Source organism: Manis pentadactyla, chromosome 5 (assembly GCF_030020395.1).
Source record: "Manis pentadactyla isolate mManPen7 chromosome 5, mManPen7.hap1, whole genome shotgun sequence".
NCBI classification, from domain to species: Eukaryota; Metazoa; Chordata; class Mammalia; order Pholidota; family Manidae; genus Manis; species Manis pentadactyla.
Window position 1 is genome coordinate 158,578,245 of NC_080023.1, and position 62,501 is coordinate 158,640,745.

Genomic DNA, 62,501 nt, shown 5'->3' on the forward strand with positions numbered 1-62,501 from the left:
AGTCACCTCTCTGGGCTTCTGTTGTGTCAGTAAAATGGAATGAACACTACCTACCTCTCAGCCTCTCAGTGGGGATCTAATGAGATAAATCCCAGTGCCTGGCACACCGTGAGCACTCAGTAGATGCCCATTCCCTCCCTGTGTGTGATCCACAGAGATACTAGCCCCAGGCCTCCCCTTGGAGTGATCTAGCCCTGTGCTCTCTACCAGGATAGTCACAACCACAAGAGGCTACTCAGTGCTGGAAATGTGGCCAGTCTGACCTGGGATGTGGCATCAGTGTACAATGCACAAGACCTTGCTCTACAAGAGGAATGTAGAATATCTCATGAATAATGTTTTATATTGATTGCATGTTGAAATGACAATATTTTTGGCATATTGGGTTCCATGAAATATGCTATTAAATTAATTTAATCTGTTTCTTTTTACTTTTTTTTATTGTGGCCACTAGAAAACTTAAAATTACACATGCAGCTCACCCTTGATTCCTTTTGGACAGTGCCGGTCTAGCTAATTAGTCACAGCCTTGGAATGATTTAGATTAGCACTAGCCACGCCATTAAAGTCATTTCAGGATTTTGAAAACGCTCCCACAAGCAGAGCCTTGAATTGGCAGAAACCCTGCTGTCCTGTTGTGTTTAATAAGAACCCGGTTGGCCAGGTGAAGGGCCCTAGAAACCTGTCTTTCTGTCACATTTAATTGTCTTTGCTGGGGATCATCATTAGGTTCCTTGCTGGGACAACACAAAGATACACCATGTGAACACCTTACTGGCCTTGGTAGAGTGCAATGTATGGGCTTGGGTTCAAATTCGAGGGACAAGGCCTAGCGGGATTCTTTGGACCTCAGAGAGGTGACCCCTTCTGAGAAGTCATTGAGTGGGATGTCTTTGGAGGAACTGCTTAGCTGCAGAGATTATGGATCCTGCCTGCCCTCTACAAGCAGGGACGTGTAAAGGAAAGACCCCAGATTGAAGTCAGGAGACCTGGGTCCTTGGCTTGGCTCTGCCATTTCCTCCCTGTGAGGTCCCAGGCTTGTCACCATTCCTATCTGCCCCTCAGTTCCCCCGTTTACACAGTGGGGGCAATGGTGATTAATCCTTGATGCCCCTTCTCTGTTTCAAAAAAAAGCTATTTTAAATTCTAGGTTTTAGATGATGTCTTTACTCTATGTGGTCCACCCAGGCTGGAATCCAGAAGAAAAACCTCACAGTGGCCCCATGGGTCTTTATAGTTATTCAGTCTGGCAGGACAGGGGCCATGCTGTATGACCTCCCTGTGTCCCTGGTCTGTGGCCCAGACATGTACCTGAGCCTGGACAGAGTCTTGCTAGTTGGCCTATGAATTCTGAGAATAGTGCCAATGAAGGCTCATAATCCACACAGATGGGAGGACCTGGGTCTGCATCAGGAGTGGGCCAAGCGAGCAGCAGGGCAGAACCTGGAGGCTTATGAGACAGGGACATGGCCTGACTGTAGAGGCCACTCACAGCTCCTGCCCAGCTTGTGAGAGGATGGATAAAGAAATCAGTCATCAGAGGAGCGTCCCAGGCCTGGGTGGGAGGTCACAGCTCAGCCCCCTGTGCTGCCCTGCAGATGAAAGCCAGGGCAGGTGGCTACCTCATCCCAAGAGGTTGGTTGGGCCCAATTCAAGGAACAGAAAAGGAGGGGCCCCTGTCCTCCCATTCTGTGGGAGTTTTCATTGCAGCCCTCAGGTTCCTGAATGAGTTGCACCCGTGTGCTTAGTGAGTGGGCAGCTTCCCAGATACCTTCCCCAACAAGACTGTAAGAGAACCCCCTGGGGTGAGACCTGGGTCTCTGCAGGCACAGCCGGCCTCCCCAGAGGTTCTCAGGTCCACTAACATCTCATAGGTCTGTGTCTAGGCTAGTGATGTTCAGCCCCAGCTGTGCACTAGAATCACCTGGGGAATTTTTTAAAGTCTGATACTTAAGCCTCACCTCAGACCAATTGTGTCAGAATCTCTGGGGTATGGCCTGAACAATTTTTGAAGCCCCCCAAGTCATCCCAGTGTGCATTCAAGCGGTACCCAGCCCCAAGTCAATATTAAAAGCCTCAAGACAGATGCTTGTGGAAAACGGGAACTTGTGAAGTTCAGAGAGTGGAAGTAACTTGCCCAAGGTCACACAGCGAGGTGATGGCAAAACCAGCCCTGGAACCCAGGCCTTCTTCCTGAATCTGGGCCAATTTCTCTCCTGAAGCTGCATCTCCTTTTACAAACTGGAGCCCAGGCAAATAATGTCCACAGTACTTCACTTTAATAATGTTGGGACCTGTACAGTCAGGGCCAGCACAGTGATGGGGTGGGAGCTGCCACGGCGATTAGCAGAGCTGTAAGTCTTTTGCTCTATCCAAATCTTGGGCCGTAATTTAGGAAATTTAATTAAAGGGGGAGAAATGGGGACACCTCAAGCTCCTTGCCTCCTGTTATAATGAGTGAAATACACCGGGCTGTAAAAGGAAATGCTATCTGAGACACAGCTCCGATGTTTTATTGCCAAGTTTTATTCGCTGATGTAAACGTAATCGCTGGAAACTGGAGCTCTATTAACGCACATATTTTCACACATCCGGGGCCCCACCTGCCCTCCCCCTCCCTCTGGGTTTGTTCACCCACCTCCTGGGGTCCGCCCTGGTGCTTTCCGGGCATGTCTACGAAAGCCTGGATTTCCCTGCTGGTTTCATACCCTCCCATGGCAGATAAGAGTTTTAATAGAATTCCATTGCTCCTCTGAGCTCAGTAATGCATTCTGGAAATTAGGTGGCTACATACTGAAGCCATTGTTCCCCCTTATAAATGGGATCCCTTGGAGCTAGTGACCGTGGGGTCTCTGATAAGCTCTCATGAAGCCCAGCTCCACATGTTATTGGTGTGTTAACAGGTGCAACTCTGGGCTCACATTGCTCATTGTTAGGAGCTGATACATTTAAGTAGTTTCTCCATGAATCAGGCAGCTTAGGTATTTCCCCTCTCTTGGCATTGATAGATGAGCGAAAGGAAGCCATTTAGACGGCACTATATAGGGCCCTGGGCCACACAGTGAATGATTTCCAATGCCTGGTTTAATTTATTTTTAAATGAAATTTGTTATTGATTCTGGATTAAAAGGACAAATCTTATGGCTGTTACCACTGACAGAGCCATGGTGCTCAAGTGACACCTTTCAAGGAGGGAAGGGAGGGTGGCCTCCCTGAGTCAAATGGAAGATGGAGACTCCAGGGAGCTTGGGTCAGAGGTCCCAGACAGTGCAAGATCCCCTGCTTAAGGAAACTTTAAAAAGATTGTCTTCTGCAACTGAAATACCTGACATAATGTTCACCTTCTGAGCCTCATTTGGGTAATGGAAATAGCAGTGCTAGTTGCCTCATGGAAGCCACGCGACCACTAAAGCCTTGTTTAATTGGCTCCAGAGATGGGAAGCTTACTATCTCCTGTGGCATTCCCACAGTGAAATGAGTGACTAGAGTCACCCACCCTAGTGAATTCCTAGAGACTCATGTCCTGGAACAGTCTTCAGTTACCTCCTGCCTCCACTGTTACCTTTTATCTTCCATGGTGCCTGCAGTTTGCATTTGGATTGGTGAGGCAGAAGAGAGACCAAATTACACAAGGGAGGAATATGGGTGGACGATTGGTCCTTTCACATCCTGCCTCTGCTCTGCCTCGCTGTGCAACCTTGGGTAGGTTACTTCATCTCTCTGAGCTTCAGTTTCCTTATCTGTAAAAGAAGGAAGGTAATAATAGTTGCCTCAGGGATTGTTGTATGAATTAAACGAGCTCATGGATGTGAATGTGATTTATAAACTGTAAAGTACAATTTAAGTGCGGCAGGAAATGCAAATGGGACAGCATAGCATAGTGGGAGAGCACTGAGCTGGGAGGCAGAGAATCTGGATCTGGTTCCGTCATGGCTGGCTGTGAGACTCTGAGGGAGTCGTTACTCACCTGCTCTGGGCCGTAGTTTCCTAAACTGCAAAGAGGGCAGGTTGAAACAGATGTGCTTAGGTATTACGCCTAAGAGCCTGGGCTCTGGAATCAAACATATCATGCCTTTACAACTGCCTTGCAGGGTGACATTGGGCAGGTACATAACCTCTCCAAGCATCTGTTTCCTTACCTGTAAATAATAATTGTAATAATGATAATAGCCAACATGTATCATGTACTTACTATGTGCCAGGCACTGTTCTAAGTTCTTTCCATGTAGCAAGTCATTTAATCCTCACAATAATCTTGTGACAGAGGTATTATCTTTATTTTACAGATGAGGAAGTTCAGGCGCAGAAAGGCTAATAACTTGTCTAAGGTCACACAGCAAGCAAGTGGCAAGCTTCAAAACCAGAGGCCATACTTTTCTACCCTATATGGCCTAGTTGTTCTGAGGATTAAGTGGGATAATTGAATTTCTTAGCACAGTGCTGGGTACACAGTGATGGGTTGGGGGACTGGGAGAAGGCAGCAGGCATTTCTTCCTGTGGGAAGACTCAGACTAGGCCTTGGCCACTGGAAGATGCAGCTAGACAGAGGGGAAAGTGTGCAAGTAGAGGGGGAGCACTAGAAAGGGTCAGGACATGAAGCTAGGGCATATTCAGGGAGGGAACATGAAGGGAACAGTGCCTGAAGGCAGAGAATTTGTGCAGGAGGTGAGGCTGGGACTTGGGATGCAAACCAGAGAAACCAGGATTTCTCTAAGAAACAAGGCCATTGGAGGGTTCTGAGCAGAGAAGCTACAGCGTGGGTTGTAAAATCCCTGGAGGTCCATTCCTGAAGGAAACTTAGAGGTCACTGGGTTTAACCTTGCTCCAGACTGTTAGGAGAAAGGACTCCTGGAGGCCAGCAGTGGGTCAGTGACAGAGCGGCAGTAGGCTGCTGTCCCACCCTGGCCTCCCTACGTGGAGTTCTGTTTACTCTTCTCTCTTCTAATCTCACTCCCTGACCCCTGGTCTGTGCCCCGCCCTCCAGTCTGTGGGTTAAGAGGTGAAAGTGATGGGCTGGAGCCCCAGCTCCGCCTCCACATTCTTCTGGAGAGGACTCAGACTGGGACTGACAGAGGCCCGGGTTTCAGTCTTGGCGCTGCTCTGTGATCTTGAAGGTTCTGTTTCTTCATCTTTATAATGGGGGCAACGGAGCCCATATTGCATTGCCATTTCTAACTAAGAAACAAGAAAACGTTTTTCTGAGTCCAAGACGCCTCCTGGCCATTCCAGGATAGCCTAGATACCACTTCTGTGTGGGAAGGACGTGAGAACAAGTGAGTTAATCAGGCAAAAACAGCCCGTTCCTCCACTGAACGGGCCTGAAGCAGCTGGGAAGACGGCGGGATCTGTCCGCGGCGTTGAAGGCAGCGCGGCGCCGCCGGTCCTTTGGGGGCTGTCAGTTGTGCTGAAACACAGTGTTTGTAAGTGCGCGACACTCCAGGGGGCTGTCCATAGTTTTGAATGAACTCAATTGCTGCTGGCGACCACAGGCCATCCTTTGTGCTGCCCTCCACAACACTGGAAAGGGGGATGCGAGGACAGAGTAAAGGCGGGACTGGGGTACTGTCCCACGGGCTCTAACCTCATTCAAACTTGGGGCGCTGTCCACCAAACCTGTGGTCTGGTGAGGGGTGTGGGCTGTCTGCGGTGCTGACTCCCATTCAGCGGGGCTGGGGGTGAAATAGGGAGGTCAGTCCAAGGCGCTGAATCCTCTTACTGAAGACCCCGCCAAGACGCGGTCTGGGAGGCTGAAAAAATGAGCGTCGCGGTTGGCGCTGTCCTCGCCCGTGGTGCTGAAACCTCGTCGTCAGAGCTGTGTCTGAAACAAGGCCTGGAAACAACCATCAGTGAAAGCGGGAGGGACCCCGCCCAGGAGCCAGGGACTTCTCCTCAGACTCCCTGAGGGACCTCGAAGAAGCTACTTCCCTTACGTAATGTCCTTCCTCATCTTTTAAATGAGGTCACAGGTCCTCCCTCGCATCTCTACTGGTCTGTCCCAACATCCCCAGTAAAAAGCTCAGCGAAGGAATGGATCTCGCTGGATTCCTGCTCTTGGGAATGAGGGTGGCTTCATTAGCCACGCCAACATTCCACGTAGGCCCGTCGGTCCGAGGAAGGGAGCCTTACAGTCCAGAAGGGGGCGATCCAAACCACTGTGCAGGGCCCAGCAACGCTAAGCTAGAAGGAGCCCCAGCAACTGACCAGCTTCGCTTCCATTATAGAGACACCAAAACTAAGTCCCAGGAAGGGGAACAACAACAGTAAAAATTATTGAACTCCTACCACGAGGGTGGCATTATGCTAAAAGCTTTACATACCGATTTCCTAAATCCTCACCACGACCCCTGGAAGTAGCTCGTTCTCATTTTTCACATGAAGATCTTGAGGCTCAGACGGGGCGAGACACCCGGACACGATCACACAGGGAGCCAAAGGCTGCGGCAGGGCTATAACCAGGTCTCCTGTGCCTCAGCCTAGGTTCCTACCCTCAGCCTCACCTCGACCCCCACCTCCCCCTGCTCCCCCACCCCCCGACCCTGGCACCGCCCTGCTTGCAAAGTTGAGGAGTTTCTCTGAGCGCGCGGGGTCTGGCTGCACGTGGATGGGTTTTTCTTCTTATCCTGCTGGATAGTATTCGTTTCTGAACCCAGTTGTGTTACGCTTTGCGGGTCTGGCTCCCTGCGGTGGCTTCCTGCACCCCATCTCGCCCCACACCTGCGCTCTCGGACGCGGAAAGTTGAGGGTACCGCTTTAAAAATCCCAGCCTGGGCAAAACTTTGATGATAAATCAAGCGGCAGATCCCTCCGCCGCCGCCTCCTCTGGGCGGGCGGGAGGGGGTGCGGCGGCACGGCGCGAGAGGAGTGGCCTTCCGCGGAAGGCAAGAGTCCCGCAGTCGGAGGCGGCCGGCCGGGCGTGCGCTCGCTCCCCGCAGCCGGGGCTGGGCCTGAGCGGGGCGAGGGCTGGGGCCGGGGCCGGGCTGGGTTCAGCGGCAAGGGCAGCGGCCGGAGCTGGGCAGCCAGGCCGCATCGGGCAGGGAACGGCGGGCGCGGAGTCTACGGGTTCCTGAGCCCCGATGTGAGGCGGCGGCGCCCCCGGCCCGAGCGCACACCATGGGGGCCCCGCTCTCCGTGGCGCTGGGCGCCCTCCACTACCTGGCACTTTTCCTGCAACTCGGCGGCGCCACGCGGCCCGCCGGCCACGCGCCCTGGGACAACCACGTCTCCGGCCACGGTGAGTTCGGTCGCCACCCCCGCAGACTTCCCCATCAAACCCCACGCCCGGCCGCGCCGCTCCAACTTGGCCGGCCCCGGGCTCGAACCCCCACGACCGTGGCGGGTGTCCCGGGGCGCCCCCTGCCGGGTGCATGGAGCCGCCCTTGCCCCCTGGCCACTCCTGAGGCGGGCACCCCTTGTGCACCCCGATCCCACTCTCGCAGGGAAACCCCTCCCCACACACACATTCGCGCGGATCCCACACCTCCATGACCACACAGCTATTCACAGGCACCGCCACACTAAGAGCCACACAACCTGTTTTCTCACACTCACAACTCCTACCTCACACATCTCCAGACACCTCTTCACAACCCCCTCCACACTCATAAACACTCACACTTATGCCCACTACACACACATCAGGCACTGTGGCTGGTGGGCTCTCACCCTGCCAGCTGGCACCCTGGCGCACACACTCTGCACAACTCCTGCCTGCCTGCAGACACACGGACAACACACACACACACACACACACACACAAATGCATACACTTGTGAACACACTTTGCTTGCCCACCTGCCTTTCTCTTTTGTGGATTTAACTCCAAGGCTGCCCTTGTCTCCTCCCTCTCCACATCTGCCCCTTCAGCCTCTGGGAAAGGTCCTGGGGGACAGAAGATCCCACCTTGAGAGCTAGTAGCCTGGGGCTGCAGCTGCCACTATCGGGTGGGTGGCCTCTCAGGGATTAAGGCTTGCTGGAAGCCCTTTGAAGACACTGGAGTAGTTGGGATTGCTGCTTCCAGCCAGAGGCATGGAAGGGGAAGAGGGATGCTAGGTGCCTTCGTCTGTCCCTGGGGGTGGGCAGGAAGCCCCTGCCATCCTTCTGTAGGGTACCTACCCATCTCATCCTCAGTCCCAGAAGACTGAAAGGTGAGAAATCTCTACTCAGCCTCTCAGCCTCAGTGGAACTGGGGAGCAAGCAGGCGTTCCCAGCACGGGTTGCCCAAGTGTCAGAGCTCCTTCTAGCCTGAAAGGAGCCCGAGTTGGCAGTAGAGCTGAACTGTCTGGCAGTATGGGGACTCCCCCTGCCCACTGTGAGCCAGGCTGTGATATGGAGTCTAGGGCATCGATGAAAAGGGAGACCCTTCCTCCATCCACCTATTTCCTGCTGGGACTCCGAGTCTGGTGGGGCAGGCTGCAGCACCAGTGCCGGGCACTGTGTGCCCGGGGCTGGGGGGAGGTTTGCCCAAAGGGCAGGCGACTGGGTGATTGATTCTGTTGGGAAAGAGTGAGGGCTGTGGGGGTGGTAGGTAATCAGAGAAGGCTTTGCTGGGATGTGATGTTTGAGGGCGTTGCTCCAGCGGGTAAGGGGGCTTCCAAAGCCCTTCTCAGGGTCTCTGCTTTTTGGTAATCATGACTCCCTGCACCCTTCTGCCTTACCACGTGTGATAGTAAGTGTTCTGTGTATTATTTATGCACCCTTCTTATCCCTCATCTAATTTCTACTGACCTAGCTGAAGCAGTGGTAAATGGAGAAGGGTTATTTTTATCCTTAATTTACAGATGGAGAAATCAAGACTCAGAGAGGTGAAGGGACTTGTCCAAGGTCACACAGCAAGTGAGTGGTTGAGCCAGGACTGGCTCCAGGGTCTGTTAGGAAAAGACAGTGCTTTTTCCAGGACGTTTATCTCCCTGTCAGATTCCCTCCTATTCAAGGGAAACTGGGAATTCCTCCTTCCGCCCCCCTTCTCTCTCTGCTCAGCTCCTTGGCACAGATGGAACTTACACTGGGAAGGTTTTCCAAGGAAGGGCTTTCCTGAGTTTGCTGTCTTGAGCGATGCAAAGATTGGGGTTCTGAGGTTCACAGAGCACCAGACCCTAAGGATTTGGGTGCTCTTCTGTCATTCCTGAGGCCCTGGGGTGGCTCCCTATAGCAAAGCAGGGCTTGCCCTTTGTGCGGCAGTCTCTGCCTGCCCCCCTGGTGCCAGGCGTGCTTAGGGACACAGCTCTGTCCTGCCAGCGGTAATGTCCCTCCACACCCTGGAGAGGCCCAGCTAAGGCCCAGCAGAGGGGCTAGATGGAAAGGGCACGGCCGCAGTGGCGAGGGAACCTGGCTTCTCTCAGTGACCCTCTGTGCGGTTCTGGGCGATCGAGTCACCCCTCTGGGGCTCCTTCTGTTCCTCAAGAATGAGGAGGCTGGGCTGCTCTGCAGGGACTTGACTGTCTTCTCCCAGCATTGCCAGGTTCAAAGTCACCAAGTAGTGGCTGCCGAGGAGCCCCCACACTGCCCCTCCACTGGGCCAAGTGCCTGCCACCTCAGGAAAGGTTTGGAGCCACTCACTTAATCACAAAAAGAAACTGTTATTAATGATAGTGAGACGCGGCGAATAAGTGGGTCATGTCTAATAAGCCATTTGTGTTCAGGAGGAGAATACCAATTTGATAAAAGCTGTGTGTGCTGAAAAAGCCCAGAAATTGCTGTTTAGCAGATTGGAGCCTGATCGTTTCATTATTCCTGGGCTCCGCGTGTCCTCAGCTGATTCAGGAAATGTGGCTGGGATAGGGAAGTGTCTGTATGTCTGGGAATGAGGGTGGGAGCCTGGGAGTGGGGCCTTCTGGGGAGGTGCACACTGACCCCAAATGTTTGGCGGCTGCTCACCTCTTCAGCTCGATCTGAGCCCAGCTGCCAGGCTAACGCCTTCTGTCCACATGCCCCAGGGCTTGTCACAGGTAGAGCCTGCAGTCAGATGGGTCTGCAAGGACATCTGTCTCACTTCCCATCTCCCTGCTGCCTCCACTCAGCCCACCCAGAGGGCTTTTGAGAGGCAGGAGGAGTGAACGGAGAGTGTGCACGCCTCTTAGGGAGGCATCAGGAATTGGGAGGCTGCGGTGATGATGGTCAGTGTTTGCACCTAGTTGATACTCAATTAGTGGCAGCTATTTTGATTATTCCTTATAGAAAAGGTTAGCTCATTGCCATGAGTACAGTAAGGGTGGGAAGAAAGGGAGCTGACATTTATGAAATGCCTACTGTGTGCTAGTTGCTGCCAAACCCTTTGCCAGTGTTAATTCCTTAAGGTGGCATTATTCATGCAAGGCTGGTGTTAGGCATATGAGGAAACTGAGGTTCAGAGAAAGCCAGTGACTTGTCCAAGGTTGCTGAGCCTACAGAGAACGGGAAAGCTGTTCCTAGAATTGAGGTGTGTGTGGCAGTTCTGGGCCTGCCTCCTCCAGGACAGTCACATGACATGACTTCTTCCTCTGTATGGCTCTAAGTGCATTCCCTCCCAGCTCCCCAGAGAACTGGTAAAGCAGTGAGTCCCACCAAGAGGAACCAGTAGCTCAGAAAGTGACAGGAATTTGCTATGGCCACATGCAAGTTAGGAAGAGGCAGCTGGGCAGGCCTCCTTCGCCAGGACTCTTTCCAGACCTAGTCCAGGGCAGGGGTCTGGAAGGCAGGAGCTTTGTGAGGGTCTTTGCAGACCTCCTGCCTGGGAATCACCCAGAGAGTTAGTTACAGTGCAGATTCCAGAGTCCTCTCAGACCCACTGACCAAATGATTGTTGATTAGACCCTGGAATCTGCATTTTAATAGGCTCCCCAGATGATTCCCCCAGCAGCCTGGAGCTTGGGAGCCACTTAAGTATTCACTGGTACCTGATGAGACCTGTAGGGATGGGAATTTGTCAGGTTGCCAGGGGCTGCTGGGCTGGTTTGGATTTGCAAGAGGAAGCGCTCCAGACTGAAGCAGGTTTGTGGACCCTGAGAGGAGCCCCAGGAAGCTTACACTGCAGCAAACATCCGTCCTCCCACTCCTGCCCTGCCACACACACCCCACACACACAGGCCAGCGCCTTCAATTATTAATACACCCCAATGCAGGCAGAGATCCTGGCTGGGACCGGCGCTTTGTCCATTGAGTGATTCACTGTCCTGAGGTTCTCTATTGGCAGGAGGGAGCGGTGGGGTGCCGAGGGAGGGGGCGGGAGCCTCTGGCCGCTGGGACATTTGGCAAATAGCCTGTGCACTAAAATATGACTCTGGCTTTTTTGTGTTCCTTACCAAACTGTGGGTATCTCATCATCAATAAGCGGGCTAGTTTGGTGGCTGGGAGCTGGAGAAAACTGAGTGCTGTCTTCCGAAGGTTGTGATGTTAAAAATGTCTTCACTGTTGTCTGGGGTGTTGCTGACTATTCTATCAATTACGTCCATAAACACTCCGCCTTGGGCTGAGTGTTTCCCGGCCTCCTGTGGGGAATTGGCCCTCACAAGCGGTTTCCCCAGGTCCTTCAAACCAATTGGTTTTGACACCTTGTGTATCAGCGGCTCCTGCCGCCTTTTCCCCAAGCTCGGGGAGCCGCAGGCGGCCAGCAGGACAGGAATTCGGCTCATCACCACGGTGACAGCAGGGGTGTTGGGAGAAGTCTCCAATGACAAACAAGAAGCAGGGTCCGGGGTGCCTGGAGAAGGGTCCCTTCCGAGCCACCAGCCACCAGGGCAGGAGATGGAGGGGAAGACCAAGGCCACCCATGGGCAAGGCCGCATTGGACCAAACTGCCTGGGAGGTTAGCACTTGGCTTTTGGGATCACATTGCCCAAGGCCACTACCTAGCAAGCTTTGGAGCCTGGATTTGAACCCAGGAATTCGCTGGGCCCCAGGCTCACTATGTTGTTGAGTCCCAGAGAGGAGGAAGGAGAGACCTGAAGTCACAGGGGGACAAAAGGTGGGCTGGGGCTCAACAGCTGCCCGAGTACTGGAAGGAATGCGGTGGCCTCCACACTCCACACCCAGGGGCTGTGCAGCAGCCCCCAGACCAGGCTTCCGCCTCGGGCACCTTCTAACTTCCCTTGCAGGCTGAGAAAATCAAATGGGTGGGAAGAGGAGGTACGGGGCAGGAACAGCGACCTAGGTGCCCACTTCGGGGTAAGTGCCAGAAAGAGGAGGGAGAAGGTGGCGGCATGAGGCAAGCCCACTCCCTGGTGCCTGGCGACCACCTGGGACTTCGCGGCCTGAACCAGCTGTTGATGGGGTTGCGGGAAGAGTCTCATAGCCTGGAAGGGAGATGGGGGCTGGCTGAGCACACGGCCTGGCATCTGGGCACTCTCACCACCCCCACTATGATGATGGGGGGGGTTCCAGGGCAGGGATGGGGGAGAGCCCTGGCACCCCCACGATGCCCAGCCAGGTATCTGGCCAGAAATGAATGAACGGATGGCAAGGAGGACAAGGCAGAGGTCTGATGCCCGGATTCTTAAACTTTTGCTCCTTCCAGGTTGATAAAATTTTCAACATTCACCTAATGTTAATTTTGGAAGGAAATCTTGTTTTCAGTAGAGAAATCACAAATTTGAAGCCCCGTCCTCACCCCACCCTTCAGGCAAGGACTCCCTGGAGTGGGTGAGGCTGACTTCACCTTGCAGTGAGCAGGTCCACAAGGGTGCTCAGGAGACGCGGCAGCCCCGAGGGTAATAGGGCTGCAGGGTGTGTGTCCTTCTCTCCTGGGCCCTGTGGAGACTCTTCTGTCAGAAATAGGGCAGTGGCCACACTGGGGGAAAAAGTGCACCCCTCTACCAGCTGGCGAGTGGGGTCCCTGTGGTCCGTCGTGCTGTGTGGAAGGGTGGTGGGGTTGGGGAGGCTGGGGGCTGCTGTTCCTCTGGGCTCCCTGCCACCACCATGCCCCCTTCCCCTCCCTTGAAGCCGGCAAAGGGGTCTCTGGGCCTCATCTCCACCATCCTCAGTTGAAACCCTTCTGCAAGAACCCCAGGGCCCTAGCGAGACTGGGTCCTGCCTGAGAGATGATTTTAGGCAGAACCCAGGCAAACCCCTTAACATGGTAATCGTCAGGCATTTATTTTAATGTGGATTGGAAAAATACAACCAGCACATCAAAACTGTGATTTCCGAGGTATGATTGCTTAGGACGAGGCTAACGGGGATATTAAAACACAGTGGGTTAGTTTATAGAAAAAGCATTAAGGACATAATAGTATGGGTGGTATACATTTGGGAATGACTGGATTTGGGGGCTGCCCCCTCCACCTCATACTCCTTATCCTGGAACCAACAGGGCTGCTGCCATGATTGGAGGCTTAATCATTCATTCATTATTTTGTCCATTCCACAATCAGTTGAGCACCTGCCATGTGCCAGGCTCTTTTAGCCACTAAGGACTTATCAGTGAAGAAGGAAGATAGGGCTCCTGCTCAAACAAGTAAACCTATAAAAAATATCTAAGTATAAATTGGGATAAGAGTTAAGAAGCAGGGATATTGTTCAGCATGGAGAAGGGCACTCACTTCCAGGGCAGTGAGGGTACCCACCATGGAAGGTGTGCAAGCTGGACCTGACAGTTATTAGCTGGGCTGTTACCTGGGGTCCCTGCCTTATTTCCCAAAGGAGCAGAAACTGGTGAAGTGGGCAGAGAAGCCAGAATACACTGAATGGTTAATAACAATCTGTCACACAGCAATTTAGTGATGGTCCTGGGACAAAGGTACAGATGGCTGGAGCTCCCACCTCCAGGATGCTGGGCCCCACACAGGGACGAGGCATGGGTGGAGGCCTTCGCTGTCTCCTGTGTTGAGGGTTGGGGCGGTGGCTCGTTTGTGACTTCACTTGGGTTCCAAGTTAAAGTGCCAGCATTGAGGTGAGACAAGTGGACCCTGGGGTTTTGTCAACCCTCCTCCACTTCTGCTGGATGGCTTGACAGGTCCCTGCCCGCCTCTGGGCCTCAGTTTCCCCACCTGAACAATGCCGACGGATTCACCTAAGCTCTAAGTCTCTAGAATTCTTCCATCTGCATCCACCCAAGCCTTATCCCTTGTCCTCTGATCAGCAGGTTAGGAGGGAGCCACTGGTGGCTGGGATTCCATCTGGCACATGGTGCTTAATTTTCAGTGGCCTTCAGGAGTCTGTGAACCAAAACACTAGGCAGCTTTCATCCAGCATTTTCTCTGTGCCTGTCTCTTCCCACATCATCTCCTCTCGTTTAATCCTCACACGTTCTACTAGGAGGGTGCCCCCGTTTTACAGACCAGGACACTGAGGCTCGGGGGTGGGGCTGTGTCTCACCTGAGGACACACAGATGCTGAATGGCAGAGCCAGGCTTGAGCCCAGTTTGTGGGACTGCAGAGCTGGAGTTCTTCCCTGGCTCATCTGTCCTGCTCCTGTGCCGAACCGGGGGTGTGTGTGGGCATTTGCTTTGTTCTGGTGTGCCCTGGCTTCATCGGCTTCTCTCGGGGTCTGAGATGCCAGAACGCCGAGAAGGCCTGGGTCTGGCTGAAAGAGCATGGTCTGAGGGTCTAGGCTCCTATCTAAGTCCAGCACCATCAGTGGGGATGGGGACCTCGGGACACGCATGTGACCTGGGTGTACCTCCCTGGGTGTTGTACAGGGCTGGTATCTGTGTCTGAGAGTGTGTCTGGAGAGTGTTCAGGTGTTTGACCACGTGCAGTTGGGGGAACTGTGGCAGGGTGGGAGGAGCCTGGGTGGTCCTTAGTGTCCTGGCCTAAGGGGCTGGGCTGGTGCCTGCTGCCCTGTAGCCTTTGCTTCAGTCCCAGCCTCCCCAGCCCCCTCCAAGCTGGTGCCCTTAGGACTCAAGGCATAGAGACTCCGGAAGCATCTGGAAGGTTAGGGCTGGAGCTGGGAGGGGGCCTTGCTCAGAGCTATCAATTCGGGGGCCTGGCAGTGCCCATCTGTGGCAGGTGATCTGCCTGCCCCTCTCTTTCTGGATCTTTCCCTCTGGTCTCTCTCCCTCTTTCTTAGCTCTTCGTCTTTCACGTTCTATCTCTGTTTTTCAATCTCCTTCCACCCTTCTTTGTCCCTTCCTATGTCTTTTCTGTGCATGCGCACACACACACATACACATTCTCTCTCCCCTGTGCAGATGACATCTCAGGATTACACATACACACATTCTCTATATCTTAATGATACCCACACAGAGCAGGTACTCAAGAAATATCATTTGAATTAGTGAAGTCAATGAATGAATGACCAAATGGTGAAACCACAAGGGACACTGGAGCTTGTCTAGACTAGTGATTCCTAATGTTTCTGGCGGTCACAGTCCTCTTGAGAATCTAATGAAAGCTGGATTATTTCCTCAGGAAAATGCCTATCAGTGTGCCCAGTTTCAGCAGCTTGTCAGGGTCCCCCGAGCCCACCTGTGATCCTCAGGGAAAGCAGCCTTCATTTCCCTGGGCAGGAAACAGACCCAAAGAGGAGCTGGGCTGGCCCCAGCTCACAGGGCAAGTGTGCAGCAGAGCCGGCCTGGGTCTGGAGCCCTTCCCCTTCCCAGCAGCCCTCTTGCACGACCTGGGGTGGCCTCTGGAACAAGCTAAGTTCACTTGCTCCAGCAAGTCTTTGGTGAGTGTCTTCAGTGTGCAGACATGGGAGAGAGACAATGGAGGACAGTAAACCAGAGGTGAGAGCTCAGGAAACAGGGTGCAGGCAGGTGAGCCATCCAAATGGAGGTCTCTAGAAGTGTCCAGTGTGAGTGGTCACTATGTCCTGGTGCAGTCAGGGAAGACCTCCCAGGGGAGGCGGGCTCCTTTTCAGCCTGTATCCAGGGCTTGCCTGGGCTGAGAGGGACTCCAGAAGCCAGTGAGCCTCACCTGATGGCCTGGGTCTGGCTTCACTTGGAGAGCCATGCATGCATATCTGGAATAGTAGGCTGTGGGGCTTGATCTTGACCCCAGGGCAGGGGCGGCCCCAGCGCTTTCTGAGTGGGGAAGGCGCAGGGTGTGGCTGGACTTTGGGTGGGGAATGTCCTGTGAGTCGAAGGGTGGGGCTCAGACAGGACTGGAGGAGCCAGTGGAGGCGGAGAGGCTGCTTGGGCTGAGTCTATGGGCTCATAGCGTGCAGGGCCAGCCGCAGAGTCCAGGGAACGATTCACACGGGCTCTGATGGAGATGGGAACGGGGCGCGCGTAAACCCGCTGGCTTCCCTTCTAGTGCTTGGAAACAAACACCAAGCTCCTGCCTCCTCAGGACCTTTCCTTCCCGAGTGATTTCCTCTGCCTGGCAGGCTCTCTTCCTGTTGCTCCTGCCGCCCAGATTTCTCCTTCATGCCTCATGTACCTCCCAAGAGGCCCATGGCCACCTGTCGTAGCCTTGTCAGCACCCATCAACATGCCCATCTGGCAGAGGAGGAAACTGAGGCTGAGAGAGGTGCAGGGGGCCTGGGCTTCGTACCTAGTCCGGAACAATGGAGCAGAGCCCAAACTTTGTTTTCCCTAATCCTGGCATGTTAAGGGTGTCTCTGGGGGTTGAGGGTCATTACTGAATCCCCCCTTTCTCACAACCCATAGGCTTGGTTCCTGGCAGAGGGCAGAAGACAGCAGACGTCAGGGTGTCTGTTTTGCTTTGTGAGGTTTTAAAAACATCATTTCCGGCTTTGGAGGCTGCGGCAATTACAGCTGGCTCACTGGGGAGCTGTTTGCCGCCTGTCACTGGCCCCAGGAAAGGGTCCCTAATGGAGGCCCTGGGGCCGGAGCGCATGGTAGTGGAAATAGCGATCAAAACAAAGCCGCACTAATGGTCTCCGGCAGGAGCAGAGGGAGGAGGAGCGCAGGCTGACTGGCTGGCAGCTGGCAGGAAGGTCTCTGGGCAGGGCCCCTGAGACTCAGCGGCTGACCTCCTTAATGCCCCACAGGGTCCCCAGCAGGGGTCCCTGAACTCATTTGTGCTGGGAGCCATGAGCCCCATCCTGGCTCTGCTGCATTCTGTTAAATCCCCTCCCAGACAGAGGAAACAGTAAATGCAAAGGCCCTGGGGTGGGGTGGAACCCCTTCAGCTAGCGATTCTCTGGTTCTAGAATAGTCCTTGTGTTTGAAAAGGCCAGGCCAGGCTAGTCTTGTAGGAGAGGAAAAGGGAGGGGGCAGCGCTGCGGAGGGAGGGGCGGGAGCCAGACCACCCTGGGAGAGGCAGCAGGTGATTATCCCCATCGTAGTAAAGCTCCAGGAAGCCCACTCTGTGCCAGACATCTGCAGGTGCCTAGGATCCCGCTGAGACCCCATAATACCCATTTTACAAATGAGAAAACTGAGGCTCAGAGATTTACCCACCATGAGGAAGTAGAGTTGGGGTTCCAGTCTGGGTCAGCCTGATCCCAGCGCCCACGGAAGTGCTGCTCCGGCCTCGGATTTCCCAGACACACTTGGGCAGGAGCCCGGGGGCCAGGGGTATGGATAGGCAGTGGGACCCGGGCCAGGGCCCTGCCCACTGGGGACCCCAGAAGCTCTCCTCTGGAGCATCCTGGAGTCTGCCTCAGTTTCTCCCCACCTGTTGTCTCTGCGCCTGGCTTTCAAGTGCCCTGATATCTGCGTCTCTCCTTCTGCTCTGTTCTTCGTGGCCCAGGCCCTCTCTGGCTTCACCCCTGGTGCCTCCCCACATCTCTCATTTTTCTTTCTCCTCAGTGGAGCTGAGGACGCTCCTTTCTTGGATAACCACTCGTCCCTGTGGCTGATGCAACCTCCCTTTGCTCCCTGCATTCACCCACCCTCTGCCCCTGGCAGGCAGTGGGGATGGGTACATGCCTGGGCTTTGGGGTCAGACACTCTTGGGCTCAATTCCCCAACTCAGCCTCTCTGAGCCTCTCTAGCCACTGGTGTAGTAGGCTCACCCCACTCGTTTCACAGGCCGTGCAGAGGAGGATGAAGAGAAATGGTTTCTGCACAGACGACAGCCTGCCTATTTGCCTTCTCCTATCGTGGCTCCCCCTGCCTGGGCTCTGCCCTGGCCCTGCCCCCTGCCTGGTCCCACACTTGCCTTTTTCCTTCCCAAGCCCTTTCACTCCCTGTGGCCCAGATGTGTGGGGAGAGGAGGCAGGACTTCCACCGGGGAAACCTGCACAACTCCCACAATCCTGCAAGTGCCAGGATATTTTCACTCTCCTGAAATCTCCCTAGATTTGTAATTCCACCGCTGTCTCCCTCAATATGTGCTGGTGGCCTTGGAGGCACCCTGCCCCCAGCTGCAGGTACAAGCACTGCCTGCCCAGCTGGGTCAGGTATGCCCGGCAGGGGACGTGAGCAGATGCCCACCATCTCCGTGCCTCAGTTTTCTCATCTGTAAGAAGAGGAGAATGATAGTTAGTGGCTATTTCCCTGGTTGTTTGGGGGATTTATTGAGACATTTTATTTTATTAAAGAAACACCTTTATAAAAAGGAATGAAATCTGATACATGCTCCAGTGTGGATGAACCTGCAAAACATTATGCTAAGTGAAAAGTGCCAGTCCCAAAAGACCACATATTATATGATTCCATTTATGGGAAGTATCCAGAATAGGCAAATCCACGGAGACAGAACACAGATTGGTGGTGGCTGGGGGCTTGGGGAACAGAGCGGCTGCTTGATGGGTACAGGGTTTCCTCTTGGGCTGATGAAAATGTTTTGGGACTAGATAAGGTGGTGGCTGCCCAGCACTGTGAATGCACTAAATGCCACTGACTTTCGACTTTCAAATGGTTCATTTTATATTATGTGAATCTCACTTCAATTAAAACTAACTAGCCAAATAGAAAGGAAACACCTCTGCAGCACATACTCTGTGCCTGGCAGTCCACTTCCTAAGTGTTAATGCATCTAATCCTTGCAACAACCCTATGAAGTATTTGTTATTTATTCACATTTTACAGATGAGGAGACAGGCACGGCATCAACAGGCACTCAGCACATAGTGCTCCAAAATGTTAGCTTTAGTCATTTTTATTGGGTGGGGCAGTGCCCCTTCCCAATCAGCCAGGGCTGATCAGGGATCCCCAAATGGGTGAATGTGCTTCTGTGTGTCTAAAACTCAGCAGTGAGTGGGTGCCACCAGGCAGCAGCAGGTGTTGAGGCTCCACAGTGTCCTGCACACCGAAACAGGCTCTTCACCTGCTTTAGTTCATTTAATCCTCAAAATAAGCATTTAAGCAATGACCCGTGAGAACCAAAGCTCAGAGAAATGAAGCAATTTATACAAAACCACACAGCAAATCAGGGCAGAGCAACATGCATCTTCATCTATAAATTCTGAGCTTCACCTTCCTGCAGGCCTCCCCCGCCCCCTACCCCCGCCTTCTTTCTGGACCCCTTGCGCTTTATAGGACAATCAACACTGCTGTGTGAAGAACACCATCTGAGGAGCCGGAGGCTGCAGAGACTTAACAGGACAGCCTTGGACTGGATGGGATAGGAGGCCCTTGACTGGGGGGTTCGCCAAGCAGGAAAGTAAACAGCTCCCCACCGGGGGCAGCATTTCGTGGTGTCTTCTATTTCATTCAAAATTCATGAATTCTGTATTCTATTCTATAATATATTTATGTTTGTTTTAATATAAAAATAATGTGCTTTCCCCTTTTTTTGGGGGAGGGAAATGGATGCCTCAGGAAGTCCCTTCCCTGGTTTGAGCAGCACAGACGGTTAGGGAGTCCTCCATTCACTTCTTTGTTCATTCAGCTCACTGAGCACACATCCGGGCCTTCTGCTCCTGCAGCGGGTGTTAGTCCTCACCGCGCAAGGCACAGGGAACCTTACGATGAATCAGACAGGATGTTGCCCTGTCTGCCTGACTGGAAGATTCAGTAGGTTTCTGATAGGTGAGTGGCAGGGAAGGTTTGCAGGTATATGGACCAGTGCAAGCAAAGTCCTGGAGGATGGAACTGGAGATGAATTGTGGGATTGGCTCAGAGGCTGGTGACTGTCACTGCTCACTGGTGTCCACACTTCAGCAGGACCTGCATCCCAAGCCCTTTTGATCAAGAAGGATGTCTCTGCTTGGTGCTGCTCTGAGTTGGATGCCTAACTTTTGCCGAACTCCCTTATTAATGAGAGAAAAATGGAGATGGAGGCTGGTAGCCTTCAGTAAGCGACCCTTTCCTGGTTAGAATTTACAAATGCTGTTTGGTTTGCATGGTGTTTATTTTTAGGGTTACCCTCTATTTATGGCAAGTGATGCTGATTTTCCGTTTATGGCAGTAATAAAAGTCTTCTTTTAAGCTGAAATGTATGTAAAAAGGGGAAGGTGCTATGAAAATAAATAGTAAGTAAATAATAGTGCAGGTGGTACAGGGATCTTGCAGAAATGGTGAAGGTGGTCCTAAGAATGTTGGACTGGGGAAACTCCCTGGTATGCCCTTTCCTGTTCTGAGCTCCCACACATTGTGCAACTCCACTCAGCCTTCCAGTGCAAGCATGTTCCCTCCTAGAAACCTTCCTTGACTCTCCAGGCAGATGTGGGCCTGCCTTTTGTTCTCCCAGCACTTGCACTTCCAGCCAGAGCTTCTGTGTACAGTTGTGCAGGAGGTCACTGTGTTTCATGGCTCTATGAATGGTGTACACCCTGAACAACTGTCCATGGTGATCCAGGCTCAGTCCTGGCCATTGTCCATACAACAGTCAGAGGTCTGTATATCTGTCTTTCCTGTGGACTGAGGGCCCCTTGAGGGCCAGGTCCTGGCCCAAGCCTTTTGGGAAGCCCAGCACAGGGTCTGGCCCAGGGTGGGGGTCCATGAAGGTCGATCTCTTTCATTCCTTCTGCAGGGAGGATGTGAGCTCCTACTCATGCCTAGGCGGCATCTTCCCACTAAGGTACCCTGCAGATGGTTGAACCTCTACACTAAATGCCTTCCTCCACTTTCTGAGAAAAGGAAAACTTGTCTGCTCCAACATTCAATAACTGTCATCAACTCACGCCCCATCCCTTTTACTGCAGGCAGCCTGCCAGAGGCCAGGGGCTGCCCAGGAGGAAGTAGAGAGAACCCTTGCATGCCTCCCCTGGGCCTGCCTCAGGGCAGAGATGCTGCCCCCATCCCCAGGAGGACAGGGCTCTGGCTTTTTCCTGCCTGCTAGGAAAGTCCCTGGGGGCTTTCCTGTCCCATTTATCTAGGTTTTCCTCTTATGGACATTTTACATCTCCTCATTTCAGGAGAAAGGTAAGATTCACAGGTGAGCTGGGGCTTCACTGAACACTCCCTCTGCAGCCTTCCCCCCATCCCACCTCCCAGCTGGGAGTTAAGGGGACCACAGGCCTTCCTGACCCTGTGCCACACACCCTTGCAGCCCCAGCTTCCAGCCAAGCTGGGTGCAGAACAGGATTTTTGGAAATGACCCCCAGAGAGTAATACGTTTTAGAGCTGAAGGGGGAAATGGAGCTTAAAGAGGACTCGGTTATGGATGGGAAAGATGGGAAATTTTGCAGTCAGCCTTGGGATTGAAATTTGACTTTGTCCCTTCATGCTGTGTGACCTTAGGCACTGACACTCCCTCCCTCTCTGAAGTTTGGTACCTCCCTCTGTGAAATGGGCTGACAGTAAGTAGTACCACTCATCAAGTCTTTGGGAGGATGAGGAAGGGCCCTGTGTGTAGTGCCCAGTGCATGGTGGGGTTTCCTTCCTTCAACACTGGGGCAGAGGACTGGCCCTGAAGGACCCCAGGCTCTCTGAACTGTGGTTGTTCAAGTTGCAGGAAAAGGCTCAAGCATGGATGGAGGTAGTGGTGGGGTTGGGGGGCTGCAGGACCTCCTCTGTGGCACACCTTGCTCCCTGCCTTCATCACCGCAGCAGCCCTGCACTTGGCAGCCCCAAAGCCTGGGGCCGCGCCCCAGCTCCCACCCCTCCCGGGCCATCTGACCTTATGTCATGCCTCTCTGGGCCTCTGTCTCCCTGCCTGTAATAAAGGGACAATGACCTCTGCTCCACAGAGTCGCTCTGCAGCTTCTGTGGGATCAGGCACACTGCTGGAGTGTTGTGAGCTCCCAGTCAGAAGGATGACCCTGCGGGGTGGGGGCTGGGTGGGGGGTGGGGTGGGGGCTCCAGTGCCCCAGCCATGGCCCCTTCCTGGCACTGCCGGCCTGATTTGTTGCCCTGTTTCCTTCTTGGGTGCATTTCACATGACGACTTCATGGGCGCTCTCGGGGTCAGGTGGGCATCCCTCAGCAGGGCCCAGATGGGCCAGGCTGGGCCTAGGGGGCTGGCCCCCTGGGGCCTGACTCAGGAGCCCCTGGTTGCCAGTGTCCCTGTTGTCCATATGTCTGTCCCCATCCTTGCTCTTGTAGGCGTAGCTCCCTAATCTGGCACATAGTAGGTGCCCAGTAAATGAACAATGTCTGTCTGTCTGGTTTTTTTCTTAGTTTCTAACTTAAGTCTAACTGGGTTTTTGTCTCACCTTCCTTTCTCAATTCATCCATTCGTTCTGCACAAGCCTCACAGCACCTCTTGTGTGCCTGCTCCATCTCCATGCCGGACAGTGCAGGGGCCCTGCCCTCGGGGAGCTCTGGGCTGGGGAGACAACGACACCTCCATAGCTGCTACCTAACACGCCCCAGTGGGGCAGCGAGAGGAGGACTTGGGGGCACGCTGGAGGGCTTCTACCCTAGCCTGAGGGGAGCAGCTCCAGGCACAGCTCCCCAAGGGGACACGTGTATGTGACCAGGGAGGCAAGAGGGGCCAGAGTTGGAGCCCAGCAGGACCAGAGCTGCAGGCTTTGGATACCCAGCCAGGGCCTCACTTTGACTCTTAAGAGCTGGCAGTTTCCCACTGGGCACCACAAGTACAAGGGTGTCTTGGGGCTCCCAGTGGCTCAGAGCCCAGAATGGGCCCCTTTCTCTACTTTCCACCAGAACCGCCACTATGTCTTGCATAACAACAGCAAAGTGTTTAATGAACACCTACTGTGTGCCTGGTACTGTTCTGGCTGCTAGGATACAGCAGGAAACAAAACAGATTCAAATATCCTGCCTTTGAGGGCCTTACCCTCAGGTTGGAAGATGAGCAATAAATGAGATGAGAGAGAGTATTGTATGTTAGTGAGTGGTGAGAGAAAGACATGGAGTAGAGGAAAGGGGGCTGAGGCCACAGGGAGGAGGACTCAGGAGGTGCCACTGGAGCAGACACGTGAAGGAGGTGAGGAGCCCCGCGGACCTGGGGGGTGGGGACATCCCGGGCACAATCCCAGGGAAAGCCTTGCTGCATGGAAACCACGGCTGCACGCCAGGGAAGCCACGGGATGCTTTTTAAAAAATTGTGGTAAAATACATACCACATAAAATGTACCATTTTAGCCATTTGTAAGTGTACAGTCAGTGGCATCAAATACATTCAGGCTGCTATGCAGCCAGCACCACCATGCGTCTCCAGAACTTGTTCATCTTCCGCAACTGAAACTCAGTCCCCACAAAACACTATCTCCCCGTGCCGACCTCCGTGCCCCTGGCAGCCGCCATTCTGCTTTCTGTCTGTGAACTTGACTCCCCTGGGTTCCTCATATACGGGGACTCAGGGTATTTGTCCTTTGGTGACTGGCTTGTTTCACTTAGCATAGTGTCCTTGAGGCTCACCTACCTTGTGGCATGGACCATAATATCCTTTCTAAGGCTGAATACTATTCCACTGTAGGCAGAGGCCATTCACCATCAGAGGATTCAGAGTGTGTTGGGACACAGTATGTCCTAGCAAGAGTCGAGGCACGGGCCAACGGGTGACCAAGAAGCCCACAGTTCCCTCTGCTCTGCCCTCTCTGCTCTCTCTAGCTCCAGCTCTGCCTTGGTCCGCCTGACTGGGAGCTGACTGTGCCACCAGCCCCAAGGGGAGCCCTGCTCTCATGCTAGTAGAGACTGATGGGTGGCCTAGAGGCCAGTCCCTGCAGGCTTCCTGGAGGAGGCAGCCTCAAGGCAGACATTTGAAGATTGGAAAGGCAGGGAAGGCTGTGCAGAGGGAGAAAGAAGATTTGGGGCTGGGCTAGGGGGTCTGGAATGGGGAATCTATGCTCGGAGATGGGGGACAGGGTGCTGCAGCTGGACAAGCCCTTTGGTGGACAAGCCCCCTGGGGGTTGTGTGAGTCCCCGTGACTGTCAGGGGTGGGTGTGAGGAGCATGGGGAAGGAGCGGAGGTGAAGGACGGATGGATGTGAGGTCACGGGGCCCAGGGGTGAGGAAAGTTCTCATGTTGCATCCACTGCATAATCTGATGAAGGTGTGAAGAAGCATCTTAAGAACCTTTCTGGAGATGACACAATTTTGAGCTGGAAGGTGAGAGAAGGGAGTGGTATTTGCTGAGCACCTACTATGTGCCGGGCATGAGGCACACATTGTCTTGTGTCATCCTCCTTGTGTCATCCTCCTTTCTGTCCTCTCGTTCTCCCCTTTTTTCAGATAAAGAAACTGAGGCTCAGAGAGGTAAAAGAGCTTGTCCAGGTCACACAGCTAGTGAACAGAGGAAACAGGATTTGAATCCAGGCCTGAAGGCAAAGCCCAAATGTTTATGCTGAACCAGGGCCTGGATGGTTAGGAAGGCGGTCAGGCCCTGGTGTTTCATGGGAAGGCAAGATCTTCCAGGTCATCTCCTACCTGTGCCAGAAGCTAGACCCACTGACACAGGCCAGGGCTGCAGAGCTGTTCCTGCAGACGATGCTCCGAAAACCAGGCCTGCGGTTAGTTAATACATCACTTGCCCAATTAAAAGCGGAAAGGAAGATGTTGCATTCAGTCAAGCCCCTTTTTTCCTTCTCCTGCAGAATCCTAATTTGTGGACACAGGATTTGATTGTCTTCCCAGAGAGCCCAGCCCTACTCGGGCCCTGGGGTAGGAAAAGACAATGGCTTCATTCTCAAAAATCTATAATGAGACCAGCCTCCCTGGGGACTGCCTGTGAGGAGCTACCTGAGCAGGGAGGGGGACGCTCAGGGACAGGAGGGAGTCAAAGAGGAGAGAGAGGTTTTATGGCCCAAGCTCAGCAGGGATGCTAAGTAGAGACTGTGGGTCTGGGTGGTCGGAGGGAAGGAGGCAGGCATGGAAGGCTGGGAAGAGGGGCTGCAAGAGCAAGATCTATGAGTTCTGGGCTTCCATTCTTGAGTGCCCTAGACCTGGGTTCCAGTGTCACCACTCACTCACTCACTCTGTGGCCTTGGGCAAGTCCTTGGCCTCTCTGAGCCTCAGCTTCCCCATCTGAAAAATGGGAATCATGGTGGGAGCATGAGAAAGTGTATGTAAAGAGTCTGGCACAGTGCGTGGCACAAAGCAAGTGCCCTGTACGTCTTAGAGCATTTTCTTGCCTTGTCATCATCACCAAAACCTGTGGGGATCACCTTCTAGTTTCTGATGTTGATATCATGTCCTCAGAGTTAGGAGTGGGGGCAAGAACCTCTTACCACTTAAGGGCTGCCACTTGCTGCGGAGGTCGGAGGAACTGAGCTCTCCATCTCCAGAGGGGTACAAGTGGCATGCAGAGGGGAGGAGCCCGGTGGCTGAACTTCCCCTGATGATTCAGACCAAATCCTGACGGAGACTGATGGACACTGGGTCTTGGTCACACCTGCTGGTCAGACCGAGGTTCAAAACCCAGCTCTGTGTGAATCTTCGACAAGTCACGTCACCTCTTTTGAGCCTCCTTTTCCTCATCTGTCAAATGGGAGTGAGTGGATTAGAGACATTGCCTGCATAATGCTAGGCATGCAGCAGAGGCTCCGTAAATGGTATGGATTCTTAGAAAAAAAAATCTCAGGACTTCCCCCATCCCTGCCTAGGCTCACACCACTCTTTCCTCCCTGCCTCTGCCCCTCAGCACGCACCCGTCCTTGGGGGCCTGGCTGACCGGCTCCTCCCCCAAGTGGAAGTGACCCCTCCTTCCCGGTGACCAGGGCACAACAATTAGGGCACATATCACTGTCTTCCTCAGGTTTTCTGAGCTGGGGGTGGGGTGGGGGGCTTTCAGACCATCAGGACTAACCCCGTTGTACAGAAGAGCAAACTGAGGCTCCAAGAGGCGGGAAGAATGTCTCAAGTTCACACAAAGACCACTGGCAGAAATAGGCTCAGTCCTCCATCCCTGGTGCCCGGTCCAGCTTGCCTGCGTGCATGGATTCTCCCTGGGGCTCCTTGGGGGGCCTGGGACAGGCCTCCATGGTGCTGCCTGTGAACAGGGAGACTCAGATACGCCATCAAATGCCCAGAACCTCAGCTCCCCACTTGGCTTGCAGACACCCTGGGGTTGGAGTCAGTGGGATCCTAAGGGGGCCTCCTCCAGCCCATCCCACCTAGCCAGCTGCTGGCAGGGTCTGGGGGGGTCACAGAGACCCTCAGTCCAGAGCCCACCGTGGGAGGGAGGGCTGGTCACTGCACCCACAGCCAGTTCCTGTGGCTCTGTGTGTTCTTGGATCCGGATTTCTGACCATCCTCCACTCAAAGCCCCTCCCCATCCTGGCTCAGGACCGTCTGCCCCACCCAGGGCTTTCTGTGTGGGTGTGGGGGGGACACCTCCTTTGGGAATACTGCCCCTGATGGCTTCAGGCTGGGTGAGGTGCCTCCTCTGTGCCTGAGAAGGACTTTGCGCTCAGATTAAAACAGTCTAACCCTGTCCCACAGGACCCTGCATAGCTGGCTATCCTGGACTGTTCTTTCCAAGACAGAGCCTGGGTTCAAATCCAGACTTTCCTGTGTGGCCTTGGAAGGGTTACTGCTGTGCACCGGGCCATGGCTACCTCCTCTGAGCCCTGGGGGCATGTGAACGGAGTGGAGCTGAGGCCGGCAGATTCACCTGCTAGGCTGTCCCCAGTACATGACAGCTGAGACTGGCAATGCGGCTAGTCCAAACTGAGATGTGCTCCGATCGTGTAAAACACATCCTGGATTTCCAAGACCTAGCACAAAAAGGAATGTAAAGTATGTCATTAATAATTGTTATTACATGTTGAAATAATAATGCTTTTGGTATCTTGAGTTAAAGAAAATACATGATTAAAATTAACTTAATCTGTTTAAAATAATTTTTTTGTACTTGCTTTAATGTGGCTCCTAGAAAACTGAATATTCCGTAAATGCTCAGAGGTGTGGCTCACATTCTGTTTCTGTTGGACAGTGCCCTCTAGAGGACCCTTGCTGGGACTGGGGAACAGGTGGTGGTGCGGTGGGGTCCTCTCCCAAGGCTGTCTGTGGGTGATAGGGCCTTATCAAGGACTAGGGGCCCGGGCCTGACCTTGCTGACCCCTGGCTGCTGTCTAACCCCAGATTAGGCACTGCCCTCTCTGAGCCTTGCTTTTTGCATCAGTAAAGAGTTGGTGGGCTAGGGTCATGGTTTTCTGTCAGTTTTGGGGAGCCTATAGGAGGGGGAAGCTGAGCAAGTGTGGATAGAGGCCTGGCCTTCTTCCCAGGTCACGCAGATGGAGCCCCCACCCAAGTACAGCCTGTCTCTGTCCTTCCTTCCCCCAGAGACCCACACATGCCACTTCCCACCCTCTTGTCCAGCAGACATATTCCCCGTTCACCCATCTCTGGGAGGAGGACAAGCACAGTGCCCAGCTTACATAGGCCCGGGCTCGAGGGCTGGCTCTGTCCTTCCTGATCTGTGCACCTGGGCTGAGCAAGCCCCCTAGCAGCGCTGGGCCCTGTTGATCCTTTGCAGGTGGGAAAATGGTGAGAACTTTCTGACTCCTAGGGCTCAGGCAGTGGCACTGGAGGAGTCACAGCTGTGTCCCTCTGTCTCTTGGACAGCCAAGTCACACTGCTGGTCACCTTGGATCCAGCTCTCCTCCTTCCCTGTTTGCAAAGGATGCTGGGCCTGGATCAAGGCAAAATCCACCAGTCCCAGGGCAAGGGGCTAAGTTCGCTCTGATCACCTCTATTGCCTCCGGGCGGCTCAGGTCCTCAATGGCCCCCTTCAGTCCTGCTTGAACTGGCAGGTCAGCTCCAGGGATGGTGAGGAGGGCTGGGCCTGGTCCAGAACTCTCAGCGTAGGGCCCTCCTGGCTCTGGACCCTGCTCCACCATTGCTCAGCATGTCTGTTCACTCATTCATTCACAAAGTATTTATTATGTACCTACTACTAGGTGCCAGCCACTATTCCAGGAGCTGAGGATATATCATGGAAGACACACAGTCCCTGCTTCCTGGAAGGGAGAGCAGACATAAACGTAGATAAAATATGTGTATGACCTGTGCTGTCCAATACAGTAGCCAATACCTACACGTGACTCTTTACATTTAAGTGTAAATGAATTAAAATGAAATAAATAAAAGTTTGACTTCAGTTCTTCATTCACACTAGCTACATTTCAAGTGCTCAGTAGACATGTGGCTGGGGCTGCTGTATTATCTCAGGTACAGAACATTTTCCTCATTGCAGAAAGTTCTGTTAGCACTCATAGTGTGTTGTGAAGGAACAGTGATTTGAAGTGCTGGGTTGGAATGAGAGGTGCAATTCTGAATGAGGTAGTCAGGGTAGGCCTCTTTGAGGGGGTGACATTTGAGCAGAGTCCTGAAGCAGGAGAGGGAGGGAGTCATGTGAGAATCTGGGGGAAGAGTGTTCCAGGGTGAGGGAACAGCAAGTGCAAAGGTCCTGAGGTAGGATCTCAACTGGAACGTAAACAGCAAGAAGACCATTGCGGAACTAGAATGAGCAAGGGGAAAAGTAGAAGCTCACACCAGAAGGGATGGGCCCAAACAGGGAGGGCCTTGTCATCCATGGTGAAGACGTTGGCTTTTACTCTTAGAGGATGCCCTGGAGCATTCTGGGAAAAGAAGCAGTAGGGACTGGTTTGTGTTTTGCTGAGAATGCTGGCTCTCGTGTTGAATATGGATTGTCAGGGAGGACAGGCAGCTACAGGGAGGCCAGTGAGGAGGCTTCCCCACATTAGGTAAGAGATGATGGTGGCTGGCCCAGCACGGGGGCGACAGAGGCAGGGAGAAGGGGCTGGATTCTGGACGTTCTGGAGGCAGAACCCACACGGCTCCCTGAAGACTATCTGGGGTGTAGGAGCCGAGGACAGTGCTACAGTTTGTGGGCTGGGCACCTGTAGGGCGAAGGCCGGGTGATGTGACCTTCATTCTATGGGCCTGTCTGTATCACCTGCCCAGCGGGAATGAGGGCAGTCCCAGTTCAGTAACTAAACAACAGTCATTCTTACTAAACAGGCTTTGTTTACATCACAGCCATCAGTCCCTCCCAAACCTCAGAGAATGTGGGCAACTTCCAGGGAGGTCTTATAAACCTTTGACCTTGGGGGTCAGGGGCTTTGCAAACTTTGTCTTGGCCCAGAAACTGTTTGCTGCAGTCAAGGTCCACGTGGAAGCCCTGTGTGCATAGCAGAAAACGCAGAGCTTCTAGATGGGGGTGTTTGTCAGTCCTGATCCCCTCAAGGCCCTCAGTGTTGTGGGGCGGGGAAGGACGCAGGTGGTCCCAGGGAAGGACCCTGCCCCCCAGCCCAGGGCGCCCCTGCCCTCTTGCCCCAGCGAGCAGGGTCCCAGGAGGGACCGCTGGGGCTGGGGCTGCAGTCTGCTGCAGGCGGGGCAGTGGGTGGGCTGCCGCGGCTGCGAGGACCGATGGACGCATGGACGCGACGTGACCTGCACGTTGCCAGGCGTCTCTCTCCGTTGCCAGGCGTCTCTCCCAGGCCAGATAATCTCTCCTGAGAAGTGGAAAGAATTCTAAATACATCTCAGGACAGTATCTGTTTGGAGGGAAAGCGACAGAACAAATGGCGGGAGAGGCGAAATGTATCCTCATTTACCTGGGGGTGAGGCGGCAGCGGCGGTGGCGGGTGGGCGCGGCCCCTGCTGGGTCAGCGGGCGCTGGGACCGGCGGGGCCCCCACCACATGCGGGGGCCCTGAGAGGAGGAGAGTGTTCAGGCGGCTCGGCACACATGGAGCGCCTACTAGGTGCTGGGGACTGTGGAGCCCCAGGGAGCCCCGGGGTCTCAGGGCGCTGCGGTAGTGAGGCACGGAGACCCCCTGGGAGGGCAGGAGGTGGGGGGGCCCTACCGGGGTGGTCAAGGACCGCCTTTCTCGGGGGGCAAATCTGAGCTGAGCTTTGAGTGCTGTAAAGGAGCCAGCTGGGCAAAGAGGGGCCGAGGGCAGAACATTCCCGGTACTGGGGACATTCAGGGCAAAGTGAGGCGTGTTCACAGGACAAAGAGAAGACCGGGAGGGGGAGGGGGGCTTGATCCCCCGACCATGCGGGCTTTATCCCAGGTGCTGTGGGGACACAGGGGACGGTTCTGAGCACAGGGGTGGCCAGAGCTGATCTGGTTTGGCAAAGATGGCACTGGCTGCTGTGCACTGGGGTTGAGAACAATGCAGGAGGGAAACTGGTTTGGAGGGCAACTGGAAAAATCTGGAAGAATCGATGAAAACAACAGCTTCTTCCTTGGCCACCTGGCCTGCTTGCTCACCCCTTCCCACGCAGCCACCTCTGATCCGTTACTCCCTTGCATGAGTCTCCCGCTGCACCCATGGGCTACGGGATAGAGGCCCAGCTCATGTGGGGCATGCAGGGCTTCAGCCCCACGTCTTGCCAGCTGCTGCCGCACACACCCCCGCCCAGCCTCATGCCCCACCTGAAGCCAGGCCAGGCCATTCCCACTTGCAGGCCCAGCTGCTCCCACTTCCTCCACCTCTGCCCCACCCACCAGCCCTGTGTCCCATGGCCCTGCTGTTTCCTGAGCCCCAGGCACCTTTACCCCCATGTCTCCACACAGCCCTGTTCACAGAGACGCCCCACGACATGACAGCACGGATGGGTGAGGACGTGGAGATGGCCTGCTCCTTCCGCGGCAGTGGCTCCCCCTCCTACTCCCTGGAGATCCAGTGGTGGTATGTGCGGAGCCGCAGGGACTGGACCGACAAGCAGGCGTGGGCCTCAAACCAGGTACTGCCCATGGGGAGATGCCTGGGTTGGGCCGGGAGAATCCTGGCTCCCCGGGGGTAGGGCTATGTCTGCCTCTCATCATCTCTGAGCAGGAGGCAAGAAGGGCCCTCTTAAGGGCAGAGTCGCTCCCTTCAGTGTACAGGTGGGAAAACCGAGGCCAGAACAGAAGCTGGCCCTAGGTTACAGGGCAAGGCCTGTCTCCTGGCGCACCTTCCACCACTTCTCCAAGCTGCAAACATGGGGCAGCGTTGTTGCCAAGCATGTTCACAAGCAGGCAGGCATTACCCTCCACACGCATACAGGCATGCTCCTGCAACTCACTGTGGACACGCACTCACCTCTATGCACATGCATAGTGTAGCAGACACTGTCGGCGCCCCACCACACACCAAGGCATACACCACCCCCTGCCACCCACCCACTGCCAAATGCCAACCCCTGGGACTCTGCCTGGGACCCTGCTGGCCAATGTGGCAGGCTGGAGGAGCCCTCCACCAATGACTAACAGAGTTGTTGGATAAATACCCCAACAACCTCGCCCCTCAGTGTTCTGCATTCTCTCCCTGAGGTGCCCAGTGAAAGTAGGTTCTAGTTGCCCACAGTGGTTACTGGCTTGATAACAAAGCACTACTGACTTCCTTCCCTGTGTTGTCTCCCTCACCCACTCACGATGTTTACTGAGATCACCTCCCAAATTAACGGCACTTGAGCCTTTGTCTCAAAGTCTGCTTCTGGGGGGAACTAGACCCTTTCATTCTTAACACTTGTGCATACACAAATACCATGCAAACACATGCATATCTACCCACTCGTTCGTATATGAACACCCATGCTTACACACTTCACATGCACCTGTAGGCATGCTCACACATTCTCACATGTTCATGAAATAGCCTGTAGCATGTTCACAAATTCATTATCAAGCTCCTTCTTGCTCCTGGGGGTTTCAACTCCCCAACACTTCCTGCCTGCCTCATAGGGCTTAGAAGACTCAGTGGTCAGAGAAAGCCCTTAGGCATAGAGTTGCAGGCATTTGCAGTCAGAAGCCTCAGGGTCAGTTTGCCTAGAATGGTGTGCAGGCAGGGCTCCCACAGCATCTGCTACAAACACATCACATGTATGACACACCTGAAAATACACATGCATTCAGAGAGAGACACAAGTGCACAGAAACTCCTGTGGATACCCCCCCTGTGCATATCTCCAAATACCCATGAATCTAATGCAGAGCACATACGCAGTCAGCTTTACAGGCACCTCCTCTATCTTCCCGTGCTCTGACTCACTCCCAGCCCCCATGAGGACACAGAGCTGAGGGACCCCCCAACTCTAGACTCTATGGCCCCCTGAGAGTCACCTGCCATAGCTACAATCTTAGCTGTTGTCCAGACCTTGTGATGCTAATGCTTTGTCTCTGCTCTCTCTGCCCCTCCCACTCCCAACAGCTAAAAGCATCTCAGCAGGAAGATGTGGGGAAGGACGCGACAAAAATAAGTGTGAGTTTTGGTAATGACTTCTTGCAAGGGCTCTAATGGAAGACACAGCTATAATTTTAAAACAAAAATTTTTTTTTGGTCCAGTTCAGCAGAAAGCATGGGCAAGAAGATGGAGAAGGATAAAAGGAAAAAAATGGCCCCACTCTGTTTTTTAAAAGCCAGAGATTTTTCAAGTTCATTGAATGACAGGCACAAAAAATGACAGGGAGAGAAGATGCATTCTCTCTTGTCGGGGCCAAGGCTGTGTGCGTCGCTGCTGCTCCGTGTCTATCTCAGTGGCATTTTTTATTTGGGGAACTGACAGGGGTCTAATGAGACAGAGCTGGCTGTTTTCAGCCCATCATGACTGCCTACGGCAACATCTCGTGGCCATGTGGGTCATCTGGCTCCCGGGGGTGAGGCGAGGAGGGGAGGAACCACAGTGAAAGGATTTCGGGCCTGGCCGAGCTTTCTAATGCATTGATTCACTTTATCATTGCCACAGCTCTATGGGGAAGGGCCAAGCGTTTGCCCATTTTACAGGTGGGGCAACGGAGGCTTCAAGGGGTCAAAGATCTGCTGTGGTCATGGTGTGGCTGAACTCCCTGGCTTCAGGGCAGGAGCTCATCGTCTCCAGGCTGTGCTGGTGCCCAGTGAGGCTGGGATCCAGGGCGCCCAGGGAGTGACAGTTTTTGTGGAGGAGGGCCTGGAAGAGGAAGGCAGGATCAAGAAAGGAGGCCAAAGGGAAGAGCACACGTGTTGTCACAGGACCAGCCTGGGTTTGTGCATGGCGTGTGAGGTCAGCTTGGCAGGAGACTAAGAGTCCACTAGCAACATATTTGGAAAATGACAGTGTCCCCAGGGGTGTGAATGTATATGTGTGGGGAGTGACCTCCAAATTCGGTCCTATCTGCTGGTTTTTCCACTTTCCAAGGACTTGTGGGGAAGCTCAGGACCCCAAAGCCAATGAGACAAGATTCACAGAGGAGCTGTGCCCCAAAGCAGAAGTCACAGTGTAAAGAGATGACACTGAGAGGCATGGTGGGGGTGTGGTGCCTGGGTATTGAACGTGGCAGAGGGGAGGCAGGGAGGCCAGGAGGAGGCACCCACAGCCACTTAGGCAAGCAGTGGGCAGATGAGGGAACAAGGGCCTTCAGAGAAACATTTGTGCAGTCTGCCCAGGGACTTTCCAAGTTGGGGTCTGGAAATTAGAGCTATTTGCAGCTTGGGGCAGCTGGCCTACCCCCTGAGCCCTGACCCCTGTCCTTCTGCCAAGGGCACATGCATGTGTAATGCCCCGTTTCTGGCCCAAATACCCACCAGAAGCCAGGCAGGTAGAGATCTGTGTGTGAATTAACACGGCCTGTTCATCGCTACTCTATCTCCTATGATTTTGTTTAGGGTTTAAAGAAAGTCTCAGGCAAAGGACAGAATAATCTAATTGATTTAGAGGATTAGAATTCGAGGCTGCTGGGCCTCACGTGAGGGGAATGTGAGATGCTAATTAGTTAAGTAAAATAAATGTGTTCGGCGTGATTGCGCAATCCTTCCCCCACCTCCAGCCCCTGCAATTCCTGCGCCAGCTGGGGCTCTGGGGTCTGGTTAGGGAACACAGCCAGGCAAAGAGCCAGCTCCTCGTGCAGACCGCGTCACAACACGACAGTGCTTAAATACACGGATGCAGAGTTAGCGACACAGTGTAGGCGGAGGCCCAGATGTCCTTTGTGGCCCTCAATACTCCATGTGGCCTGCTCTGCTCACCTCTGGTCTCTCCCATCCCGCCTGACCTGGCCCCTGTTCCCTCCCAACCCTGGCTGTTTTCCTGACTCCCCATTCCTTCCTGCCTCCAGGCCTTGGCCCAGGGCCCAGGTCAGCCCCTCTGCCTAGAAAACTGTTTTTCCTTCAGAGCTCAGTGGAGGAAGCCTTCCTTGACCCTGAGGCTCAGCTGCAGCCCCTTACTCTTCCCTGCTGGCTACATTTCTGTCTGTAATTTTCCATTCATGTGAGTATTTATCTGCACCCCCACCCACAGGCAGTGGGCTTGGACTGTAACATTTCCAGAGCCCAGCACAGCATCTGGAACATAGTAGGTGCCCAATAAGTATTTGTCCAATAACTGTCACACACACAAACACACAGCCAACAGCAATGTAAACCCAGACACAGATTTTGGTGCATATGCATACCAACATGATGTGCACCCGTGCCTGTACATGTACAGGTGACAATGAAGGCATGAAGGGGCTCGTATGGGACCATGGGGTCTGGAAAAACCCTGGCCCTATATCTGCAGGAGCCAAATGAGCCAGGCAGGAATTCCAGTCTGATAGTTCTATGTCTTCTAAAAATCCCAACTTTGATGGAGTCTCTCCTGGTTTTGCTACTGGGACCTAATTTGATTTCTGAAGACCACCATGGGAGCCGAGCAGCACAGTCCAGCAGCTGGTGGGTGTCGGCACCTGTGGGGTGTGAGGTGCTGGGGAGGAGGTACTGTGAGCTTCCAGGTGCTTGGTGAGGATGGCTCTGACCTGTTGGGGCTGCCATGGTAACCCTGGGAAGCCTCAGAGTCAGCAGTGCCAGGCACCAGGTTGGGATTGTGAGGACACAATGGGGATTGTGCCATATGAGTGACAGTAAGTAGACAGGTTACTAGAGTGGAAACTTTACATGAATTCGTGCATCACAAGACTCCTATTCCCATCATGCAAAGAGGCCCAGCTTCTCTGCAGGAAACAGGCAAGGGAGTGAAAGAGTTTCAAATCTTGTAGGGAGGTGGCTATGGAGGACAGGCATCTATGATAAGATAATAACAATAATAATGATATGGCAGCTAACATTTATTGAGTGAGTGCTTGCCACATGTCAGGAACCGTGATGGCCACTTTACATGAATTATCTCATTTGACTTGGGGCCTAGGGAAGGAGCCCTGGCCTGGAAACATCTCCCCTGGTAGCTTGCATATGTTCAGGATTTCACCATCAAGGCCTCATTCCTGTGGCTCAGGCAAATTCTTAGGCTTATTAGCCTTTTCAAGTTCTGAAAGTTTTTCTCGTGATCTAACTGAAGTTCTTTGTTTTAGAATTTAGGTTAATTTCCCCTTAATCAGTTTTACAAGTAGAGATGGTCCCCAACATTCTAATTTTAAGACAAGGTGAAATCTCCAAACATGTCTTCTTTCCTAAGGGGCTCACCTGCCTTTGTCAACCATAAATCCCTCCTTTGGTCTAACTGAAGTTGTGTGTGCTGTAGACTGAGTTCATGTAACTTGCTTCAGTTGGAAACAGCCGTGGGCAGCCTGGGTTCCTATATACATGTGACCCAGTGCTCTGGCCCACTCATCTAAAGCCCTCCTCCTCTCCAGCCAAGCCCTAAAAGCCAGGCACAGCCCTGAAGAGGCCTCAGGAAGCATGCTGCGGCCCTGTTCCCGGATCTTCAGGAATAGTTGAGACAGGCACACCTGTCAGATCAACCAAGTGGCCCTCAGGCCAAGCCCCTGCTAAGCCTGCCTGGCCGCCCCACAGATGTGCTGTGCCTGTGGATATTGCATGTTTTCTGGTAGAGGGACAGGGCTGGGATGACCAGAGCAGCATGTGTAGTTTGCATCTTTCACCAAGGATTAACAGGCTGACTGCTAGCTAACAGTTTACTATTTTTATTTTTATTTTTATTTTTTATTTTCTGCTGTAGAAATTTTCCTATCTTTTAAAATTCCTACAGTGATCCATAATATACACAGGGCATTAAGTTCTGGAGTCTGCCAGGGAGGCGAGGCCCACGTGGAGACAAAAACCACTGCATCTACCTTGGGAATCCTTTGAAACATCCATAGAGTAGTCAGGGGGCCTTGAAGATGCCTGGTGAAGGCCATGGGTACACACACGCTGTCCTCAGGGTGCTCCCAGGCCAGTGTGGAAGATGGGTGTTAACCCAGTAATCACACATGATAGAAAGTAGAATTACAACTATGTCAGCAAAATGAGGAGAGCTGCCTGGGAGTCTGAGCTGCTAACCGAGGACCTGACCTAGTGGAGGGGGGTGGTTGGGAGGACTTCCTGGAGGAGGTGCAATTTGTAGTGGGCCCTGAAATATGGAGGAACTGACGAGGAGCTGGGAGTGGGGGTGGAACTTGGTTGTGTCTGTGTGTGTTGAAGGAATTGCTGGAGGCTGGTGTGGCCCAGGGGCAGACAGGCAGGAGACCTAGAAGGGCTGGAAGGGCCTTGTCAGCCATCGTGGGGCCACCAAAGGAAGGGCTCTAAGCTGGGGGTATTTTGAAAAACTTTGCCTGGTTGTCATGGAGAACAGATTGGAGAGACCAAAGAGGCGGCTGGGGTGGTGACCCAGATGAGAGAACCTGGGACTTTGGCCAGCACAGGGGTTTGGATTCTGGAGCGAAGAGGAGGGCCTTCTGAAGTGTAGAGGGAAGATAATGGACTTCAGGATGGACTGTGCCCGTGGGAGGAAGGGGCAACGTGGATAGCAACTTGGGAAGGTCTGGCTGGAGTGGGGCTCGAATCTGAGGAGACCGAGTTGGGTTCTGAATGTGCCGAGGGGTGGTGACGTGGCTGGTGTTGCTGACAGAGGCACAGGAGTGGCAGAGCCCAGAGCAGGCCCTGTCCTGGGGCAGCGACCGCCTGACCCTTATTCCCCTCGCCAGCACCTTCCCGGGTCCGCCCCACCACGCTCAGGCTCAGCCAGGAGGCAATATGTAGGGAGGCCTGGCACAATGGATGCAAGTCAGCTCTACCCATTCTCCCTGCGTGGCTCTGCAGGAGGATCTCAGCCCCCCCACTTGATGGCGCAGGGATGCCCGGTCATGCCCAGAAAGGCTTGGGCCATGGGAGAGCGAGGAGGCAGCTGAGCCTGGTCATGGCGTGGCCTCGCCTTGTCTTTTTCAGCATAATTAGGTGCTTAATTGCACCACTAAGGCCTGTCGATGCCTCTGCTGAGGTGATTATGATTTACAGCCAGGCTGCGGCAAAGGGTCTCCTCTCCTGGTGGCCTCTCCAGTCTCGTTGGAGGGCTGGGCAGGAGGATTTTCAGCCAGATTTGTGAATGATGGAACCCAATAGGCCGGAGAAGCTGGAGCAGACCCAGGCTCCCCTAGGACATGGAGGAAGGACGGGTGGACACACAGACCTGTGGCTTAGTGGTCATGGGAGGCTCCCCAGAGATGTAGTTAAGGCCTGGTCTCTGTCATCAGTTGGATGGCCTTGGGTAAATCACTTTACCTCTCTAGGCCTCAGTTTCCTGACCCATACAATGGGTATCCTAGCAGTGCCTACATCACAGGGTTACTGTGAGGTTTAAGTAAGATGTATGAAGCTTTAGCACATCATCTCACAGTGCTCAAGCCCTCCATAAACACTAGCTGTCAGCACTACTATTACTGTTGTTATTCTTTCTATTATTTGCCTTCTCCAGATCATGCTTAAAGGCACAAACTGGGACTGGGAGGGAGCAGTGTCTGGTGTGTGACCTCTACTTCCATCCTGTCAGAAGCCCCCTCTCTGAGGTGCAGGGCTGGGGTGTGAGGTCTCGGTTCTCCATGCAACCGTGAGCTGGTGTGGACATTGCTGGGGTCTGTCTGGTTCACAGCTGTATCTCCACCACCCTGCTCGTGGGTGCTCGCTACTGTTTTCAGATGCATGGAGGAATCCAAAAAACCTGAGGCCAGAGTGCTGGTGACCTGTGAGGGTCAGAGCCCAGCCCCGCGAGGCCCCTGCAGTGCTGTCTCCCTCCTCCTCTCTGGGAAGAGAAGAGCTCTACATCTGCAGGTGTTTGGGGGCAGAGGGGACATCAGGTGGAGCGCGCTGAGCTGACTGTTCCTGGGAGGGCCAGAGGCCTCAGCCCCTGCCCTGGGGTGGAAGGGCCCGGTGGAGGTGGGCTGGCACAGCGTTCCCTCCCTAGGAGTGTCTGCTCCCAGCGCTTCGCATTATTACTCCATTAGCGCCTCGTAGGGTTGACAAATGAAGGATAATTAATATCCGTGAGGGAAACAGATGTTGAGGTAATTCGCTCCCCGCTGCGCATTTGCAACAGCATCTCCTAACTTGCCTGAGAGTATGGCAGGGCCACAAGGCCTCTCTGTGCCCTTGGTCAGAGGTGACAGAGTCAGCAGGGCTGATGGCCCCCAGCTGGGCCCCGCACTGGGGAGGGACGCCTGCTTCTCAGCCCCACACCGGGAGGGGCAGCCGGAAGGGTTTCCCACTCTTGCTGTTGGGGCTCTGCTCTGTCCCCACCTTGTGCCTCCTGCTGCAGCACAAGCCCATGCTTTCCTGCTCCATGGGGGACGGTGACCAGCTGGGAAGGCTCAGAACGAGGGAGGATGGGCCAGGCTCCCGGCCATTGCCTACCCACGCACTTCCGTTCTGGAGCCTGGGAAGCCCCCGTGGTCCCACCAGCCCTGGTGACCTTGGTGGGCCTGTTAGAGAGCAAGGTTAGAGTGCATGGAGTCAGGCCTGGTTCAGTTCCTAGCTCTGCCACTCACTGACACAGTGAAGTCACTTATTTCAGCCCCTTTGTTTCACCATCTGTAAAGTGTGTATAATCATGTGTATATGATCTAAAATTAGAAAGCATGGTAACTGGGTACCACTTCACTTGGAGAAAGAAGGAACTAGAGTGAGTCTATTCATTCAATCAATGTGTTCATTATTATTATTACTATTATTATTTACAGGGTACCAGACCCTGTGATGGTCACTAAGGTGAATAAAATAGATAATCATCACTGTCCGCATGTCCTCATGGTGTTTATAGCTTAAGCAGGGAGAGAAATAAAAGTCAAGTCAACAGATGAATAAATGGTTCTCAAACCATGATGACTGCTATGAAGGAAATCAGCAGGTGGTCATCAAAGGCTTCTTGGAGGAGGTGATGTTTGAGAATGAATAGCAGTCAAGCAGGTGAAGAGAGATGGAGAACAGGCAGGGAGACCAGCATGTGCACAGGCTGTGAGGTCAAAAAGAGCTCAGCCTCTGGGGGGATGGAAAGGGGCCAGGAGGGCCAGAGCAGATCAGTGAGATGAGGACAAGCCACGTGGGAATGCCCAGAACAGGCCCTAACACATGTCTGCAGGCTGAGCACACCCCCACCCCCAGCCCACAGGAGACTGTCCCCTCTCATCCTGGCCTCCGCACTACGAGGGTGATCAGCAGGGGACTCCCCCTCCTTGCCAGGAGTTGGGGGTTACCAAGAACAGGTGGCTGGTTGTCCATCCCCTGTCCACCCAGGGCAGAGGGGCCAGTAGGGCTCTGGGCTGGGGTCACAGGTCTGAAGCCCTTCAGCTCCAGCCTGGGCCTGGTGAGCCCATGGTAACTCCCGCAGGTGGGAAAGGGATCTCCAGCTGGCAGCTGGGGACCGATCTCCTGTTCTGCTAGGTGGGCAGGGGCTGCAAGAGGCGAGCGGGGCTCCTTTCGGCTGTAAGCACGAAGGGGCCAGGGAAGCAGGGAAGGCCCTCCCACCGCCACTGCCACTCTCCATAGGCCGAACTCCCCCTTCTCTTTTAAAAAACCTTTTTATTTTGAACTGTAGACTCTTAAGAAGTAGCGAAAATAGATCACAGAGTCCCTGTCCTCTTCACCCAACTTCCTCAGTGATACCTATATAACTATTCAACTGCCTTTTCTCTTTTAATTGAAAAAAATTCAGTGGATTTATGTTTATTCATAAATAACAGATTTAGTCATAAGAGTGATAATCTGGAAACAACCCAAATGTCCACCAACAGGAGGCTGGATAAACAAATTGTGATGCAGTCATGTGATGGAATACTACACAGCAATGAAAAAGAACAGTCTGACCCATGCAAGAACACGGAGGAGTCGCACTGATACTACTACGTTGTGTGGTGAAAGCAGGCATGCTTGAAAGAGTTCAAGAACAGGCAAGAGTAATCTGTAGTGTTATAGGTCAGAGTAGAGGCTAACCCCATGGCAGTGAGTATTGATGAGAAAGGGCCACAAGGGTGTGCTCTAGAAGGTTATAAATGTCCCAGGCCTTGCTCTGGACCGTGGTCACACAGGAGTACACATGAGTAAAATTTTATCAAGCAGTATACTGTTGTATATTTTATACAGCACTCTCTCTATGTAAGTGAAATTTCAATTTTAATAAAAGTGTAAAAACCCAGTCAAATAAGTAAACAAGCAAAAAAACCAAAGTTATATAGACAAATACCATACTCTTGTTCCTCCCAACTGGAGTGAACAGCTATTACCATCCTGCTATATTTGTGATCAGCCTTCATTTTTTTAAATTTTATTTTGGTATCATTAATCTACAATTACATGAAGAACATTATGTTTACTAGGCTCCCCCCCTTCACCAAGTCCCCCCCACAAACCCCACTACAGTCACTGTCCATCAGAGCCTTCATTTTTAAAAAAAGAAATACTTTTGACCCTTGAACAACACGGGTTTGAACTGTATGGGTCCACTTATGTGCAAATTTTTTTCAATACATGTATTGAATATTTTTAGGAGGTTTGCAACAGTTTGAAAAACATTTTCTTACCAGTTAAGTTTATGGGGAGTCAAGTTACACGTGGATTTTTGACTGTGTTAGGGGGAGGGGTGGGAGGAGTCATTACCCCCCCAGCCCCTGCATTATTCAAGGGTCAACTGTGTGGCATTTCAGACTAGGCTAAGAATTCACCTTGCAGCCTATCCTGGGCCCGTGGCCCTCCCCTGGGCTCCACCCTGAGACAACCATGGCTGTGAGGCCCCTGTGCTCCCTACCACCTATTTTCAAATATTATAAATCTCCCAGATTATAGAGTATGTTTATGTGCTTATTTACAGAAATGGCATCACACCGTAGGGGTTTTGCAATGAGATCCTCTCCCAGAGCTCTAACATGCCTAGCTCTAGCTCATTCTTTTTAACTGCTGTGCAGTATTCCCCTGAATGAACTGCCTACCGTGCACCTGTGATGCACATTGAACTTGTGTCTATTTCTTTGCTGTTTAAACCCTCCTTTGCAAACCTCTGTTTGCCCTTGTGGGAGTGTCCCTGGGGCCCCATCCTGGGAGTGGGCTCTGGGGATTGGCATTGTCCACCTTACCAGCTGCCACCAATTGGCAGGTCACAGTCCCTCTGTCCCCCCAGGTGGTCAAGGTGGTGGGCAGCAACATCTCCCACAAGCTGCGCCTGTCGCGGGTGAAGCCCACGGACGAAGGCACCTATGAGTGCCGTGTCATCGACTTCAGTGACGGCAAGGCCCGGCACCACAAGGTCAAGGCCTACCTGCGGGTGCAGCCGGGAGAGAACTCCGTCCTGCACCTGCCCGAAGCCCCGCCCGCCGCGCCCGCCCCACCACCTCCCAAGCTGGGCAAGGAGCTGCGGAAGCGCTCCGTGGAGGAGGAGGCCTGCGGTCTCTAGACTGGTGCCCCCGCCGCCTGCCCGCCCCGCGCCCCTACGGCTATACAGAGTGCATGAGGAGCCGCTGGACCGCTGGGGACAGGACTGCCTGCGTCCAGCCGCCTCCCCATCCCCGAGACCGCCTGTGGCCACCACGTCGGCTCCCTGCCCGCCACCCCCTTGCTCAGCATGTAAGCCCCTCCCAGCCCTTCCTTTGCAGACCCCTGAAATGACCTGGCTCGGAGAAGGTGGCCCTGGGCGCCAAGGGGACGGCTGTCCCGAACACTGAGGTGGGGCACCATGCCAGGGCCGGGCTGCCCCCTTTCTGTCACCAGCTTCAGTGGAATCCAGTGTTTGTTTTGCTTGCTTGTCCCCTATCCTGTCTGAGCCAGGACCTCCCAGCCTTACTCTCCCTCCTTCCCATCATTCCCCACTTGAACCTGGGGTGTGGACTGTGACCCCTCCTCAAAATTGGACTTGAGTCTCCTGAGTAGAACTAGGGCCTCTCCCCTGGTGAAGAACTGGGCCACAGAGCCCCTGGGAAAGCCTTGCTCCAGGGCCGCGGCCTGTTAGCAGGGTCACTCACAGGAGTCTTGGGAGAAGGAAATGCCCCACTGCCTCCTTGTGGCTCCTTTGTGTTCAGCCTCCATATACCTAAGAAATTGCTCCCTGTCCCAGCCTCCGGGGAGCCGGGAACCAGGAATCCGCCCCTTCACAGGTCAGGTCTGAAAGAGCACCTTTCCCTCTGACCCTGTGGCCCACGTAGAGTTTTGCACCAGCAGGACCCTTCAAGGGTCCTCAAGGCTCTCCCAGGAGCCCCCCTCTGCCAGCTCCCAATGTGCCAGCCCCCTCCTTGGGGTCCGTGCCAAGCCCACCCAAGGGCCTGGGGCTATTGGGAGCCAAGGGTCCCCCAATACCAATCCCCTCACAATTCCTGATCAGGGGAACACCCACCCACTGGTGATCTGTAAATATTTCTCTGGGCCCAACACCCCCTGGAAACTGGCTCAAACTTCTGGCCACCCCTCAGCAATGGAATGGGGAGATGGGAGAGGCCAGTGGCTTTGCTCAGGGGTGTGTGGGTAACCTTGTACACATGATCCAATCCGTGACTACCAGCCAACCTGAATAAAGCGGTTTAGAAAACCTTTGGGGCAGAGTCTTTCTGGGCCTTTGTGTCTGGGAGCAGCCTGGAAGGGGGAGGGGAAGCGAGGCGGGCTAGGCCAGCCCACACCCACGGCTCACTCAGCACTTCCTCGCTGCTGCTCTCTGCCCCAGCGCAGAACGGGAGCTGGTGGGGCACAAGGGAAGCACACAGGGAAACCAGCCTTTGTTCAGCCCTGATCCAATTACCAGGCACTTGATTTGTTCTTAGGTTTTGAGATAATCACACGGATGGCAGAGAGCATAGAACATGTTTGCACCATTTCATGAATAAATAAGTTATAAAGCAAATAAAGATGAACCACCACCTACCACACACCCGAAGAACAGAACTGCCCAGCACAGCCTGGGTGTCTTTCTGTCCTCCCTCTTAGAGGTAACCACCACCCTGACTTTTTTATTATTATTATTAAGGTATAATTGATATACAGTCACATGAGCAACATTGTGGTACTACATTCACCCTTATTATCAAGTACCCCCCACACACCCCATTGCAGTCACTGTCCATCAGCGTTATAAGATGCCATAGAGTCACTACCTGTTTTCTCTCTGCTGTACTGCCTTCCCAGTGACCTACCTATATTGTGAGTCCTAATTATAATACCCCTTAATCCCCTTCTCCCCCCCTCCCCACCCACCTTCCTTCCCCAACCCCTTCCCTTTGGTAACCACTAGTCCCTTCTTGGAGTCTGTGACTCTGCTGCTGTTTTGTGCCTTCAATTTTGCTTTGTTGTTATACTCCACAAATGAGTGAAATCATGACCACCACCCTGACTTTTAAGGTAATCATATTCTTAATACCTGTTTTAGTTTTACTTCCTGTATGTATGTCGTCTTAAACAATATAGTTGAGTTTTGTCTTTTTGAACTTTATTTGCATGGAATCATAATGATCTATTCTTTCATGCACCTGCTCTATTTGTGAGATTCATCCATGTAGTGGCATGTCTCTGTAACTTGTCCATTTGTATTACTGCATGAATATCCCACAGTTTATCAACTTACTCATCCCTTCTACCACGTGTTCCCATCAACAACACTGCCCTGAGCATTCCAGTCCATGTCTCCTGATGCACAACAGCATGAGCTTCTCAGATGGCTTTGCCAGGTGGGAGGTCTAGGCACTGCACTTTAGGGATCTCATTAGGGCACGAGGTGTCATCACCATCCCTCTATTACTCAGAGAGGTCACAGCCATGGACACACAGTTATTGAACTCTGCCAGTTTGGGACCCCCCTCCCACCCCCATGCCCTGGGCTCTTACCCCCCTGGCTCATCTCAGCCAGAACCAGCACCTACCACGGTCCTGCTGGGAGTCTGCCTGAGGGTGTGTCTCTCCGAGGCTCTCAGGTCAACCCCCCTGTGGTTGGTGTGGCCAGCTGGGCCTTCCTTCCTCTGTGTACTCACAGGAACCACGGTCACCACCCACACCAAGCCTAGGGCGTCTGCCTGCCTGTCCCCGAGCTCCCCTGCCAGCCAGACTGAGCATCTCCCTCAAGGGCAGGGACTGGCTACTGAAATGGCTGATGTTGGCTGGGCACTATGTGTGCCCCAGGCTCGGTGCTGATGGCCACAGCAGCCCCAAAGAGAGGCATGAATCCTCAAGTTTTTAGGTGGGGAAACTGAAGTTCAGTGACAGGTGGGTTTGAGGATGGCTGGGTGTTTGAGGATGTGAATAAACCACGCTATGGGAAGCAGGCAGGGCTCTGGACCTGTTGCAGAATCCAGGAATACTGGGCTGGGTGGTCTATGACCTGTGGTCCTCTCAGGCCAGTGGCCAGTCTTGAGTCAATGAATATGGTCCCTTTCAGAAGTGCCCAAGTGCAAGGCAGGCCCTGAAAAGCCCTGGTCTTCCTAGGAAGGGCTGGTGGCTACAGCCTAATGCCAGAGTGGTAAAATTACTTGTAAGTCCTGAGCACCTACTATGTGCCAGGCACTAGTGAAGGGCTTTCCATGGGAAATCCTGAGATTCTGCAAGATCTCATTTTACCCTTCCAAGGGCCTGTGTCCCATTTCCAGTCCCTTCCTCCTTCAGAGGGGTCCCTACCTCCTTGGAGGGATCTTTCTTGCTCCATTGGGAATGCATCCCAGAGGCAAGGAAAGTGCCTGGGTTAGAATCCTGCTTCTGCCCATCCTTGTCTCAGGACCTTGGGCAAAGCTCTTCACCTTTTTGAGCCTCAGTTTCCTTTTCTGTAAAACAAGGAGGCTCCCAGGGAAATGTAAATCAAAATCATAATGTGGTACCACTTTGCACACACTAAGATGGTGAGAATCGAAAAGATAATAACAAGCACTGGCAAAGATGTGGAAAAATTGAAACCTTCATACACTGCTGGTGGGGTGATAAAATGATGGGAAAATCAGTCCGGCAGTTTCTCAGAATGTTAAACATAGAGTTAACAATGTGACTCTGCAATTCCACTCCTACATATATATACCCAACAGAAAAGAAAACACATGTCCACACACGGGTATTGTGCACGAATACCCATAGCAGCATTATTCATGATACCCAAGAGGTGGAAACAACCCAAATACCCATCAACTGATGAATGGATGAATAAAATGTGGCAGATACAGACAATGGAATATTACTTGGCAACAAAAAGGAATGGAGTACTGATACATGCTATACCATGGATGAACCCTGAAAATATTATTCTATGTGAAAGCAGCCAGACACAGAAGGTCACATATTGTCTGATTCCATTTATATGAAATGTTCCAAATCAGAAAATCCATGGAGATAGAAAGCAGACCAGTGGCTGCCAGGGCTGCAAAAGAGGAGAGTGGGGAGTGACTGCTCATGGGTATGAGATTCTTTCTGGGGAGGTGGACATGTCCAAAAATGGATCATGGTGATAGATGCACAACTCTGTGAATGTAACAATCACCACTGAATTGTACACTTGAATGGGTGAACTGTATGGTATTGGGATTACATCTCAATAAATTTGTTGAAAGAAATGAGATGCTCCTAACTACAGCACAGTGCCTGTGTGCCCACACCAGGATATGGGAGGCCCTCAGAAAATTCTGGCTCTTAGTAATATTACTGTGATTTTTATGCAGAACCCAGGGTCAAGTAGTGCTGACGTCAAGGCACAGCTGGCGTGGCAGTCCAGGGGGTGGAAGGTTGCAGTAGAGAAACATGAGAGCTGGGTTCCTAAAGGAGAACCTAGGTCCTATCCTGAAGGCTCAGAAAAACCTCTGCACACCCCAGGTGAGTTACAAGCCACTTACCCCTTTGCAGCTCAGCATAAGAATACCAAGGTGTTATAAATTCAGATGTCCAGGCCCCCTCCTGGCATTCAGATGCCCACCTGCCCCTGTCGATCGCTAGTGCCCCCAGGTGGTTCTCAGGATGGGGAGAGAGAGTGGACCTCCAGCCAGGGACACCTCCCATATTCTTGCTCCTGAGTGACTCCAGTCCTCAGCTCCCCTGCTCTCTAAGGCTCTGGATTCTGGCCCCAAGCCCACTCACCTTGGCTACCTGTGCCCCCAGGGGTGTGCCTCTCTCAGGGTTCCCCTGTTAATCCCTGCCCAGAGCTTCCCTTTCTGTTCCCTGCTGGGTGAGAATGGCGTAAATTGATGGCAAGGACAGGGCCTCTACACCCCATTCTTGATCCTTCAGCAGTGAGAGTGTGTTCAGTGAATTCCGACCAAGAGGCCTGGCCCTCCAGGTTAAGGGCCGACCGACCATACCCCTAGTTCTGGCAAGTGCTGGCTATGATTTACTCCTGAGAGGGCCAGGGACAGTTCCAAAATGATCCCAGCACCTCGGTGAGGAATGAGCTTGGGACAGGGGGCGACAGGCGGCTGGTCCAGGGGGAGGGAGAAGGACTCAGGAGTCCCATCAGGGACCCTCGAAATGAGCAGGGTCTCTGCCCTCCCAAGCCCACACTTCACCCCAACCGAGATTTTTGAGTCTCAGGAGCAGCCCAGATTTTTTTGGCTACATCTCTGGAGATGCTGACCCAGTGGTTCTAGGGCAGAGCCCAGGAATCTCCCGGTCCAACAGGATTCTGATGGAGGTGGCCAGTGGAGTATAGTTCAAGAAACACTGTACCATGTGATCTTTAAAGAAATAGGCACACATAACTAAAAAAAAAACACAAACCTTTTTGTAAAAGTGGGTGTTTGTTTCACTTAACCACGTGCCACGGGCCTTGCTTCTTACTGGCTCTCACAGCCCTATCTCCTTTGGGGGCTAACTGAAGAGCATTCCAGCACATGGATGTGCCACAGAGTCACTAACAGTCACTCCCCAGCTCAGGGACAACTAAGTTATTTCTAGTGATTTGCTGTTAAGGTAACAACTCTCCCAGGATGGCCCCATGGACAGCTGGCACAGTAAGGGTATTTTAGGGTGTGTGGGAAATTGCCAGCACCAGATAGATGAATGCACGTTTCAATTTGAGGTACTCTATCAAATTGTTCTTCCAAACAATCTTGTCCATTTAAAAAATTTTTTCTTTTGAGGATTTAAGAGGACACTGAGCTCAGCATCCCGCATGCTGAGCCTGCTCTCATTCATCAGCCTGAAGGAAGGCAGGGCCTGGGAACACACACAGCGCTCCAGCTTCTGAGCCGTGGGGATATCACCTGTGCGACAGCAAGTTGTCTCAAAAGACACTCGCCAAGCTGAGAGCCGTGGCCACGTCTAGAAGCGGAATAGAAGGGAGCTACCCGAGCAGGCTGAGTATTGGTGAAGGGCAAGTATTACATCTGTAACTTAATACATATATAACTGCCTAAAGAGAACCAACCAGCAAACAAAAGTAAATAAAATGGGGGGAAGGTAAGAATGCCAAAGTTGGCCGGAATCCTGGTAGGTGCACCGTGTGGCATGAGTGCCCCAGCAAAAGGCCTCTTCCTCGGGTGGGGAGAAGCCTTCCTGTTCTGAAGGAGCCCTACTGACACACACGGAGCGAACGCTGGGGCCGGGTCCACCTCACTCCTCCTCCGCCCTACTCTCCCACCCTCTTCCCACTCCCACTTCTTTTTTGCTTGATTTAGTCCTGATTAGTTTGGGTATCCACACTCCTCTGAGGCCACACACCTCAGGAAAGATTCCCACTCCCAGCCCCAGCATGCAAATCTTGACTAATTTTATCCGGAGGCTCTTAACAGGGAGTGCACAGACAACCCCAACCAACTGTCCATGGGTGCGATGAGTGCGATTTGCAAACTTGCCTGGAAGAAAAACCCCTACACCTTTATTTTCACTAACTTCCAACTGAAACTTAGCATTTCCTTCCATTATGAATGTGAGCAACAAACCACAGTAGCATTAGCAAAAATCACAAAGACTTTTATGCCAAAAACAGTTACTTCAGACATCTCAGAACATTGTTTACTACATTCATCACTACTTCAAAATGATGGTTGTTACTAGATCTGCCACTAGATTGTTATTTAATGCACTAACGAAGAAAGTTTATTCCTATATCACACTTAAAAAATGTATTTTGAAAACTGTATTTCACTATAATTGGTTTCCTTTCTAATCCTAACATTTTATTTTATGCTGTTAAAAACAGTATTCTGAGAAGGGGTCCACAGGTTTTTCCAGGTTGCCAAAGTGGTCCATGGCAGAAGAGGTGGATGAACCCTGGCCTAAACAGATGCTGGCAGTTCCACTCTCCTAGCCAGGGACTAGCTTAGGAAGTGTCATGTGACCTGGTGTGGCACATTCTGCTGGAGGGAGAGGGAAGTCCCTCTTGGCAAGGGTTTCTTTAAAGGAGACACAGGAAGTCATATTTTCTTCCTCTGCTTCTTAGTGTTTGGGCCTGTGAGCTGGAAATTTCACCACTGGGCAACCATGTGGAGAGCTGTTGATCCACTTGAGATACAGAAATGATGGATGAGAAAAACCTGGGTCATTGAGGATTGATCTGGTGAATTTGCTAGATTGGAACCTCCCCACCTTTGGACTCCTGTTATCAATCAATAAACCCCACATGACATAGGCTAATTGGGTCGGTTGTCTTTTACTTGCAGACTTTCTCTAATTCATCATGTTATTTTTGTCTCTGACACTTGATCCTAACCATTGCTCGGGTGGCATGGAAAAACAAGCCAACTCCTTTTTCCATCTGACCCTTATTTAGATTGGTCAGATCTTCTTTTCTCAAGGTTGAACATCTTCAGGTCAAGATACAGGGTGTTGAGACCTTTATCTATCTACCCCTAATGTATATGTCTATCAAGGTCAGTGGTTCTCAAACTTCAGCATGCATCAGAGTCATGTCAATGTTTGTTAAAATGAGCTGGTTAAGCTCTGTAACAAAGCCACAGTAATCAAGACAATTTGGTACTGGCACAAGAACAGACCCATAGACCAATGGAATAGAATAGAGAGTCCAGATATAACCCCCCCACATATATGGCCAATTAATATATGATAAAGGAGCCATGGATATACAATGGAGAAATGACAGCCTCTTCAACAGCTGGTGTTGGCAAAACTGGACAGTTACATGTAAGAGAATGAAACTGGATTACTATCTAACTCCATACACAAAAGTAAACTTGAAATGGATTAAAGACCTGAATGTAAGTCATGAAACCATAAAACTCTTAGAAGAAAACATAGGCAAAACTCTCTTGAATATAAACATGAGCAACTTTTTCATGATCATATCTCCTCAGGCAAGGGAAACAAAAGCAAAAATGAACAAATAGGACTACATCAAACTAAAAAGCTTCTGTAAGCAAAGGACACCATTAGCAGAACAATAAGGCATCCTACAGTATGGGAGAATATATTCATAAATGACATATCCGATAAGGGGCTAACATCCAAAATATATAAAGAGCTCACATGCCTCAACACCCAAAAAGCATAAGCCGATTAAGAAATGGGTAGAGAGGATCTGAATAGACACTTCTCCCAAGAAGAAATTCAGATGGCCATGAAAAGATGCTCCACATCACTAATCATCAGGGAAATGCAAATTAAAACCACAATGAGATACTTCCTCACACCAGTTAGAATGGCCAACATCCAAAAGACAAGCAACAACAAATGCTGGTGAGAATGTGGAGAAAGGGGAACCCTCCTACACTGTTAGTGGGAATGTAAATTAGTTCAACCATTGTGGAAAGCAGTATGGAGGTTCCTCAAAATGTTCAAAATAGAAATACCATTTGACTCAGGAATTCCACTCCTAGGACTTTACCTGAAGAAAAGAAGATCACAAATTCAAAAAGACATATGCACCCCTATGTTTATCTCAGCACTATTTACAATAGCCAAGACATGGAAGAAACCTAAGTGTCCATCAGTAGGTGAATGGATAAAGAGGGGTAGTACATATACACAATGGAATATTATTTAGCCATATATCCTACCGCTTGCCACAACATGGATGGAGCTAGAGGGTATTATGCTCAGTGAAATAAGCCAAGTGGAGAAAGACAAGTACCAAGTGATTTCACTCATCTATGGAGTATAAGAACAAAGGAAAACTGAAGCAGCAGACTCACAGAACCCAAAAATGGACTAGCAGTTACCAAAGAGAAAGGGGTTGGGAAGGAGGGTGGGTGGGAAGGGAGGAGGAAGGGGATTAAGGGGTATTATGATTAGCACACATAACATAGTCGGGGCACGGGGAAGGCAGTATAGCACAGAGAAAACAAGTAGTGACTCTATAGCATCTTACTATGCTGATGGACAGTGACTGTAATGGGGCATATGGTGGGGACTTGATAATAGGGGGGAATGTAGTAACCACAATGTTGCTCATGTGAAACCTTCATAAGATCGTATTTCAATGATACCTTAATAAAAAAAATGAGCTTGTTAAAACATAAATTTATAGATCCCACCCCCAGAACTTCAGATTCAGTAGAGCTGCAGTGGGTCCCCATAATTTACTTTTTAAACAAATTCCAGATGTTGCTGATGCTGCTGGTATTGGGGACCACAGTTTGAAAACCACTGGTCTAGGTCCCTATAAAAACAGGACTGAAACCACTACTCATGACAGGGTCTGACTAGTGCAAAGCAGAGCAGAGCTATCACCTTCCTCAATATCTACAGCATGCTCCTAGTATTGCGGTCCAAATTATAAACTGCTTTTTCATACTGTTGAACTCTATATTGCTAAAACTCTGAAATCTGTATCATAATCTGAGAGACCAAAGTCTCTCTCTCTAGTCCATAGAATAGGAAGTATCATTTGTTGAGTTCTTATTACGTGCCAATACTTTAAAGACTTATCTCCTTTAATTCTCACAACTCTTGAACTGGAGAACTCTTTCTGGAGATTGATACCTGGAGAAATTTTTTTAAAAAGTCCCAAGGTCACACAGCTGGTAAACAAATGAGGGATACAGGATTTGAGTTTGGATTATAAACTCTGCAATTAAGAACTCACCTCCTGCTTAACAGCATCTATTAATCAGCTGCCCTTTGGGGCCCAAGACAAATTTACCTAATTGTGCCTCATTCAGCTCATTCCTCTTTCTTGTCTACAAGGTCATCAAATGTGATTTTTTTGTCAAATGCCCCAGGTTTCTGGAGCCTCCAAAATCTCCTTCAGCAACAACTCAGCCCTTTTGCTGCCCCACTCCTGCCCCAAAGAGGAGGAGGTTAGGCTTGCTGTGTTGCATTAAGAACCACATGAGTTTGGTTTCTGAAAGTGTTAACTGTGGGCACATTTTAATAAAGACTGTTTTTCTAGGCTATAGTTACATAAATGTTCCAATTTAATATGCAAATGCACCACAAGTGATTTAGGGTGTGCGGGGCCTTTATTGTTCCAGTTGCAGTTATATTGATTTAGCCCATAGCTCTATGGTTAATAATTTAGTCAGCAACCTTGTTTTGTAATCTCCCTTTGTCTTCATGCCTCATCCTTTTCCACATTAAGGGACTTAGGCCTGCAGAAGATTCAGTTTAATGAACGATCAATCCTTAAAAAAGTGTAGCTGCAAAAGGACTCTTAAGAGAACTTAGGCAAGTATATAAGTTCATGGGTTTTCACTTTCTTGGTGGGATTCATGGTTTTATAATCAATATAATGACTCACTTTATCCCTAGTAGTGTTTTTTGCATTATATTCTATTATGCCTAATATGAACACTGTTAGACCAGTTTTCTTTGATTAGTATTTGCCTGGGATATCTTTTTCTGCCTATTTTCAACATTTCTGTGTTATTGTCTTAGGTATAGTATTTCTTATATACAGCTTATAGCTGGATTTTTATTTTTAAAAAATCTCATACAGTAGTCTCTGTCTTTAATAGGTAAGTTTTATCCGCTTACATTTATTGTGATTACTGATTTATTTGGACTTATTTTCTACCCATCTAATTTTGTGTGTGTGTTGTGTGTGTTTTCTATTACCATGAGGCTTTTTTGCAGGCAGAGGGTGGTTGGGGAGAAGAGAGAAAATCTGGTTACTTTAATTTTTTCTTCTTTCTTGATTTTTGATGGATCACATCCCTTAGTACCCCATCACTTTTCCTCCCTACTGAATTGAAGGCTATAAATCATATTTCTTTTAGTGGATTCATTTTAATTTTTAACATACTTACTTAACTATGTATTTTCCTAACAATATAAACTTATTCAGTATCTGTTTTCCTCTTGACAAGACAACCCCTTTAACACAGTGTAACTACCAACTGAACTGCTCCCTCAGTCCATCTTCCTTGTTATTGTCTAGATTGTGGTTTCACTATTTAGCATAAAAATGAGTATTTATATGATCAGAAATTAATTGGATTAGTGTTTCCCTTCTTTCGCTGTTCTTTTTTGCTAAAATACATGCTTTAATAATACTATGGGTGATAGACCTTATTAATCTATGAAAGTCTGAAAATGTCTGTAATTTGCTCTCCTTTTTCAATGTTCATCTAGTTGTGTAATGAGGTAGGTTGATGATATTTTCCCCTCAGCATCATGAGGATATTACTTCTCAGTCTCCATTGTTGTCATCTATTGCTGTTGATGAGAAATCTGCCATCAGCTCAATTTGTCTTTATTCTCTTGTAACTCAGGATTTTTTCATCTTTGACATTCTGCTCTGCCATTATGATGTTTCTGGTTCAGATTTATTTTTAACCATCCTGTTAAGCATATGTATATGTTTTTAATGTGAGGATTTCTGTTTGATTCTTAAGTAGGCTTAGCCATTGTCTCTTAAATATTGTATTTCCATTACAACCTTTATTTTATCTTTCTGGAATTTCTATTACGTATATGTTGGAACATTTTAATTTACTCACCATGTCTTAACTGCTCCTTCATATTTTCCATTTCTTTATCTCTCTTTCTGGGTGAAACTCAGAAATATCTTTCAATTCAGTAACTGTCCCTTCAGTTATGCCTGATTTAGAGTTTATCCCATTTGAATTCAATACTGATACTTCTCATTTTTAGGATTTCTGATTGTTTCTTTTTCACATCAACAGTTAATTCTGTTTTTATTTCATGATTTTTCTCTTTTTTACAAGTCATTCTTTCCTTTCCTCTGTTAGGATCTTAAACTGATTTTAAAGTCATTTCCAGATTGCTCTATAATTTGCACTTATTACAAGTAAATTCATCTATTAGGAGTTTAACTTATTGGCTGTCTTTTAGTGTTAGTTTTCTTCATGTGCTTTAGGATTTTGGTTTGAAGGCTTATTTTGAAGGAGAATCTTTCTGTCCATTTTCTTTCTCTGTACTTGTCTAAACCCAGACCCTCAGGACCCTAGTCCCAAGCCAGGTTTCCTTTTGGCAGGTCAGGATTCCTACATTTTTGGTGATATCAGAGATGTCACAGATGCAGTGAATGAATCAAGGTGGCTTGGCTCAGGTCCGATTTGCTAGATCTGCATCTGCTCCTCTGGTTACCTAAAACATGGTTTTCAAGCAGTGAGTCTGGTGCCAGACCTCCAGTTCTCAAAAAATCCTTTTGTTGCCCATTTACTCTGCAGGACTTGAATTTCTGGTCCCTCTGTCTGTTTCCAGACCCAACCTTGACAAGTCTGAGACTTCAGCCTCCACTTAATTTGTGTTTCTATTCCCTTTCTGTTCCAAAGAGAAGTTTGTCATATTTTTGAGTGTGGCTAATGTGACTTCATTTATTTAAAAATATAATTTATCTATTATTATATTATATGAACAGAGGCTTTTTCCTAATAATTCATGGACAGTGTGGTTAATTTTTATCACTTTTATTGTATAATTTATATACAATAAAAGCACCAATTTAAAGTGTATAATTCATTGAGTTTTGGTAAATACATATAGTCATGTAATCATTATAATCAAGAAAAGAAAACTCTCATCACTGCCTAAAATTCCCTTATGCTCCTTTGCTACCAACCCCATTCCCCAATCCCCAGCTGCAGCTAACCTCTGATCTGTTTTCTATAGATAAGTTTTGCCTTTCCTAGAATGTCATATAAATTGAATCAGACAGTATATACTCTTTTGTGTTTGACTTCTCACATTAAGCATAGTGATTTTGAGATTTATCTTTGTTGTATATACCAATACTTCATTCCTTTTTACTTCTGAGTAGTATTTTGTTGTGTGGATATATCACAATTTGTTTATCCATTGTTCTACTGATGGACATTTGAGTTGTTTCTAGTTTGAGGTTATTATATATAAATGTGCCATGAACATTCATGTACAAGTCTTTGGGCAGACATTTTTCATTTCTCTTGGGTAAATAACTACAAGTGGGGCTCTGGGTGGTATGTTAAGTGTATGTTTAACTTTATAAGAAACTTCCAAACTCTGTTTCAAAGCAGCTGCACCACTTTGTATCCCCATCTGCAATGAATGGGAGTTCTTGTTGAGGAGCAAGTTATTTTTATTTTTATTATTTTTATTTTTTTGGTATCATTAATCTACAATCACATGAGAAACATTATGTTTTCTAGACTCCCCCCATCACCAAGTTCCCCCCCCACCCCATTATAGTCACTGCCCATCAGCGTAGTAAGATGCTGTAGAATCACTACTTATCTTCTCTGTGTTGTACAGCCCTCCCCATGCCCCCACACACATTATACATGCTAATCATAACGCCCCCTTTCTTCCCACCCCCTTATCCCTCCCTTCCCACCCATCCTGCCCAGTCCCTTTCCCTTTGGTAACTGTTAGTTCATTCTTGGGTTCTGTGAGTCTGCTGCTGTTTTGTTCCTTCAGTTTTTTCCTTTGTTCTTATACTCCACAGATGAGTGAAATCATTTGGTACTTGTCTTTCTCCATCTGGCTTATTTCACTGAACATAATACCCTCCAGCTCCATCCATGTTGTTGCAAATGATAGGATTTGTTTGAGGAGCAAGTTATTTTTAAAGCATGAACTCAATGCCATCTTGACTGGAAGTGACTGTAAAAACACTTTAGAATGTACAATGAGCTATAAAATGTCAAGAATGGTAAAGAAGGCTCTGTGAGGGCACAAACTGTAAGTGTCCTGTTTACTGCTGCATCCCAAATGCCTAGCACAGGTCTTGACTCATGGCACACACTCAATAAATGAATCAATGAATAAAGATTTGTCTTTGACAGACATTAACAGCTTATGAGGGTTAGGTCAAAGTTTGGACCTACTGCATCTTATTTAACCCTTAGAGAGTTTTTTTGAGCCCTGTTTTCTCCTTCCCTAAATTTCCTAAGACCTTTGTTGTGAACTAGTTGGAATTCCTACCCCATTACTCTGAGATCTACGATCACTTCAGTCAGGCTTCTCATCACAGTCCAATACGGCCATTCCACCTCCCAGCCCTGGGTCTGCACTGCAGCCAGCAAGAAGGGGGAAAGGGAGAGAAGGGAAAACACCCTCTTTTTAAGGTTACTTACTTGAAGTTGAAGATCATTTCTGCTTATCACGGCCAGAACTTAGTCACATGGCCAAATCTAGCTGCAAAGGAGATGGGAAAATGTGTCCTTTATTTTGATCATCTGTATGCCTAGATAGATAGCAGGGTTCTTTCACTCAGAAGAAGAGGAGGATAGATACTGGATCATTTCTAGCAAGGCCTACCATTCCTTTTTCCTTCTTTGACCTAAACTCCAGGTACTCTGAACTCAATATACCATAATACTTAGAAGACATGCTTATTCCTCAGCTCCAGAGGGAACCTTCCAATTCACTATACAAGAGAAAGCTAGGCTGGTGAATATAAGAGGTGTCTCATTCAGCACCTTAAGGCTCCAACCCCTGCCACTGAGACAAGCCACCCTGGCTCCCTGCCATCAAGGTTGTCTGCTCCAGTTATAAGGGGTGGGGAACAGTTGAAGGATGGTACAGTCAAAGAAGGGAGAGTTAATGATGGGATTTGTAGATGGGCTGTGCTGACCTCCTTGGGACCAGAGTGGCTGCCTTCTGGGTGACCCACCTGAGGAAGCTCTGGTGGGCCTGATGGCTGAGCCGTATGCAGAAAGTTGGGTCTACTTGGCTGCCCTTTCCACAGTCCAGGGCAAGGTCTCCAAAGCTTGGTCTCCAGGAAAACTGGGCAGTCTACAGGGGTAGAGCATGTCCAGGAGGTATCAATTCAGTAGCCACTAGCCATGCGTTTCAATTTAAACTTGAATTAATAAAATAAAACAAAACATCACCTCCCCAGATGTACTAGTCACATTTCAAGTGCTCCAAGTATATTGAATAGCACAGATACAGAACATTTCCGTCACTGAATAGTGCTAATGGGATAGTGCTGCCTCAGAGGAAAGACATCTTAGGTGCCAGGAACAGAGGCAGAGTACCGAGAAAGGGGGAGGTGATGGGGTTGGTCTACACTGTGCCAGGTAGACCCCAGCTGGGCCACCATGATCCAAGGGCCCCACACTCTGTGAGGGAAGCAGATGAAAAAGAGGAAGGAATCTCAGCAGGGATTACCATGGTACAGAGGGGCAGGAAATGTACCTGTGCTTTATTTAAAGGTGTTTTAGTGTGAGTTCCTCCAGAAGCAGATGCTGGGACAAAGATTTAAGGGCAATTAGTTGGGAGGTGATCCCAGGAAGCAACAGTAGGGCAGTGGGGAAGTGAGACTGGGAAAGGGTGCATGGTCAGACTGGTGACCACTGTGAGCAAATGGGGCTAAATCCCACCAGGGAACTTGGGGCGCCAGCATACAGCAGACATTTCCAAGTCATCCTGCCCAAGGGCTAGGGGAGTTGGGGGTTTTATACATCACTTCCAATCAATCATTGGCTGAGGATTGCTCCCAAGGTGTTAATTCACCAGGACTTCTGGCCGGCCAAGTATGGGGACAGAAGGCCTTCCTTGCCAACAGAAAGTCCTCAGGTAAAAAGATGCAAACGTGGGGCAACTGGAAGTTGGCGGAAGCACACTGAATGGGTAAGACCAGAGGGACATGTGCTGGGCATTCGGCACTGGTTCCTACAGAGGAGGAAGACTAATGTCCTTAACCCTTTGCCTTTTCTCTCTCTCTCTCTCTCTCTCTCTCTCTCTCTCTCTCTCTCACACACACACACACACACACACACACACACACACACACACACACACACACACACACACTCCTTGCATAGCTCTCATACTGGCCTTTTCCTTTCCCTTAGACTCACCCTGCTCCATCCCACTAGGGGCCTTTGCACATGCTGCTCTGGATGTCTTAAACACTCTTCTTCCCCTTCCATCTAGTTAAGTCCTACTTATTCTTCAGATCTTGGCTCGAACATCCCTTCCTCTAGGTAGCCTTCTCTGAGGGACACCCCATTCCCATCACAGGACAAGAACAAGTTCTCCTATTGCACGCTGTCCTAGCTCCCTGTCCTGTATGTGTGTCATTACAGGTTTGTGAGGTTAGTTGATTAACACTTTCTTCCCCATCAGGCTGTAAAGATGGGATCATACTTGTCTTGCTCACAGCGACACATAGTAGGTCCTCAAGAAATGTATGTTGAGGAATGAGTGAAAAAAATGAATGAATGAATGAATTATAGTCAGATTGAAGAAGACTCCCAGTAGCCAAAGAGGGAATTTACCAGCTAGAGACCCTAGGAAGAGGAGGCTAATTAGCAACTCATTAGGATCCATTTTTGCTTCTGTAGTCAATGCTAATCACTTGTTTGTTTAAAAAGGGAAGTTCTGCACTCATTAAATCCATTAGCAAATGAAAATGTTTCCCAGGGAAGTTTGGCCTCCCACACTGGAGTGCAAATTCAAGGGCTGCACCCCGTCTTTCCTACAGATTTCCCAGAAATCATCAACTCAGGTGCTCACCAGCTGGAAATCCCCTGGGCTAGGAGCCTAGTCCTCCCTCACAGTGGGATCTTGGGAAACTGCTTCCTCAGCTCTCTGAACTTGGTTTCCACCCTAGTACCATGGGCACAATATTTAATCGCGTGTTTAGTTGTGAAGATTAGAGGGAGCTGTCAGCTCACACCTTGGCATTATCCTGATGGTCTGTAGAGGGTCCATTTGAGACTGTGCCTACCTGGCAGCCTCACTGGCTTGAGCTCTTCCTGTCTTGTTAACAGGCTCCTCTCTCCTTACAAGCAGCCCATGCTTTGAGGGTGCTCTCAAGTCAGGCTGTGCTCACCCCTGCTTGCATTATCTCATTTAACCCTCACATCAAGACCAGCCAGGTAGCCATTATTATCTGCATTTACATTATGTGGAAACTGAGGCTTGGAGAGAAGAGGCACTTACAGGGCCTTTCCTCATCCCCGCGCTGAGCCATGTCCTCCAGGAAGCCATGTCTGATACTCAAGGAAGAAAGAGTTGCCTCCCCTTCTGTGCTCCATGAGGCGGGCCTGCTGCTCCTGAGTCTTACTTCTCCTCATGTTCCCAGGGACATGCTACAGAAAAGGATTAGCTATCTTTGTTCAAGTGTTAACTATTACTCTCCTCAGTGCTCAGTGCTTTTCACGCCCTAAATCATTTGAGTCCTTACACAAATTCTATGGAGGTGAGCTATTATTATCCCCATCTCACAGATGAGGAAACTGACTTGTCAAAGATCACATGGCTGGAAAGTATGTGAATGGCAAAGGCAGTCAGTCATCAGAGCCCATGTACTTCACCTCTGGGAGAACTTTTCTGCCCCAAGAAGAGGCTGCAGGAAAAGTAGAGGGGAGTGCTTAGGGTGGCCTGGCAAGGGTGAGCTCTGCCCTGCAGCCAATCAGAGCCCTGCAGCAAAGCTCCAGAGAACAATTTCCCTGGGGGCAATGCTACCAACTCATTCCTCAAGCATCTATTGAGTTCCCACTGGAAGTCAAGCTTGGGCCCACCTTGGGGTGTTGAACACACCAGCCTCCCTTCTGAAGCTTCACCGGCTTCTTTAGCCTCACTGCCTATGGTTTCCACCTCCCACTGACATGAGCAACACCCTGAATGTGTTGTGTGAACCTCTCTGCCCAGAGGGGCCCTAGCCTTTGTGTCTGACAGGCAAATAGTGCAAAGCTAGCTTGGATGGCCTTCCTATAACGAAGCCTCCCCACTTCCTTTCAGTTCAACCTCTCGCTGCCGTTTATATCTGTAAGGTATGATATCTGCTCATGACGACCAACTCCTACAAGTACTGCCTGGGGGCCAGGGTCTAGCATTTCATCAGTCTATTTATTTCTCACTGTTCTCTCAGGGACTTATTATTTTTATTCCCATTTCATCAGGGCCTAGAGCAATGAGTCTTGCCCAAGGCAGCAGGGTCAAGATTCAAACACAGGCCCGTTCCAGGGGCCGTGCTCTTAAATGATGCTCCCAACCTCCTCCCCATATAGACTTTATTGCTGCCTTCTCATGATGGCTTGTCTTACTTAGTTCTCCTCTGAACCTAGCTCCTAGGAGGCAGCATTTATGTCTTTTTGTTTCTGGGCCTGGCACATAGAAAGCCTGGAAAAATGCTTGTTGAATTTAAGTTTCTAACTGCAGATTTTGGATCCTTTTGCATAAACCTGATATAACTGATCATTTTAACTCATTATGTGATGTTAACCGCGTCAGGCTCGAATCCTATCTTGGGCGTTTACCTGGTGCCGTTGGGTCTTGCCGCTGTATGGCTCAGTTATCCTAATGGTGAGAGGAAGGAGGAAGCCTCACCCTGTCCAAGGTGCTGAAAATGCAGTCATGAGTGTAACCCCTCTATGGGGAGAAGGCTGTGAACCTCAGTCAGAGCTGTAGCAGGAGGCTGGTGGAGAGGGCGATGTGCAATGCCTTGAGAGCACTGGGTGTGAGCCCCAACTTCTTCCCAGGCAGTCAGGTCAAGCCTCTGCTTCTCTTGGGGTTCTGAGGGTCTCAGATGAGCTAGGGAATGGATGGGAGACAGGACGCAGGTCCATGGGGTAGCTGCCTGCCACATAGGCACAACTCATCCCCTGAACGGATGCTCTCCAAGATCCCTGTTTATTTGGATTAGCAACACTTCCTCTCCCCTCCCCCAAGCCCTGATTCCTCTTGATAATTGAAAGCACAGGAGAGGAAATCCAGATGATGTTAGGCTGGCACCAAAATGTGAGTTTACCATAGAATTATAGACTCACAAATGTCTTATATTTTAATAATAATTTTTTTGTGAGTGAATAAGATACGTATAAATGGCTAAAAAATGTGAGAATCATAAAAGGTCTATGTGAAAAGACTTCTCACCACTCATCTTGTTACCCTTCTGTGAAGCTGCCACTTGGGTGTTCTTTAAGAGAAATTCCATACATAAAGTCCCTGTCCCCCATAAATAGGAGCATTGTTCTATTTGCCTTTTTCTTTAATAACATGTCTTGGAGATATACACACAGCCTTCTTTTTAAAGGCTACATGGCACACTACACGGTAGTAGGGCATTTATTTATTAGCCAGGCCTCTCTGGATGGACCATTCGTTTGTTTCCAAACCTTTATTAATGCAAACAATGCTTTGACGAACACTTTGTTCATCATCTTTGCACATGGACAAGGAAGATCCTAAAAGCAGGGCTGCTGAGTTAAATGGGTGTTTTAAATTATGATAGTTATTGTTGTTTTATTCATTCTGTTACCTGGATGCACCATATTTCATTAACCAGCCCATCCTTCCTTCTTCCCTCCCTTGCTCCCCAACCACTTCCCCTGCTTTCTTTTTAATTCCATATTTACTTTTAGAAAATAGTCAACAGTAAGATTTCATGATTTTTGATGTGCCATTCTTCAGCACAGTTCACTAGATTTTCTGTGTTGTGAGGGTGAGTGCGTGGGGCATGTTTCAGTGTCTTCTGGTTGGGTGTTTAAGTCCTATGATTAGGTTATTTCCTATCTTTTGCTTCTGCTCTCTGGAGATATTAATGTAGAGCATTAGGCATAATACCTGGCACATGCTGGGCATTCAATATTTGTGAGTTTCTCTAAGTCAGGAACAACATTGAGGGAATTGCCTATGCACGTACATCTTTGTGCACATGTGTATTAATTTCTTAGAGGCAGAATTGCTAGTCAAAAGGTCCGTGCACTTAAATTTGGTAGTACAGCCAAAACTGACCTCCAAAGAGCTTGTACAAATTTAGTTACCCATTTCCCTACATTCTTGCCAATACTTTATTATCAAATCACAGATGTTTTAGGGGGTAGAACAATGCTTGGAGACTGATTGGTTCAAACCCTTTACTTAGCAGATAGGGAAACTGAGGCCCAAGGTCATCTGTGAGTTATGACACAGTCTGATTCCCATTTCTGGCCTCTCTGTCTTCTTCTAGGGAACTGAGAAGAATGTGTGGAATGCGTTGAGAGCGCCGGGTAGGGTCCATGAAGTGAGAAAGCATGCCAAGAAGGGGTGCATGGGAGGTAGAGGCACCACAGTCTATGTCTATTCCTCACCTCTGCTTTGGGGAATGCAGCATGTTTTATTTCATGAAGAAACTTTAGACTCTTCTCCACTACTTCTCCTCGCCCCCCTCCCTACCCCCACATCTTTTCCCTTGGAAACAGCGTCAAGAGATTCTGAAAGGTGCTTTCCTTCTTTGTGAGCCCGCCTGTGTGGGAGGAAGCTGGAGACGTGAGGGTACTGACTGAGAGAGCAGGTTGAGACCCAGGAGCTGTTGTGCAAAAAGAACGGCAAATTACATAAGGAGGGGAAACGGAACGGGGTGGTGGAGGCAGCCATTCATCAGTGCTTTTTAACTCTTTCCTGCTGCAAAGACAGGCAGCCCCAGACACTGGGAGAGAGCTGCAGTGACAGAGATTTTCACAAACAGTTTGTGCTGAAGGCTTTGAAGGGAGGACAGCACTGTTCCCTCCTCACCCTTTGCAGACAGGCTTTGTACTATGGGTAAAACTGTCGGAAAAGGTAGAACAGCTCCTAATCTAGGAGATGATTCCTGTGGGAAATCAGGCTGCTTTCCAAGCATAATTTGAAAAGCCGCTGCCTCCAAACTTCAGTGGTGGCGGGGGGCCGGGGGGAGGGTGCAGTGCAGAGAGAATGCCATTTATAAAGCAATCAACGCTTCGACAGAGTCAGCCATCACTCAGAATTATTTTCTGAAATTTGGCCTCTCTTCCGTACTCTGGGGGAAAGGCAGTTCGGGCACTTGGCTTCCAATCAAGCCCGACAGAGGCTGGGGGAAGTCACACAAAGGGAGAGGGACCCCTCGCTGTTCATCACAGCTGGAGCTGTGGAAAATCATTTCTAGGGCTCCTCAGCTCTCCAGAATGAGCCGAAGGAAGCCTCATCAGAGGTTCCATTCATCTCACTTCTTACTTTTAAACTTTAAAGCAC

The 62,501-nt window shown here is 50.6% G+C and overlaps 1 protein-coding gene across 1 annotated transcript; it reads left to right on the forward strand.

Annotated features, from left to right (window-relative positions):
* Nucleotides 1–6,843: 6,843 nt before the first annotated feature.
* VSTM2L (V-set and transmembrane domain containing 2 like) lies at nucleotides 6,844–42,821 on the forward strand. The gene is made up of 4 exons (XM_036902318.2): nucleotides 6,844–7,231; nucleotides 30,665–30,834; nucleotides 32,280–32,330; nucleotides 41,419–42,821. The coding sequence occupies exons 1-4, from the start codon at nucleotides 7,111–7,113 to the stop codon at nucleotides 41,689–41,691; spliced, it is 615 nt and encodes a 204-aa protein (XP_036758213.2). The 5' UTR covers nucleotides 6,844–7,110; the 3' UTR covers nucleotides 41,692–42,821.
* Nucleotides 42,822–62,501: the final 19,680 nt, after the last annotated feature.

What these genes read in the sequence shown, in the direction of transcription:
- VSTM2L (XM_036902318.2), top strand. Translation starts at nt 7,111, where the DNA reads ATGGGGGCCCCGCTCTCCGTGGCGCTGGGCGCCCTCCACTACCTGGCA. An exon ending in CAACCACGTCTCCGGCCACG is followed by an intron (nt 7,232 to 30,664) that starts GTGAGTTCGGTC and finishes GTCTCCACACAG; the next exon opens with CCCTGTTCACAGAGACGCCC. An exon ending in AGGCGTGGGCCTCAAACCAG is followed by an intron (nt 30,835 to 32,279) that starts GTACTGCCCATG and finishes CACTCCCAACAG; the next exon opens with CTAAAAGCATCTCAGCAGGA.